The sequence below is a fragment of the Sylvia atricapilla genome, chromosome 3 (genome assembly GCF_009819655.1).
Source record: "Sylvia atricapilla isolate bSylAtr1 chromosome 3, bSylAtr1.pri, whole genome shotgun sequence".
NCBI lineage: Eukaryota > Metazoa > Chordata > Aves > Passeriformes > Sylviidae > Sylvia > Sylvia atricapilla.
The window spans coordinates 99,104,478-99,176,566 of record NC_089142.1 but is presented as its reverse complement, the minus strand read 5'-3'; the positions used below and the strand labels follow the sequence as shown (position 1 = coordinate 99,176,566).

Below are 72,089 nucleotides of genomic sequence, written 5' to 3'. Positions count from 1 at the left end.
TTTAGAGGTGACTCAACTCAGCTTGGGTGTAGTAGATGTGCTTTAAAATGTTGCATCCTTTCTCCAGCACTCTGTTTCCCAGGAAAATTATCTTTCTGGTTTTTTATCTTATTTGCCTAATAGATTTAAAAAGGGAAAGAGCCTTTTCTCTGCAGGCATCGAGAGGCAAATATTTACCCTTTGTCACAAACGCCCTCTTTGAAATGTCCTCTCCTTCAGAAGCAAGACAGTGTTTTGCAGTAGATATGTTGTCACCCTGGGAGTGTCTCTGCTGGCAAGCAGGGGGCTGGGAAGTGCTGGAAAACAGCCTCTCAGTCCAAAGCAAAGAAAACCTCACATTCCCACACCCCCTGTGTACTGCTATCTTTAAAGCCTTTTGTAATACTCTTAGCTTGGCGAGTTGTACAGTGTTATCCTTATTCTCACTGATATAATCGTACTCTCACGTTTAATGAAAACATGAGGGGACGTGATGTTTGCTGTTTAACCAGAAGATCCTATCCTGAAAAGACTCGACTCGTAGAAAGCCACGACAATAAATATTGCTTATGTTCAAAACCAGCAACATTTCTTTATCTACTGCCTCTAAACTGGCATCAATCACACAAAACATTTTCAATAGAGCTCAAATTTATGATGTTTTTATTCAAAGATAGGCACACCTGAACTTAAATTTATCCATGTAATTCCAGTCCTTGATGTGTGTGGCATAGTCTTTAAGCACCCAGTTACACGTTCTATTTTCTAGTGGATTTAAACTCCTTGGAGGTCTTCCACAGAGCTTCCCTGTTTCATGTTAGGCCTTGATCTGCAAGGGGACATAGACTCATAGGGCACAAAACCAGGACATCTTCAAAATCCCCCCACTGGTTCCACCTTGCCTAGGAGATGTCCCAGGTTCCCAGACCTTAATTATTTCATATCCATCAGTAAATATCCTTAAGGCCTCAAGGCATCCTCTGAGGGATGTATGTCCTGATAACTTTGAGAATCTTTGCATCTCCATTTCAAACGCCACTAGAATCCCACTGAGATCTGGGAGCAAACTCATCATTCCCCTGGCTGCTTTCCCTTAAGACAGCTAAAGCACTTTTTTGGGGTCAATCTCCTCACAAAAGAGAAGCAGAAGAGAAGAGCATTTCCCCATTTCCGCAAGAGCTCGGGACTCAGAAGTCTCACACAAGGTACACGAGATCCACATTCAGCTCTTCTCTACCCAAAAACATTTGGTCTTCTCTCTCCCCTCACACCAATGCTCAAAGCAGATAACAGACCTGCTCCTGCTGTGCTTGCCTGGTTCCTTTCACTGAAGCAATTTCACTGTAGTGGAGAGTAATTCGTCACATATCAAGGCAGAAATTCAGCAACACCAAGTTTCAGCCTGTCTTGCTGTGACATCCCCAACAGGAGTGTCAGTGCCAGGCATGGAAACCTGCAAGCCCTTCCCTGGATCTAGAGCTGACACCTCCCCAGCTGAATTTTCTCACGGATTGAATAGAGTGAAAGAACATTATTTCACTTGGCAAATATGGGCAGAGAGTAATGAAAATGAAGTATCCAAAGTATCAATCAAATTCAGGTTTTCCTTCAGGAAAAGAAGGAAACACTTCTAAAGGTGATTTCCCCCATGTACCCTGGATGCACTCTGCCTGCTCCACACACACAGCACACCAGAACAGACTTTCAGATATTGCTGGCAGTGAATTTGCACAGAAGTAAAAACATGATCTTTGCCTTTTGTTCACCTGACACTTTGTACAATGTTGGTTTAAAGGCCTCCTTAGTTCTGCCCCACAGATCAAGATACTTTGTGAGGTCAGGAGGGAAGCTGATGACTACAGTGCTGGAGAAATGGTTTCTGCAGTATTCTGCTCTCACAGCATCACATTTAAAGCTGGGTGAACACAAACTGATTTTCATTTTAATGTCTGTTCCTGAAGGAAACATACTTATGTACTCAGTCAAATGAAACTTCTCATTGTGATTTTAAGCTAGCATAAACACTTTAACACAAAATTAAATGATTTTTTTTCTCAACAGATAGCTATTTTATGTAGGGAAATGGATACAGTTGCACTGTTTTCTCAGGCTGCTTTAAAAAATGCACAAAAGGTAAACTAATTTCTCAAAAAAATTTAAAAAATCCATATAAAAATATCTTGAACCATGCTGCTAATTGTGGTGATCTTTCAGATAGGTTTATGGTGCCTGTCACCCTCAGGTTTGAGAGTCATGGTATCAGAAACCTTTGTGTGTTCACTTCCTCCTCTGTGCTGTCTGTGTGCTTTAGACTTCCTGACAAAACTACTGAGAGAAAACTGATCGCAAAAACCTCAGCAGCCATTTCTGAGTCCAGTGCTGGACCAGGCTGATAATATTGTCCTGAGATGTATGAAGCTATGGATATTGAGGAAACACCTCCAGGGATGAATGCAAAACAACAGGATATTGGCTAATTCTGTGTAAGACTGTTCTTCATTTTTCTCAAAAAATATCAACTCAGTTACGATCAGGAATCAAAAAGGCAGTAATATTTGGAAAAGAAATGAGAGGAGCAAAATCACAGCATTTTTCCAAACCATATTCCTTCATCCCAGGTCATATCTTGGATATCATGCAGTCCTGCTACCCTTTTTTCTCCCCAAAAGAGGAAGCACTGGCAACATCAAAGCTCATGGCTGTGCTCAAGTAGGGAATGTCCCCTGCAAAGGAGCTGTGAAACAGGTCAGACTTCTGCCTGGATAATGGATGGCAGAGGGGGCATGTGGGGTAGGCTAAGCTTGGCAATCATGTTCAACCACACTAAAGCCAATCTGGAAAGATTAATTACTGCTCATAACCCAGGAACTAGAGAGCACCTAATAGAATTATCAGGCAGAGGGTTTAAAACCTTTATCGTCTTCACACAATATAGAACTAAAACACAGACCTTGTCACCACAGGATGTTGAAAGAGCTGAAGGTGTAAATATCCATGGTAGAAAGTTTATCTGAGAGTGTTAAACTGGAGTATTGAGAGGCATATGTCTGCCTTGCTGATGGCTGAAATCTGGGTAGGGAATTGATTTATGTATTTCTTAAGCATCTGCTGCAGTGACTGGTAGAGGAAGGGCACTGGGCCAAACCAGTCAGGATATGTCCTGAAGGGCAGATGTGGAGAGAGCAGGCGATGGAGCCAGCGCACACCCAGCACAGCAAGGGCCCTGTTAGTGGAGGTGATACTTCTCACCTAATGCCAAGAGCATTCCAGAGCAGTGCTGAGCTGTGGTTAAAGATGGATGAGAGCCCTTTGGTCCATGAGAAGGCAGCCTGCTTTCACACACTCACATCCCCCAGCCCCCTGCACATATATCCAGAGCCAGTCCTTCCAAACTCAGGGAGCTTTTGTTCCGACACTGAAGCTCATTCTCATTTCCTTTGTCTCAACAAAGGCAGACGGCTCAATTTGCATCCAGGTGTAATAACCAATCTGCCTTTCGGGAGAGCCAGAAAAGGAAGCACCTTAATTCTTCCCGCTGAGGGCTGAAAACCCTGGCACCAAAGATGAACGCCACAGGAACCAAAAAGCGCTTTCAGAATTTCATCCGATTAAACAGAGACATCCATGTGCGTTTCTCTCCATAACAAGCAGCAAAAAAAAATGATTAGCCTGCCAGTTAATGGGAGTGCTCATGGCTCACTCCTCTGGCTCAGCCACAAACAAGACGACAGCGACTGCTGCGTTTGAGTCGTACAGTCACAGCTGGGCAATCGGACTCCTGCCTTCCTTGGATGGCTACGTTGGGAAACCGGGAAAGGAGGCAAAAGGAGCATTTGAGGGAAGGAGATCATTGACTTCAGTGCGTTTGGGTCAAGCCAGTGTTTTTAAATTGCATTATTGTTTTTAAATTGCATCATGCAACATTGCTAAATGAAATGCTATTTTTCTAACAAATTTTTGTAGATAAATGCCCCCCACGCTACTCCTTTGCCCAGCCCTTTTCTCAAATAAACCACACACACTCATAAATAGTTTCAGTCATCCTAAAACTGTGGATTTTGATGAGTAAATTAATTTTCCAAATGCCTTCATTGGAATTTTCCCTAAACTTCCCCACTCTATTTCAGCAGACCTGGGTTAGAAATAGCATGTCAATGCTCTCATTGTTTGGATTTAAAAAAAAAAAAAAAAAAAAGGATTTTCTTTTTAACCTATTGAAAAATTCTGTCTTTGCACAGGGGCTTTGATCCAAAGCTGTGTGAAACAACAGGAATCTTTCCCTTGACTTCAATGGTTTGGGGACTTGGCCCTCATGCTTTCGCTGAGGAATAAGCAAAAGCTATTACTTTGGCAGAGTGAGATAATTGTGTTCTTCGTCTGTTGCGGTGCCCCAGCACACCGAGCCAACAAAGCCCAGCTCACATCTCGCTCAGCACAGCCTGAGATGCATTTCAGAAAGGCTTTTGCCAGAGCTTTATCCAATCAAAGCGACAAATATGAGACAAATGTCACTGCTATATTCAGCAGCACCAAACTCTGCTTTATTAATACATATTCGTGGCTTGGCAAAAAAAAATCCATGGGCTTGCAAGTCAGTGCTGGTTTGAATACACAAGGCAGTGTACAAATCCTGGAGCTGCTGTCAGCCATACAATAGAAGCAGAGCTGGGTTTTGGAGCTGCTGGGAGTGAGCTCTGCAGAGGAGCACGGGAGGCTCATCAGGGCTCAGGACTGGGAGGATGATTCCACAGAAGCCAAGCGCTTGCAATGTGTGGGAAATGCAATAAAAACCTGCATTGGAGTAGACAGCAGGTGCTGATATGGCAACTGGCACTCACCAGCCAGACATGGACACCATTTTATGATTTCAATTTGTTTTACATACTCATGTAGCTCATGGTTTTAAAGCGCCTATCTGAGCAAGGCAGGGCGACTGAGGTGCGTATTTGTAGCAAAGCATTCCCATAGCAAGGGTGAAGGAAATAAAAACAGCTGCTTCTCAAGGGAAAAAAAAAAAAAAAAAACCAAAAAAAAAACACAGTAATTGAATCTTCATCTTAGAAAGAGTAAAAACCACAAAAAATATTTTCTGCAAAAAAACCCTCATTATGAATATGAAGGTTTTTGTGTGAGGCAGCGTACTGCTGTGTGATTGTGTGTTTCTGCTGCTGGCTGCTCACATTGGGGTCTGGAGAGGTTTGGTCTCTGCTGTTGGAAAATGCTGGCTGTAGGTACCACACAGAAACCAGAGAGTGTAAACCTGGAGTAGAATGTCAGTCATACCCCTCCTTAAATCTCCCACTAGACTGGAGCATGGTATGAATGCTCAGCAGATATCGAAATCTCTAATGTTATCTTTAGGGAAATGAATTGAAAGGAAACTTGGAAATATGTTGATAAAGAGCTATGAAAGGTCTGATCTGGCTCCAGTGATGATTTTACTTCTCCCCAGGAAAATAACCAGAATTTTTACTGCACTTCAGGGGAAAGGTAGGGAAGCTGGGCATCCAGGATATGGTTTTTAATAAAGGAATCAAACAGAAATGAAACCATGTTTAGGCTTTTCAGTTGAGCTTTTTATGAGTTCTTTGACTCAGAAATCCCCCACAGACAGGTTTCTCAGTGTTGCCCATAGCACAGCAGGTTAGCTGAGAAACTTGGAACAAAGCAGCTCTCTAAGAAATGGGTGTTTTGGTACATTAGAGGCACTTGCACATAATTTCTTTTACAAAAGAATAGATAAAAACCTCATGTATGAGCACAAGAAGTATATATAAGCACATTTTCCTCAATAAAAACATTTCCATGTGCTTAATATAAAAATTCAACCATTCCAATATTTTCCACCAGACATCGTGATCTAGAGGATTTGTCGAGATCGCAAGCACCGCTTTTCCAGATTTTCCCATCTCTTGGGATCAAGCTTCATTGGGATATTTTGCAGTTTCAGAATGTCCTGTCCCCCTTTCCACTTCCTCCTTCAAACAGAGCCTGCCTTGAGGTAAAATAAGTGCAACATCTTGGGTTCATGTACCAGGAAGATGTTGTTAGCATGCAGAATTTATGCACACAAGACAGGGTTTGTGCATCACCTTCTGAAACATCAGTGACCAATCAGCATCTGAAATGCTATTTTGGAGAACAACCCAGTGATTACCTCATCATCAAACTGCATTACTACCAATTCTCAAGCTCCCATGGGAAGTATTTGAAGGGACAGAGTTGATACTGTCTACCTTCCTAAAGACTTTTGACAAAGTCCCACTCCACAGGCTTTTATGGAAACTAAATTGTTAGATGCATAAGAGCAACTCCCCCTGTTTTAATTATTACTTGATTAAGGGAGAGGAAACACAGGCAGCAGTAAAAGATCAGCTCACACATGGGGGAGAAGTCACTAGGAGAGTTCTCCAGGGAGGCTGTGCTGGGTCTGTGCTGTCCAACACATTTATAGGTGCTCTGGGAAACGGTAGAAGGAAGGAGAAATGGGGTGGAGGTAGAGGGCAAAGGAAACCAATGGATTGACAAAGTTTTCTGATGAAACTCAGTGATAAGTTATGAAAGAAAAGTATTCAGTGTAGAAAGGGCGAATTGTCTATGAAGAGCATCGCCTGAAGACTTTGCCAGATTGAGTGACCAAGCAGCAACAGGTGAAATGCAGTGCAGATACATGCAGAACAAAATATATGGTTGAAAGAACTCCAGAATCCTAACCTCACTTATAAAAAGATGGCTTCTGAGCTGAGCTTACCCTTCTCTACCATGCGGAGTAAAATCTTGGGTTCATGGTAGATCATAGAATGGTTTGGGTTGGAAGGGACCTTTGAAGTCCAACTCCCTGCAGTGAGCAGAGACATCTTTATCTAGGCCAGGTTGCTCAGACCCTGGTCCCTCAGACCCTGAGTGTTCCCAGGTATGGGGCATCTGCCACCCCTGATCCAGTGGTTCAGCAACTTCATCATCAAAACTCTCTTCCTTGAATCTAGTCTGAATATACTCTTTTAGTTCAAAACCATCTCCTTCAGCAGGCCCTACTAAAATGTTTGCCCCCATCTTCCATATAAAGAAGGATTTAAGTACTTACATCTAAAGTGCCTTTTAAGTACTAACAAGCTGCAGTAAGATCTCCCTGGAGCCTTCTCTCCTCCAGGCTAAACAATCCCAATTCTCTCAGCCTTTCCTTACACAAGTGGTGCTCCATCCGTCTGCTCCTCTTCATGACCCTCCCCTGGATTCACCCTGACAGGTCCATGTTGTGGAGACCCCAGAGCTGGATGCAGCACTGCAGGTGAGGTCTCACCAGGATGCAGCAGAGGAGTCAGATCACCTCCCTCACCCCGCTGCTCCAGGGCCATGCTGCTCTGGATGCAGCCCAGGATGCTCTGGTTTTCCTGGGGTGTGAGCACTGCACATGTGACCAGCTCATGTCCAGCTTTTCATCCACCAGTATCCCCCAGTCCTTCCTGGCAGGGCTGCTCTCAATCCACCCATCCCCCAGCGTGTGCTGGTACCAGGGCTTGCCCTGACCCCGGTGTAGCACCTTGCATTTGGCCTTGTTGAACATCATGAGATTCCCACTAACCCACTTTTCAAACTTATCCAGGTCCCCCTGGAGAGCATCCTGTCCTTCACACGTGTCAACCACACCACTCATCTAGGTGCCATCAGCAAATTCCTGAGAGTGCACTCACAGATGACTGATACTAGTACAGTTCAATGTTCGTTAGAAGTAGATAGATAATTCAGAACATATAAATCATAAGGGAAGTATACAATCAAAACCAATGTGCTCCCGCTATATCTTGAACACTCCTAACATTTCTAGGCCATCTGGTAGGAAAACTCTGTAGCCAGAGGGAAGAAGGACAGAAAAAAGGAAGACTTCTGGTGAGTCTGTTGAAAAGTGGATATCATGTTAACACCAAGATATATTCCATCCACATCTAAATCTGCTCAGCCCAAGGTACCTTTGTGACAGGTTTTGTAGTCACCACTTTACAGAAGAAAAAACCGATACACAGAGATTTAGTAATTGCCCAAGGTTACACAGGAAGTCTGAGGCAGAAACAGGTCTGCACTCAGATCTTCAACTTCTGTCTAAAAACCCAACGTGAAGCATTGAGACAAGGGAAATGTTCCCAGAATGGTACAAATTAGGGCATGGCACATACAGTGTGCCTCGTTGTAAGCCTGTAAATGAATGTTAAACATGGATTTTGAATGCAATTATTCTGCCCTAGTCACAGGATATATTTTAAGAGGCTAACTGGCCCCTGTCAGCTTTCATCACTGAGGACTTCTGTAACCAGGTCACAAATCCAGGGCTACGGGAGGAAGGGAGGAAGGAGCAAACTTAAAAATTTTAGTCTAGGTCTTTCATAGAGCTAACCTCTAAACAAAGCCCTTTCTCAATGTAAGAAATGTGAGACAGAAAGAATAACCAGAAGAAGATTGGAGGACAAATCCTGCACTGTCACATGCAAGAGGAACTCCATTGAAATTGATGAGACTGTACTGATGAAGCCACAGGGAAAAAAACCAACCTGACATCTGTTAAAAATATTATTTTTGTTGCAAAATCTGGAGATATCTACGTAGCTTAAGGATGAGGAATAAACACACAAACAAAATAATACAGCTTTTTACTTTTAAACCACAAACATTTTATCTGTCTACCCCTGGTATTCAACCGTCTTCTTGTGAAGCAATTTCAAAGTCGGAAGTGGGTACTCAAGTTGAAAAAAAAGTGGCTATCATCACTGTTCATTTCAATTAGGCTGAAAGATCAGCTGTAATGTCTGCAAAAAGGCTGCTGTGGAATATCCTGATCCTTACTCCACCCAGCAAATGCCCTGCAGAGATTGGTCTGAAGTGCTTCCTGTGGAGATGGTGAGGTTTTGCAGAGGATAAACACAGTTTGGCAAATAGATTTGAAATGACTGATTTACTCAGATCTCCATGTTTACTGGTTTGCCACTGCTATAATTTGTACTTGTTGTCATATCTCATCTGGCCACATTCTGCACATTTTGTCAGTGTGTCTGTGAGGATTCTTCTTTTGTAACTTTAGCACCACCCCATGGTTTGCAGTGTTCAAAACCCCTGTTAAGAAATTGTGATTTTTTTTCCTTTCCTATCTTTTTTTCTGTTTGTTTTTTTGGTTTTTTGAGTTTCTTTTCTTTTGGTAGGGGGAGGATTTTTCACAGACATGAAATAAATATTTGAAACCCTTTCCTTCATGGAGCATGTGCAAGATGAAATACCTCATTTCTGAGCAATCAAAATCTGAATTGTCTCTTAGGGTTATATGGTTTCCATTATTTCCTTCAAAGCTCCTCAAACAAATGCCATTCTGTGCCTAAGTGGACTGGCCAAATACATTTGTAATCCAACATCAAGAACACTCAGTTCCCTTCTACTTTGCAGATTTCTCACAGTGCATTATTCCAAAAAATTGACAAATATTGCAGTAAATAACATACCTTGTCTTACAAATAAAAGGAGAAAGAAGGTCCCCAATGCTGATGGCAGCAGTGGATGCCAAAGGGAAGAGATACAGAGATCATGTCTCTAAACACACTCTAAAAATTACCTTCCCTCTCATCCCCCTTTCCAGGTATGTGTGTGCAGGCTGACACTGAGCACTCACTTCTTCCCAGCATGAATAAATATAATGGTGTTTTTTCAATGTTCATGTCAATGAGGCTGTTTCACTGCTACATTGTTTTTCTAGTTATGTGCCTGTAGCACTGGAAAGTGTTTATGTTCCTCTCCTTGTTCACTGCATGAGTAGACCTGATCAACTTGCTCTGAGTTAGCTGATAAAAAACCTCAATGTAGCTGAATTCTGTTGCACCTCGAACATCTAACAAAAAAATTCAAAGGAAAGGAAAAGAATTGAGGTGAAAGTCAGAGGAGCTGTAACAGGGAAATATTGGTATAGTGGTCACAGGAAAATTTACAGAGTGGGTTTGCGTTAGGGGAAGGAACAAAGATAGATGTGACTAACATTCTGCCTCTTTTGAATAATTAAAAGTCATCTCGAGCTGCACAGTAAATGCAAATGGCAAAGTCAATGTACCATTTATCTCCAAAGTTTGCTGCTCACCGGAGTTCTCTCTCTCAAGGACTTTCTATAAGTCTTAGAAGGCAAAATGTGTGATTGTGCTACAGAACCAACTCTCCATTGCACAGGGTATTTCCAGGTGCAAAGGGCCATGGGACACACTATGTCTGGCCAAGCTGCCATCCTCTACCGACACAAAATGAGATGCCCTCGTGGGTCAAGTGGAGTTATATCCTCAAAAGAAGAGGTGCTGACTGGAGTCTCCAATCTGAAATTACCTGTGAAGTTTAATTTACCATCCTGTTGTATTTATCTCTGTTACATGATCCAAAAATAAAATGCCAGTGCCTGCAATCACCTGAGAAAGACCAGAAAGACTGGGACCAAGGACTACACAAAGGAGTGGACTATGGGGAGAAAAACCCAAAACAAAGAAGCCATATCATTTGAGGTTAAGAGTTTCAGGGGTTTTAATCAAAATGTATGAAAAGCTACTATAACAATGTGTAGTAGGAATCTAAACCCCTGGCTAGACTAGTGTGTCCAGGACCACAAAGGACTATTGAAATCAAAGGGGTCCAGGCTGACAGAAAGATCTGCCCAGGAGGATTCAAATTAAAGATTAAGACCTTATATTTTACACTCACATCTCTCAGGAGAAAACTCCTTTTACTAAGGACCATAATGACTAAAGGCCATGTTTAGAATATGCCTTTGCATAGGAGGTCATATTCACTGTTTCACCTGTACTTGTTTTACTGGAGTATTTTTCTCTCAGCTCCTGGTAGAGCAAAGATGAGAGGCAACTTACATTTTATTCTCCACTGTAATATTACAAGACTTAGCAAAATCCTCTTGTCTTTACTCTTTCTGCCAGCACAATTTGGACAACTATGACATCTTTGACTGACCCCTTACTACATATTCCTTCCCTACACAGCCCCCTACACAACATTTCTTAAGGTTTCATGTTCCTTCTTTCTCCTCCACATTTAATTTAGCACAGTTGCCTCTGGCTCTGCTGAGGCAGCCAGGGAGAGGCACTGTGGTCCAGCAGATGCAGGACCAGCTCCCACAAGAAGCTGTGTCCCTGGTTGAGACAGGGGTCTGCAAAAAAGCCAGTGCCCCCAAGACAACAAACTACTGGTTGCTTGGAGTCTATTTTTATTCTTTCTGATTTCAGATTCTTTGAAACACTATAGGCCTCCAGCTCTCTTACCTAAGGTAAGCTTCTTTTGTGTTTCTACATCCAGTTCTCAACAGGATGCTACATTGATTTATGAAAAGACAGTAACAAAGATATCATCTCAAGCATTTAGTGTGCTGGAGCATGGAACATACCCATTACCTGCCCTCCAGCTCACACTGAATCAGTGCCATGCTGGAGAAAACACCTTTACATCTCATTTTTTGACTTGGGGAAAAAAAAAAGCCTGTATTAAATGTGTTGGGTTTTTCTGCTAAAAGCAGAAATTAGAGCATCTGGACAACTACATCCAGTATTTATTCCAAAGATTTTAGCAACATCTAATGAAGAGTGCTGGACTGAGTGGATGTTTCAAAGAGGAAAGTGTTATATCAGGATTATGCACTTGTCTACAAGTCCAGCATTTTTTTGGCTCAGATGTTCAGAAGCAGCCAAGGATCTTTGACGTTTGATTCCTGGAATGCTCAGCTGGAAACAGGTTAAAGGGCTTTGCTCCTTAGAGATTGGGTGATAAAATACATGTTGAAAATACAGCTCCTCTAACACTTCATCTGCACTGCATAAAGCAGCTCCTGCACTTCCAAAAGCTTGGCCCTTGTGTCTCGTACAACAACCAGAAATTCCCAGTCACACCACAACTATGCCATACCTGCCTACAGAACTAAACCATGGGGTTGATATTTATGCCTACAGACAATGCTGGGCACCTTGGTGCTCTGCAGAAGGGAGCCCTGCCCTCCCAGCACACACACAGCAGACCTGCCCGTCCCAGCTGCACCTGCCTAATCTCTCTGGAGGCCAAAAAAGCCGGTTAGAACTTTCCTACAATTTTCCACAAAGCCTCCCAGAAGCTGTAATTCACCCTATAAACCCAGTATAATAGAGGAGATCTCTAGCTGTAGGCAGCAGGTTGAGGCACATAAATCCTGCCCCTGCAACACACACAGTAAATGAATCCATCAGGAAGCAGGCTGTGGAAAGTCAGGGGATATCACCCATAAAAAATCTGAGACAGCAGCAGAAAACCGATGGACCAATTACAAAAAGTGAAGAAAGAATAACTTCACGGCACTTCAAAGTGTGCTTCAGTTCATTTCAAGGAGAGAAATCTGAAAAAACAGAAGGGAAGAAAAAAAACACCCCCAAAAAAGCCTAAATGATTCACCCCTCTCCACTAAATAGTATAGTGATTTAAATAAAGCTCTATAACCCATTACTGAAACTATTATTTCCCTGCAAAGTTGCATCATGAGAGAGGGCCTAAAAGCCATCTGCTTGATTTTCGCTTCAGATCATTTATCAAAAGACATTTTTAATGTTTTAGCCTAACTAGTAAAGACTTTTGAGTTTCAGCCAATCGGCGAACCCAGCTGAGTAATAAGGTGTCAGCACTGTGCATAATCCTTCTTTGTGCAAAAAAAAATGCTTTTAAAGTTAATAGCAGCTGAAAATAGAGGAAGGAAATGAAAGACTGGGAATTAAACCCTCGGGGCATCCCTACCTCTCTACCTACAGAGGAGGCATGGGCTGGATAATGATCATCTTATTGCCGTCAACATATGCACACTGAGGTCCATCCCCGACAGGCTGTGCAAATCAGGCAAAACACATTCCTCCTGTTTAAGCCTTCCACAAGAAGTACACAGGCACGCTTTATACACCTTCTGTTCGTGAATCAGAGAAGACATAATTAAATTCAAGTAGCACGCAGAATATCTGGAAAATATTTCCTTGCTATCCACTGCTCTGGAAAAGCAGATGGAGGGAAAAAGCTTTGGGTAACTGCAATGTTGTATTTTGCAGCCCACAGAGGCCCAGGTTGCTGGCCATTACACTTGGGTGCTGTTTAGTCATCTAACAAGCACCAGCTCAATTCAGTGAGCCCCCAAATGATTAAACTCAGCACACCAGGGCACAATAATGTGAATCAATGCAAGGATTAACATCTAGCAATTTTGCATTGCTTCCCATACGAGTCTCTGAAAGCACATACATAAACATTTAATTAAGCCTTGCAGTGCCCACACGAAGTAAATAGGTATAACTAAACCAGCGTAAGGCTTCATTACTGAACTCAGATGCAAAGGGCACAGAAAAATATTTTCTTCTGCAGATTGAATGGAGCACACTGAAGATATTGTCACTCTTCCACTGATGAGCATCCTTCCCCAGCCAAAACATCAAACTGGTGTTGTGAGTGAGAGGAATGAGACCTCTCACCACTCATGCTGTCCAAAGACCAGGCCTCTCCACATCCTTGCTCAGCACAAAAGAGCAACCACATGGTCAGTAGCCAGCAGAAAGAGTGAGTAATTTCATATCAGCATCAAAAGTCAACTGCTGCTTCCCTAGGATCACAAGTGAAATGCCTGTGACCAGGCTAACACTGCACATTCATCAAGTAAATTGAAAGAAAGGTGTATCAGCCAGATAAAAAGTCACTTCACTGTAGCTAATCACATTTTACGCTCAAATGGGGCCTTAAATCCCAAGCAGTTCTGAAGCATTCAGCAAAACTCACAAATCACGCAGTGAGCCAAAGTGACAGCATCTGTAACTTGGCAAAGCAAAAGTGACCCCAGGAGACCCAGAACAGTTTGTGCCAAGTTTGTGTACATTAATACAGATACAGGTGCATGCACAGACATGGACAGATGTGGTTTAGCAAGACACTGCAAGACACAACCACAATTTAAGACAAAAAGAGTAGAACAAACCCACAGAAAACCTCCACCACCACCAGGCCACTTAGGGACACCATAAGAAGGAATCTGGTGACCATGCCTGGCGCTCTGCTGCTCCTCAGAGCAGACTCAAAATCTCAGCTTCTTCTCTCACCAATGAATGTTTTTGAAGACCCAGTTTCATCAGTTCCCACCTAGGAAAAAGATTCTTAGTTGGAATATTTTTTTCCTAAAAAACACATTTTCTTCAGTGCCTGGCAAAGACTGGAAAAAACTTCCCTGTGATATTCTTTTTTAGCTTGTGATTACTAGACTTCTCACTGGGTAGAGACTCACTAAGGTCTCGAACCTCTGAGACAGTTCACTCATCCAAGGACTCTGGCACCATGACTTTTTTCATCTGGCTGATTACCACTTAACATCAGTGCTGGAGACTGTGGAGATTGGGGAGGCTGTGTCATGTTTAGTTAAAGAAAAAAGATTAATCGTTGTTTGAAGCTGTAATTTCAGCCTTTAAGGATGCCCTTCGGCACCCTTGCAGCATTGCAGGGATCCTAGTATTCAAGGAAGATATTCCACTCCCTCTGACCCGGCAGTTAATTAATCTTCGAAGAAATCTAACCCCTCAAACACTGAGAAAGAGCCAAGAGTTGATGAGGACAAAGCTTTGAAACCAGGGTCCTCCTGCTGGGTGAAGAAATGCAAATTATTCCCAGGTGATGGGTATAGGAATGAGGCACAGGTTTTATATGATGCCTGAGTCAAGGTAATACTTTTTTATTATTGGACAAAATATAAAACATTTATTTCATTCATCACTCACATTTAGAGAGGGGGAGATTTGTGCCTATTCAATTAAAAAGAAACAAAAGAACATAGTTTTATAAGACTATGTGCAGCCCCACCACAGCAAGTCTTGCAGTCATTTTTGTACGTTGAATAAAATATTGGCCTTTTATTAAGTCTATTACATTTCTTAATTTGTTTTAGACTGCGTTCACTTCCTTGTTATTGTTTTAAATTCACAAGGGATAATTTTAAACTAATCTTCTCATCTTTTGCAGAAAACCCTCATCAATAAGCACTGAAAGGATGATTAAAATATCACTCCATGTAGAACAAACTAAGTCAAAATTACTGTGGGGAGTAAATTACCCTAACAGAGATGTAATGTCAATGCCTTAATTTTATGAAAGATTTATTATTGGAAAGGAAAAAGAAAATGTACCCTTAGCACTGTAAGCAGGTCTTTGTCAAAACAGCTTTTTTAAACAGATAAATAGCATGGTTTTGTTTAATATTTCTTCATCCACAGTGAAAGAAAACCTCAATAGAGAAAAATGATAACAGTCTTATCAGTGTCGCATGGATGTAATGTCCAAGTGACCATAGCACCTGAATTTGTCATTCCAGGCTGCAGGGCTGTGGTTGTACCAGCTCACTTCATACTTTTCCCTCACACCGAGCTCTTTGTCATCCCTGGAGCTGATGTCTCTATCCAGGAGTGTCCCCACCCCTGCAATCAGCCCGGCTTCTCTCAGAGTTGCAATCTCACCCTGTCCAGCAGGAGTGCAGCATCCTGGGCTCCTTACACTCACCCCGTGTTACTTCCCCAGCATGAGCCAGAACGGTCCCTGCTCAGCCACAGTCAGACAGGATTGGCTTGTACAGAAAGCTTCTCACATTATTTTAACACTGGTTAAAAAGGGAGGGTAATGTGGTCTTAAAATATTCTGGTAACAAGGCTCCAAAGCTGAACGGTTCCTGGGCTCATCTTCCATTATCGTCCTTGCCCTGTGTTTTAACTCTAGCTACAAGCAACTGCCTGTAAAGCTTGGATTTTTCATTTTTTTGTTGTTGTTGTTTTTCTTTTTATGTATCTTTTCATTCCCTCCCAACAAATGTTCATTTATTCTCTGGAAACCTTTCCAGGATTGCCTGCCTAATTATTTACCTTTGATCTATACGGAATCAGAGATACTCAGTTAGTATGCTTGTCAAACTAATTTTTGGAACTTGCTATATTAACCTATAACCCTTAAGGATATTTTTATTTCTTTAATCTAGATATGAATATTTGAATTCCGCAACTATATCATTTTGTTCTCAGGTAAATTCCTTAAAGATACCTCCTCATGTTTTCACATTTCTTCCTGGTTCTAACTAGGTGCAAAAATAATGACCACACTGAGCAACCCTTTACTGATATAAAACAGCACACCTTGAAGTTTAGGTCTGCAGACTCCCCAGCTTGAATTTTTATACCCATTCAGATCTGATGCATTCTTCTTTATTCTCCTGCACTTAAAATATATTTATGACAAGAGAAAGTCAAATGACCAATATATTTCAAAATCCTGCCAGCTGCTGTGTTTGTAAACTGACCAAGTTCTAATTCAGCCATCAAAGCAATTTTCAGTAGACTTTTCTTTTGCTGTTGTACACTCAAACATTTCTCTGAAGGACAGCTGATCTAGAGCTGGACTGACTCAAACAACTGTCAAATATCTATCATGGCAAATCTTTCTATAAGATAAAAGCAAAATGTAGGGCTGCCAAAAATTAAATTATTTTCTTTTGTCTAAATTTTCACTTTAAACTGAGTAAGTTATTCAGTTATTCTAGTGCAGCTTCTTGTGGTCAGCAGTGACTAGTGCTGCAGAAGCAGAACAGGTACTCAGACAGATCCTGCCTCCAACCAAAACACTGGACAAAAAGAGCAGCACCTTGGATGAAGCACAGAGAGATAAGCAGAACAATTATGCACCACAGAGGAAATTCCCAGGAGAATCATTAAGGGAGTTATGGTGTCCAACACTTGTCTCTGGTGGGCTTCCTCCTGTTCTTCACCTCTTGTTCCACATGGATATCCCTTGCCTTAGGACCTTCCTGCTTTTGGTACATTGCATTTTCCCATTCTCCTCTGTGAAAGGAGACATATAATTCATTTATTTATTCAACAGCGTCTGCTGCTTCTGCTGCAAAATTACCCTTTCCATTTTGCAGAATCCCTGTTGCCTCATTCACTTCTTATTCTTGATCCACTTGAAATCCCTCTTATTTATTTTTACTTCTTGTCCAATTTTCATTTTGCCTTCTATCTTCCTACTCTTACAGCTCCTTTAACGTTTTCCAGTTTATCCTGTAATTTTTTCAGATCACCTCTAAGTTCAATCTTTCATAATTCATGTGCCCTTTGCTGCCCCTCTTCCCACTTGAAAGTCACAGTTATCTGCATTATTTTACTTTCACAGCTCTCATCACAGTACAATGGCAAAACTCCTATTGATTTCAGTGGAAATGGGGCTCTTGGAGTATTTATGGCTTTGCACAACACACACAAGCCCTGGGCAGGGGGAGACAATGTAATTAAGCAATCTGGGATGACAGCCTGCGCTACGCTGCCGATTAATGGGTGTGCAGCATGTGTAATAAACGTGAGCCTCTGGCACACCTGAGGTGAGCATTAATCAGCCCTGTGGTACAACCTGAAAACTCTGATCATTATGAAATGGGTAGTTAAAACATTCAAATGCCCTTTTTTAAGTGATAGAAAACATTAATCAAAGCAGAGATCTACTCCTGTGTCCATGACTCCATCATGCTGCAGTGACTTTCCATCACTGTTCCTCTTTATGCTGCAGAAAGGTGGGACACAAGAAAAAAAGCCTAACTACAAGCAGCTTGCCCACCTCACCTGAGAAGGGGTCTGTCTGAACCTGTGGAAGGCTCACTTGTCCCATTGCCATCCCCCTGAGGCCTACAGGAGCTCCTGTCTCATACCACCATTCAAAGAAAACATGGCCATGTCACAGCCACGAGGTGCTCATGTCACACTGTGTCACTCAGAGAGGTGTACTGATTGTGATCCCATTACAGCTCAGGCACTGCCTGCACTGTCATTTGTACAGGAGAGAACTGATAGCTACTTTCAGAGTCAATCACCATGGCTCTTAAATTCATCAAGCTGGGAATCACAGCCCTGCTGAAGCAGCACTGAGCCTGTTTTGCACTAAGGATTATGTGAGGCTCCTCATTCCACCTGGAAAACCCAGCGCTGCATGCCTCTGCTGACATCCCACTCACTCTTCCTCCACATAGCTCAGGGCTCACCTGTAGCCTCTGGTGCTTTTCTGACCAGACACCTTCAGATTCACAATCTAATATCATTTTCCTGTAGCCTTAGCCTCCCAGATGCCTTCTGATGGGCAGACCTCCCACTGCCTGCAAGCTCTGCTGTGGCCATCTGCAGAGGTGGTGAGGAGGAGGAACTCCAAGGGGTGATGGTGAGCCTGCAGGTGTAGCAGCTGCCATAACATCCTCTGCTCCATGCTGCACTCTCAAACATTTTAGGACAAACCTTTTCCACTTTCCTTCCATCTCCTACCAGAAAAGCTGCACTCAGATGGTAAGAAAGGCTGAAAAACCCACACCCCTATACTGGGGGCTGAACTGTTCTCACTGGTGTCCCAGACAATCCTGCTTTAAGTTATCAGACCTCCTCCTGTGAATCAGCTTTTGAGTAGCGAACAAGATAAAAAAGAAGCAAGAACAGTAACATCAGAAACCAGTCGAGAAGCAGATCTCATTCAACAAAGACTGAAGTTTTCTGTTGTCCTGTGCTTTTCCCCAGCACAGAGAGCAATGCAAAAGACCCAGTCCCCCAAAATCCACACTTCACTAAATAGCTTCTTTCTCTCCATTTGCATTGGGAAGGGTAGCTCAATGCTATGTTTGTTTTCCAATTTAAGGCCCACGCCAACACATTCCAAAAGTGTTGGCATTTTCATTTTGTTCAACTTAATGGAGGGTGACTCAAACCTTAAGCTGTTTGATTTTGGAAAGCAAATCAAATATACAGCGCAACAGAGGGTGAGGAATGCTACAGCTCTGTACCAGAGACATATTTAAAAGCAAATTTCTGTTTCCCTTCCAGAACAACTGAAATCCGTGTTCAGTTCTGTTGTATTCATACATTTCCTTTATGAAGAGGCCTACCACAGACATCCAATAGCTTCACATGCCTGTCACTTCTTTCTTTTTTCCCCTTTTTTTACTTCTGTGAATCACTGACACTTCCTTCCAACTCCCTCAAAGCCAAACTAGCATGAGTCTCTCTATCCTTTCTACGTGTAAGCACAGCCAGAATGGCCACAGAGCACAGCAAGAGGTCTAAGCTCTCGTATATATGGAGGTGTTCCTCCTCAGCGCTACAAAGAGCACGAAATGTCTCTTGGCCCCTGAGGTATTTTGTACATATAGCAGGTTTTCTATAAGTTGGACAGTGTTATATCCCACTCCATCAGTCCCCTTGCTGCCATGTTATATCATGCAGGTGAACAGGTGATGCAGACAGTGATGGTTTTTCTTTTTGGTAGCAATTGGCTTTGCAGATCTGTAGCACAATTGATCAGGCTGGATCCCAGCAGAGATTTTGGGGTATATAATTTCTTCTCCCATCTGCAAACTGCAATGTTCTAGGGAAGCTGTGGAACATCAGAGACAGGCAACAGACATTTTGTAAGCAGACCAAAGCTCTCTGCTTTCATCAGGAGGACAAATATTCTAGAAGAGGAGTATGTGCCACGATTCTTTACTGTGAGGGTGGTGAGGCATTGGAACAGGTTGCCCAGAGAAGTTGTGGATGTCCCTGGGGGTATTTAAAACCAGCCTGGATGAGGCTTTGAGCACTAGACCACCTGGTTCAGTGGAAGGTTTCTCTGCCCATGCAAAAGGGTTGGAACTAGATGATATTTAAGGTCCTTTCCAACACAAACCATTCTATAATTCTATGAATCTAAGCATTTGCTTCTCAGAGCTGAATTCAGCATGATAGAAGAGAATAAATACTGTGTTTCATACAAAATAAAGCCAAAAACATCAGGTTTTGAGGGCTCAGAAGAACTTTTGAATTTCTAAATCACATAACCAGCTGGCAGCCCTGTAGCTGTGCATGAGGGGCAAAACTTGCCACAGTACTCACGGGCAGTGCAATACTAAAACCTTGTCTGGAGACTCTGCTCTGGGCACGAACGGAACTGCACACCCAGGCACACCAGGGCTGCTGGTGCAAATCAGAGTTAACACCAAAGAAGCCACAGAATGAATGCAAATCACCACAGGCCTGTCTTTTAAATGGCAACAAGACAGCAAATAAAGGCTGAGGCAAGTGACTAGCTAGAATTAGATCTGGGAGGATTACAGGAGAAGCCCTACTGAAGAAGACAATTTCTAAGTGTCTCTTTGTTCAGCCTTTACCCATCTAATCTGAAATACTCAAGCCCATTTCAAAGTATTCAATTTTGGGTTTATTAAAAAAAAAAAAAATTAAGCACTCTCAGCTGTGACAGCTCTCCAGCTAGTAAAAATTTCAGAAGTTTTTGTAGTAAATAGCTTCCAGTGGAGAATTATTAGCATGAAGATTGATTGTGTTATTTGCTGTAGTATATAGTAAATGTTTTCTGCAACTAAATAAGAAGAGAGCATGATCCTAGTCTGTGGGAGGGCTGCCTTTAACTGCTCAGAACATCCCAGGGAAAAATAGGTGCTCTTAAAGACCTATAAAAGAAGTACTAAATAGTGTTTTCTCTTTCCACCGCGGGAGGTCAGGATGACCTAGCGCTGTTGCAGTAACATTTTTAACTTAGAGGATGATAATTACAGGTACATTTCCACCTCCAGTGCTGAGAGAAAACACCACACTTGGCATTAACCACACCTTCAGTACCAATGTGTGTGGTCTCCGGTGTCTTTCACTGGGACCAGCAGAGCTGCGGCAGTGGTGAAGGCAGCAGCTCTTACCTGAGCTCTAAGCCTCGTCCAGCTGGGTTGTGCTTCCACATTCACCAGAGCTACAAGAGGGCTGTATTATTAAAAAACCCAGATATCCTCAAATGCACAATGAGTTCTTAACAATGCCCCAGATCCTATTCATCATTTCTTTTCACCAAAGTGATAAAAAGCCTGCCTTCTGCCTACCAAATACACAACTAGACACCCCCATCATGTGTCTGCTCAGCCTGGTTTCTTTAATGAAAATATATTCCAGAGAAAAGGCTCCCACACTGTCACTCAGAACAAATATGCAAAATTAATAGCATATTTCAAGATCTTTGCAGCCACAATCCCATTTTCTGTGATGGAAAGAGCCTATTTTGGAGGAAAGCAAGCGGTACACTTGCCTGCAGCCCCAGGAAAATGCGCAAACAGTCCAGAGTATCCTTGAGAGAAGAAAAGGACCAATCTGTCTCAGGTCTCCATTTCTAACAGCACACAAATAACACTTCTAGCAGCAGTTTTGAATCATCTGAGCTGCTTTACTGCATGACTCGCTGCAGCACTGCTGAGGAGAGAAGTGGGGCAAGGCAGGATCTCCATAACTAAGCACCTTTTGAACAGGGGAAAAAAGTTTTGACAAAAGAGTCCTTTAATTTCTCCTCCATCTCTCTCACATTCAAAAGAGATAGGAAGATGGGTGCTCAGACTTGGGAAAGGAAAGGAGATGGGTAGACGCTGGAATTTAAGACAGTTTTTGGCAGCAGGTAGCTTTTTGTAAAATGGCTCAGTCTCATCTGAGGCTTTACAAGCAGAGACTCAGGAACACTTCAGTCATTACTTTGGATTCCCAGATTTTCAGACAGATGCACATGCTCAAAAATCCAACAAAAAATACTATAATCAGTGCTGCAGAGACCCTGTGGGAGATACTAAGGGTAATTCCCCTGTCTGGTTTTTCATTTCACTTACCCTTCTATAGCTGGTAGTATCTATACACTAACATTATTCTCCTTTCTGCTTTAATTTGGGCTTAAAGCTGCCTTAAACTGATTTTATGCTTACTTAAGAAGCTGTGTTACACTGCCAGCAAGAGATGGCTTTTACTGAGAGCATTTCCCCCAATGACTTTTTAATCTTCCTACCCTTGACCTTTCAGTTCAAAATATTAAACAAATCACAAGCTATTACTTGTATTTATTAGGCCATTAAAAGCCAAACCCACCTTTTCCCAAAAGCTATGTAGCAAAAGGGGAGCCCAAAGCAAGAAGGTCTAGATAATTATAGTACTAAAGACCAAACACGTGTGAATTATTCTCATGACATTTTCCATTCTTGTTGCCATCTTCCTAATGAAAATGAGGTGCCAGAAGCTTCATCCTCCATACCCAAACTTTATGTGATTTCAGTTATGTGCTGCATTACTTTGAGGTTTTTCAATATTTGGAAGCTGGGCCAGCTAGCCATTCTCCTAAATTTCTGACTACAGACTTAACAACCCGTGGAGAGGAATACATTTTAAGACCCAAGTTTTCAGCCTATATAAACGCACAGATATGGAAAACCTTATGCCAAAGCTCTTCCACACACTGTGCTCACTAAAAGGCAACACAGAGAAATGCAAAGATCTAGAAAGGACTCTTAGTGAAACTGAAATTTTCAGAAAAAGAGCAAACAAACAAAAGCCACCAAAAAACCTACACAAACTTCAAGGAGCAAGAGGTTTAAGAACATCTGCAAGATTTGGCAGTGTTGATGGCATTTTAGATAAAGTAGATATTGCAGAATAGGACAGTTTACAGCAACAGATATCACACTGGTTTCCTTCTCTTCCTTCCAGTGACTACATCTCAGACAAGATTCCATTAACTTACTTTGCCATCATATTTTTTTAAGTTCAAGTGGTCTGCAGAGAACGTGAAAGGGCATTGTATATCGGTGTATTATGACAAATACTTCCATGTCCAACACTGCCAAATAGCAGCATTTATTCACCTGCTTTTGCTCAACCCAACTCTTATATGTGGAGCTGCAGCACATTACCTTGAAATGCTGAATTTCGAGCTGCTGTCCAAAAGGGCAAAAAGCTTATATCTGTGAGAATGTAGGAGATGTTCAAGTGCAAGCCAATACATATTAAAGAGCATGACTTCCAAATGCAGCATCAAAGAAGGTGAGGATAAAAACTATATTTGAGGGAGGTCTTTACTAGTATTTTAATTTGCAATGGAGGCACCACAGACTTTCTCAGAGCTACTGCAACAATTCACTGCGACAAAGAGCAGGTGCCTGGGTGTTTCACTCTTCCCTGGCAGAGGAAGGTCAGTTTGTGTCCTGCTAAGGCTTATATTACAGCAAGGCAGTGGAAGGCATGGTTCTCAGCCCAGAGAAAGATTTATGAGGTTTGGTGTTATTGGTTGTGTTATTACTGCCTGTGCCTTCACAAAGGCATTAACAGACAAGGAAAGGGGTGGAATGCTCAGAGGCAGGGAGCTTCCAAGTGGCACTTTCACCCAACCCTTGAGTGCCTGCAACCCGTCCTTCTCAGCAGACCTCTTCACACTTAGAGGTTACCAAGTTTTACAGCCAGCCCCTGTAACAAGATGAGGGTGATGAACATTTTGCTTCTAAAGCAGCAAACTCGATGTGGTACTTTCACACCACTCAGCTGAGCACACATTACAGTGCTGTCTTGGTCTCTGTTAACAATCATAAAGAGATATCAGACATTTCCTAAGAATCAGGTTACAAAAATGTAGCTGAGAGACATGCAAGGACATAAAAATTCCAATGAGATAAAAGCATCCCTGTTTACATAGCAATTCTGGTTCATTAGACTCAATGTTGCTTCATTATATTCAATGCCATTCAGTTTTGATTTCAAGGCTGCTTGTTTATACTGAGGCAGAGAGGGGGAAACACGCTAAAAACTCCAGGCTGAATGCAATGTTGAAATGGATTTTAATATGCCATAAAATGTATATATCATGTTCTAGTTAAGATAGCATCACTATTTGCTTACATATTTTACTGTACAAACAATATCCTAAAAATTAAATTTGCCTTCACTAAGTCCCATAAGCAGAGCAACTCTTGATTGAAGTAACTCAAAAACTATTCAGAGCAGAGATATCTTTTTCACCTGTTTGTGCATACTTTCTGCTAGATGACATCCACTCCTATTCAGAGCTTCAAAGAAACTTTTTTCTCAGGGATGAATTTCACTTATTAGTATTGATGTCCATCTGGAGTCTCTTGGCAATAGCAAAAATCCAAGGGACATGGGCTGGCACCTTTGAGGCAGTACAGACTACTTGCCACAGTGTAAAATTGCCTACTTTCTTAAAATGCTTTTTATCAAATTTCTTATATGCAGCAGCTCAAACCCACTAAGGGCTTAATTTTTCATTTTATTGTATGCTATTTTGCACATCTTGCTATAGGGTTTCCCTGAAAGTGCATAAACTCATTTTAATTGTTCCCAGTGCTGACTCCCATTTAATTAAATGGTAGTACTCCAGCAAGATTTATTATACAGAAACTGAGACTTTTTAAAAGGCTGCAACAGAACATATAATAGATGTGTCACATTTTAAAAGCCTAATTAAATCCATTGTTTCTCTATGTCCTCAGCATGTCTCTCTCAAGTGTAAGATATAATTTTAAATGGCTGAGATGTTTATTTCTGTGATCATATGAGCCAGATCCCCATTTTGGGTAGTTGGTCCTGGCAAAGTGAATGGAGCAGCCAGTAAGAGTGTGTGGTGTGGGGCAATGAATATAGTTCAGATAAGTGAAGAGTCTAAGAATTAGAGGACATGTTTTGCCCTTTGTGGGTTTTATCTGATGTCCCTGGATGGGAAATAGTGCTGAGTCAGGCTTGGGGAGGCAGGTGGAAACCCAGTCCCATTCCCTCCCAATGTGCACAGCCTTCTACACCCCCAAACTGAGCCTGAGCCCTACAGAGATGAACAGGGGAGAGCTGGACCACCAGGGAGCCTTCTCACCTCACCAAAGAGCCTTTGTAGGGCAAACCAACCCATCACTAGTGTGGTGCAGGGGCTGGGCTTTACCTGCCTGCAGCAGGGAGCAGAGGTGGCTCTTAAATCAGCAAGGAGGAAAGAGAAGGGTGCAAAGCAGCCAGAGCCAGCACGGGAGCAGAGCAGGCACAGAACACTTCCCTTCAGGGGTGCCTCCCAGGACACGCTGTTCTGGGCTGCCCCTTCCTCAGGGATGTGCCTCATAAATAAGAGTTATTGGTCTGGAGCTGGCTGGGATGGCAGCTTTGCATGAGCTTCCACCTCCTAGCTTGGGGGTTGTGGAATTTGGATTCTTTAACCACCTCACGTGCCAGCGCTCAGCTGCTAAAAGGAAAAAAAATTACAGTGATTATTAGGACAGAGGCAGGCAGGATTTTTTTCCACAGCCCCCAGCATTAAGCAGACTCTGGTCCCAAAATGGAAGCTCTCAGCACTCGCAGGGGTAATTAGGCTACAGCCAGTCTTTCTAAGAGAAATTCCCCCTTATCTGTAATCTCAGAACAGAAGGGATGTGCAGCATTTCAGAGACAAGCTGTGCTCCAGCCGAGGGAGGGTTTGAGCCTGTAAGGCCAAACTCAGCTGCCCCAGCAGTGTTTGAGCAGCAGAGCAGAACCCAGAGCTCAGCTCAGAGCTGCTCCTGCTGTGGTCAGAACCACTGCACCCCATCCCTTCTGCACAGTTAATACAATCTCAGCTCGTTTTAAAGGCAATCAAATACAGCCGATCCCTAAAAATGAGACTAATAACAGGCACCAAGGCAGGCAAATTCCCTTAAAGATCATTGGAGATTATCTTAAGAGAAGAAAATTCAGTACAAGCTCAACCTAAGATGTAATAACTCCTGAGAAACACCCTTTTATGGAGAATCAGAAGCACAGTGGTTATTTAGACCTTGGCATCTATAACCTCTTATAGTGAAGAATACATTGTAATTATTTAGTCTTAAATAAGTAATCACTTTTTTCCTGCTTTAATATTCTGAAAATAATTATATTACTTGAGGTTCATTAACTGTTTCCAGCAGAATAACCAGCTTTATTTAATTAGCTGGATAAAGCTTTTTAGTTACTTATTTTCTTTCCATCACTGATTAAACATTAGTTTCAGAAGATTAGCAGCCATTTTCTTCCAGTCAGTATGCTCTCTAGTTTATAATCTTTCCATGGGAAAAAAAAATGCAGTAAATCAAACTGAAATGCTGTGCTTACTTAGAAAAGACATCAGCGAGAAATAAGGTTTGCTGAACTCTTTCATCTGCTTTCTCATCCCTAGCAGTGGAAATGGTAAAATGTTCAAAAGCAAAATGAATACCACTTGTAAGGAACCATGCTACACTTTTATTACTGAGCAAGAACTGTGCTCTGGTTATCCTTAAAGGAACACTGATGCAATATAAGCATAAACCTGATTTAATACATGAACCTTGAATTCCACTCACCTAGATTTGATACCAAAGCACATCACTTCACAGATTGAAATACAAATTGTTGCTCTCCCAATCCAATTCCAGCACATTATGGGCATCAAACACTCAGGATTTATTCTTTTCCTTAAATCTGACTTTAGGCAATTCCTACAGCAGTCAGTTCCACATGTTTTCTGTAGAAGTGGTGCGTCAAACTTGCTCCTGCACACTTCAGCTGACCAAAAAGGGCACAATAAGTGTAAGTAAGTGTGCGCATAGGAGATCCTTTTGGCAAAGTACAACTTCCTGTATGCTACCCTGGAAGAAAATGGGGGTGGATGGGAGGGGAATGGTGAAAGTAAGGAAGAAAATGTCTTGGAAATAGACACGATCTTTGTGTCTTTACCAAAAGCACTCCAGGCAGCAAACAGTTCTGCCATCCTGTCAAGTGCAGGGAGAGGATGGTTACAGGCTGTGGTCCTTGGGGAGGGCACTGGGAATCCAGCAAAAGCTCAGCAGGTGAGGAATATTTTTATCAACAATTTACATTCCTATGTAAAGGACCAGTCACTGCAGAAATCATCACCTTCTCTTGCTGAACACCATCTAAACTCCACAGTGACAAAGATCTGGACTACCAAAAACAAATGATCATGGGATGGCAACATAACTTCTACTGCATTAAGAGAATCAACAGCTTTGTAGTAACAAGATCCAACCACATCAGCTGTCTACCACTGTCTTATCTTTTTAAACTTCTAGCGAACAGAACCTCCACATCTACAAAGCCTACAAATAGAAGCATGAAATTTCCTTTCAGTCGGGAAATAAATATTGTCTCAGCTTGTTTAGCCAGTTAATTTTCGTGCCCTGCACAAAATGTGTTAGCCTGCAGCAGCAAAGCCAGAGCTTTCCCACTGTCCCTGCAGCACGTTCCCTTGGAGGTAAGCACGGCCAAGCAAATGCTTGACTGCAGACTTCGAAAAGATGCAGTGCTTTGATGTGCCATGGGTTTCAGTTAGTGGGTGTTAGCACGGGGGCCTGGATTGGAGTATGGATCTTTAGTGAGGGCATAAATCTATTTCGTCCTTGATAACAGACATTTGAAATGAAAATGCAATTTGAAAAATTACAGTGTTCTATAGATTGTCATTTTTAAATATTAGTCACTGTTACCTTTCCCACGCTCAAGGCCTTTTTTTTTTGCCTGTACCATACAAACACAGACCTAAACTCTCAGATCTCTTTACAGAGTTCAAAGGTCTCTTTACATTTGCCATCCTTAAACAACTTTACTGCAAACTGCACCTTCAGGAGGAATTCTGTCTAAATATTCCTGCATGGCACGTGCAAAGGATGTCCATGTAAGGACCCCTGAAGCAGAGGCAATGGTGCACTCTAAATGACTGACAGGAGGATTTTGGGAAGAGCCTCCTGTTTGTTTGCATTGAGTCAATACCCAGCCAGCCAACACTAGAATTCAGACACCATTTAACACCTATGACCTCTTTGAGCATTATATACATTTTCACAGTGGGTGAAACCTGCCCAGAACTCAACAAAACATGTCCATCTATTGTCTGGGTCTTAGAGAAGATGAAAGCGACATAGGGAAACGGTTTGCTTTCTTATCAGGCAAGTGATGGGGTCATGAAGCAAAAAGATACATTTCAGCCTCGCGTTTTCTTCCTGCATAAGAAATTACCGACTTCTAGAAAGTCTCTTTACGAAAGAAGGACTTGATATGTGCTTGTAGAAATGATGAGGGAAAACTGATAATCAGTGGCACTTTGGTTCCCACATCCCCAGAGCAAGATCAGTGTTGGAGGATCACAAATTCAGCAAAGCCAAGTTTCTCCTTTAAACATAGTAAAACTTTGCAGGCTACTAAAATTTCCTGCAAGAGGAATGGTATGAGGGTAATTTAATTCTTTATTAGTAAAATTCTTCAGTGTAAAATAGTAAAACCAGAAATTCTTCAGGATTAAAGGACAAAAATATTTTCCTTTTTTTCTTAGCCTTATTATGTGAAGTATGTTATTCCATTTCAAAATTTGGCTTGCAAGAAAATTGGAAGACGAAGCCAACACTTCTGAATCAGATGCAGCACTGATTTCAGACACCAGAAAGTCACTCTGAGCCACCACAGTAAATGTGCACCAAGAGCAAGTTCTCTGCTGCAGTTTAGCCACCCTGTGAGGAGAGCTCCTTGTTAAGCAAAAGGACTCCTATTTAAAGAGGACAACTAAGATCTTGATCCAGCATTAACTAGAAAATCTTTACTAACTGTAGTTCTATAGACTTCCAAAAATTTCAAACTTGTGGCTTTGACAGCCATTTCACAGATGCTCCTTCCCTCCAGCTCCAAGCCTCTCTGCTGGCTCTGTCCTGCTTTTCTATACTTGGTTGGCACCTCACAGCTCTGAAAACTATCACTTGCTCTAAATTTTCTAGTCCATGCTCAGAGCCAGCAACCATGGTTATTGATGCTCCTTTTCAATTCAGTGTTGTCATTTTGATTGACTAAATGGCAAATCTTTCAATAGCTGATGTGTTTTTCAACTCACTATCGACAAAATGAGCACCTGATGCTCAAGGTGCAAAAAGCAACCCCTAAAAGTCAAACAATAGGAAACAAAGTTAAAAATCTGTACATTTACTCTTTTTTGTGATGGACTGGTTTGCATGAAAGCTACATGGGACTGCTTGGGACTATCAGAACAGATACTTCCCAGTCTGTAGATGAGTGGCAGATTTTGGCAGCACAAAAAGTCATTACAATAAGTTCTCCTTCACTGTACACCCAAACGTAACCCCCACTGGGGACAGGTCATCTGGAAATTTATAAAATAGCTCACCACCAAGACCAGTTTCCATCTTCTCTTTTAAATAATAGGTAAAAATTGTTTTCCAACAATTTGCACCCTGCAAGAGGATTTCATTGCATTTGGTAATTTAGGATTTTCTTTCCCTGCTGTCTGCAGTTAAGGACTTTTTTTTATCTGTTCCATCTGTGAAGTGCAATGAATTTCTGATAGACTTTATAGTGACTGTCCTTACACTTTAAATCTTCCCAGAGAACTTGTTTACCTGTGCTTACTAACCAGGCTGTGGTATACTAAATCATTTAAATGGACTTACAATTTGGTTGTAAAACATCAAGGGATGCTGACCAAGAACACTATTACATTATAAGCAGAAAACTCGTGTTATAAACATTGTTCTCATGCATTATACACAGTGCAAGGTTAGATATTTTATGCAGTAATGGAGGCAGTAGAGACAGTTTTTTCTAATAACATTATCAGTGTACAGAACTGTCCTGAACCTCACAACGGGTCCTATTCTGCCCTGAATTAAGCAGTTTTCGCTAAAATTCCTTTCAAATTTTGCCATACCAAGAAAATCTGAGCACCCCTTGGGTGCTGCATACACATGTGCACACATGGGTTATACTGTAGCAGCATTTGGACAGTATTACAAACTCATTACCTTTCCATGGAACAAGGTTAGCACACATTACCCGGTCCAGGGCTCTCTAGACATAGAGAAGGTGGTGGAACTTGGGAATGATGTATGAAAGCCATATTATTTTATTACAGCAGGACCTAAAACAACATCCAGACAGAGGCCAGGGCATCATCATAGCAGCTACTTTAAACTCACACCATAAAACCCCTGAAGTTGACAGCACAAAGGAAGAGGTATCACCATCATTTGATGGAGAGGAAGAATTCAGCTGACAGACTCAAAGATGATCACAAAGAAGAGCCACACGATGTGCCCACATAATCAGGGTCATCTGCCTTCACACCAGGATGTGTCTCCCTGTCCTGATTCAGCTCTGAGTCACTCTTCACTTATTTAAAATTTCACAGCAAACACAAACATCAGTTCCTGAAGCATCCCATGAATGCACTCACATCCCATGAATGCACTCACATTATCCCAGGAGGATAGGGCTGTCACTTCTAAAGGGTGATTTAGGGAGCAAGAAGTGGATCTGTATGTGAATGGGACCGGATCTCTGCTAAGTTACAGATGACAGAGCCACACAACACTGCTGCTCAGCCTAGGAAACTCATGTTTATGCTGTGTAACTACTGATAGCCCAGGATCCTAGAGAATTTTGTGGAATTAGCAATTATATCCTACAGTGAAGACCCCCTGAGATATCACAGAATGAATGACAGCACACTGTGATACTGTGCAGAAAGGGGTTCTCAGCTTAGTTAAATTTAGCCTTTTTCTTGTGGCTATCAAGACTTAACCAGCCATAACAGAGATAGGATTATGAGCCACAGGCATCGCAAAACTTCATCTTAAGGAGTCAAAGGAGAGAATTAGGTCAAAATGATCTGAACCAAAATCTAGTGGTATGAAGGAAGGAGAGCCAAATAGAAAGAAAAACAAAAAAATCGTCCCACACACATCTTCAGACGTTGGGAAGGAGAGAGTCATGGAGGGATAGGACCCAGGCATTGAAGTGTAAAGGAGACATGATGAGGAGATGCAGTGGGATGTGGAACAGGTAGTTTTGCACTTTTCATCTGTTTTTCTGCTGCAAATAATCACCATGTGTGCATCACCACATGCTTGTTGTTACCCTTCTGCTACAAGGTCCCACAGTACATTCTGGAACAAAAAATGGTCATATGACCATTCGTTTTACTTTGGACATGAAGGTAAAGCTTCTTACTACAGATTTAACTTTCCTCATCCACTTCACTGTGCACATGATCTTTTACACTGACTCCAGCACATCAGTCACGACAGTCAGCTGGCCCAAACTGACATATTTATCAAAGCCAGAAGAGGATATCTGCCACCCCCAAACATTGTCTTTGTTCTTTATAAGCTCTGTGGACACTCCAGCCTGAAAAAGAATATGAGAGAACTGAAATACAACAGCAGCTCTTCTTTTTGATGAGCAAAAGTTGATTTGATTTATACTTCCACCTAATTTATAGACAAAGCATAAGAGTGTGCTAATGTGGGGTCAAAAGATGATTCTCTGGGTCAAATTCTGCTCACAGCTCTATGAAAACAAATTTGTACATCCATTTAATTGGTATTTACATTAGTGTAACCAAGTGAAGAAATTGTCTAGTCGACTCTGATCTGACTCTCACACTACAAAAATTCTAAGCACAGAAAAAACTCCTATTTAAATAGCTAATTTTATGCAACAGGAGTGGCAGCCTCTGCATCCTTATAAGTCAGCAGTACCACCTATTAGCACAACAACCACTTCATTTTTAAGCACGTTTTCATGCTTTGTCCAATAGACACCTTATCTTAAACAGAGATTTTCCTATACATCTCTGAAGGCCTCTATGTTGTCCTCCTTGCAACCCCATCCCAAAACTTCCCTACAAAGCTGGCAGAACTAAGAAAAAAAAAAAAAAAAAAAAAAAAAACCCAGTTGCAATGAGGCTTCTGGCAAACCAAGGTCCTTGCTGTCCATGCACACAAACCATCTCCTCCACCCATTAGCTCCTGCCCACACTTCCCCAGCTCACCGAGATCTGTTTGTACAGCACTTGGGTACGTCAGGTCCATGGCCCATACTGAGTGTTCCCGGGCACAAGTGTAGCACAGACCACAAAGAAATCATTATCAAATCACTGGGAAGCTAAAAAGAAGCAGCTTTTCACCCACTTCCAACAGACAAGGGGAACTCAAGCTTTCTTAATTTCTGCTTTTACAATTAACACTCCTCTCTTTCACTTTATCATCATGGGGCATTTTCCTATTTGAAATTCTTTATTAACCTGAACCAATTTTTTTACTATGTATTTACATTTAATCATCCAGCAAGCCTGATTATCTTGAGTACTAATAATAATCAACACATTACTAACATCACTTTAGTTTTAAGCCTTATGACTAAACATTTCAAATTAATTCCAAGTTAATCAGTTTCATTAGCTATGCAAATATGTCTTCAGCTTAAAGCATTAAATCAGATTTAATTTACTAAGACAATATTCACTGGGAGTTTATGCAATCCATTCTTGCTTTCTGTTAATTAAGGCACATTATACTGTGGAGTCTCTATGCAAAAAAAAATATTCTGAAAAGACAAAACTGTAAAATTTGCCCCTTCATTTGCAACTTTTTGTTTTATGACAAGATCTGAAAACAAACTGAGAAAAATCAAATCAAGGAGACAAAAAAAACCCCACAATTTCCTTGTAGCAGAGAATAGAATTGATTTAGATACATTTAAACTTATATACATCAAATACTTTCTCAAGATCGCTGCATTGGGTTTTTTCTTACCGCAAGAGTAGTAACATGACATCACAGCATATAGAAGTGATCTCACTTGTGCTTTAACTCTGAAGTATTTCAGTGGAAGGCATGAAGAAAACTCACTGAGGATGTTAAGGTACAGAATTAGTCCTTACAGAATATGCAGATGTACAGACACAAGAGAGTTTGTGAGCAACTAGCACTGTAAGCAAATAGAGTAGGTTGATCCTTTGATTTATTTGGGCAGCTTTCCTTTGCATCACTGGAGGTTTCTCCTGTGCAGAAACATAAATACCAATGTCTGAGTGGGGATTTAAGCACCTGGTCTACTGGGCAGGAAATTCTTGGGGATATCTAAACACCAGGTTCTTAATACAAAAAACAATCTGGGAAATTGAGGATGTGATACAATCTGAGGATGTGATAGCCAGATGAATCAATGGCTACTCTGGAGACTTGAATGACTTGCAGCAGATCCAGCTGTAGAAGTGCTCCTTGTTGCATCATATCTGAGCCTGCAGGAGCAGAGCTGAGTACCCAAATTACCTGCTCACACAGAAATCACTGTTGACCCCTGTAAAATAAGTAAGGGCTAGAGATTAAAATATAACTTGAACTCCCCATGTGCCATTGATGAGTAAGTTGGCTTCCACATGCCTCTGCTCTTCACTTTCAGTAGCATTGGCCCATGAAGAGGGAAGCTTGAAGGACTGGAAAGTGCTAAATATAAAAGCATTATGTAAAAGTTTGCTATTGTTTTCCCATCTATTTAGGTATTGGTGATGTTGGATTTATCTCAACCGCATTGTGGATATAGTAGATCCATACTGAGAAGTTCTGTTTTCAAGAGCACCTTGATGGCAGCAGGGTGACAGGGAATGGTGCCAAGTTGTTGGTAGGTATTTGCATTTTACACCACATCTTCACATTTCTGCCCTGTGCATTTCTCACTCTTTGCAATGGTAAACATAGGTAAAGGCTGGCCTCAAGCCACAGAGTATGTACATTTGTGTACAGCTTTAGTGTTAATGAGCAAAGCAGGGGTAATTAAGGATTGAACTTAGAGCTAATTTTCATTTGGATGGACTATAACTGTTATGGGGTCTCAAAAGATTTTTTTCTTTTGCAGATACATCTTGGCCTGATACCCAGTGCTTTTGATTTCAGTGACAATGAGCTGTGCCTCAACACTCATCACTCAGTCAGACCATGATTGGATGCACAAGGAGTTCAACACTCCAATCATCTCACAGAACTGACCATACTCCCCTCTGCAACGAATTGTCATCCCACTAACACTGCTCTTCCATGAAAGGGTCCTTAGGGAAATGGAGCAAGCTGGTTCTGCCTAAATTGAGAGGTAACAGAGGGATCTTCTCTTTGTACTTTTGGTACGTGGAACAAGTGCACATTTGAGCCTCTGTGCTGAGGTGCAGCTCTCCCACGACATCCCAAACTGGGGCAGAGGGGACAGGAGAGCCTCAGACCTGTCTTTGTCTCCCAACCAGCTTGTGCTTTTCTCTGGAACACAATTTCTGAATCAAGACTGAGCCTTTCCAAACCAGTGAAAACTTCCTGCTGTTCTTTTCCATTCTGCAAGCCGTTTCCCACAAGCCATCTGCCCCGGCTTTGGCATGAGGACAATCTGGTTAGATCTGGGCTGGCACTGAGCCAGTTCATTAAACAAGTGCTCTCTCAAAAACATATCAGCCCAAAAATGTGTCTGGCCAGTCCATTTTCCTGGACCATCCATAATTCAGGTTTCTTTTGCACACCTAAATTGCATCAGTTACTATATAGAAGTAAAGTCATATCTAGAGATTGATGTATGACTACACCCTGGGACAAATGCCACCCTGTCAGAACTGAATGAACTTGGAGTAACTGAACGTACACAAATGGACTGGGTTATAAGAGATGGGTTTCACTGCTTCATATGGGAAAATGGAGGAGGGGATGTACACCTGCCTCCCATGGCAGTTTCAGCAAGTATTTACCTCTTTAGCAGACCTTTTCAGGACAAGAGGATCCACAGGTAGCTGTACCTTCAACATTCACGCTCTTAAATTCCGTGGGATTAATGCACACAACTAAGTTCAGTCCTATCAATGTGCTCAACTTGCTTTTAATGAGATTGCTCACACCAATGAGATTTCAATAACTGAAAGGCATCCCAGACATCAGAGACAATTTTTTTAAAAAAGCAAGTAACTTCTTGTTGTTACAAGTACTTCACTCTTCGCATATGCTCACAAATTTAAAAAGTATAGAACTAAAAATCACTCATCTCTTTTAGTTTTCATTTATCACAAATAAAAATGTTTGCTTTTACTTTCATTCTGAACCCCTTATTCCCCTTAGCAGAATACAAATCTGTACAAAGCTTTCATGGACACATAAGGAGCATTGAAGCTCCCTCCATCTTTTGGGATTCAGTAATCAATTAAATATTTATTTAATAATAAAGATCAAAGCAACAAAACTTTTTTTTTTAAAGAGAATATTTGCTTATCATTTTTAAGTTTCTCAGTTGCTCATCTAAACAAGGCACACATCAACAAGTAATGAGGAGAGGTGTGAAAAGGGGCTATCTTGACCTCTACATTTTTCAAAACCAAGAGATGTGCTGAACAAATTTCATCCATGGAGCTGCAGCAATTACATCTGAACTCACAAGAAGTGCACCCGCTCCCATTTATTTGACCCCAAAGCAGCTGAAGTGGAGGCTTAAAGCAACTGACATCCCACACTGACACAACCTGGCCCCATTCTCAGCAGCTGCACCAAGGAGTGCCCTCATGACAGCAAAGAAAGACTAGGAACCTGGCTGGCCTGCCCTTGGGAAAGGCACAGAGCACACTGAGAAAAAAAAGAAAAAGGAAACTAGGGGCAGATCCATGAAACATCTTTCTGATATTTATCCCACCCATATTCTCCTGCTTCATTTTATCTAGAAAACACTCTCCTCTGGCAGCCATGCACACAATCCCACACTTACTCTGCGCCAAAAGGACCGAGCTGGAGACAAGAGAGTTGAGCCAAAGGGTGTTAAAGTGTGATCTGGGCATGCAGCAACTGCTGGCTGCCTAAGCCAGAGCTCTTTTCAGCTCCCCTTCACACACAGGCTTCATCTGTGCTGGGGGTAGCCAGCAAGAGGCACGGCAGGGCAGCACCAACCCTACAGCTGGCAACACCTTCGGCTTCTTGGGCTGGCGTGGGGAAGTAGGAGAGTGCAAACAGAGCAGACTGAAAGGAGTAGGAATGGATGCTGTGTGGGAGCTGGAAAGAGAGGAAAAAATCAAGTGCCCTGCATGTCTCAGGGTAGCAGTGCCTGCTAGCCAGGCAGTGAACATGCAGGGAGAGCTCCACAGGCCCAGGGACCTGCTCCTCTGGGCACCTCAGGCTGGCAGGGCCAGGGAAGAGCAGTGGGACTGGAGAGAGCTGAAGTGTGCCAAGGCTTGCTTTGCTGGCACAAAGGCCTTTGAGGGGAGCAGGAAGCTCTTACAACCCAGAGGAGGCCAAGAGGGATTTGAAGCACATCAGGGAATGCACCACTGAGAGGCTGTACATAGGAGAACACAGCTCAAGAAGGGCAGTGGGACATCCCAAATTAACATATGAAAGTAGACAACTACTCCAAATCCAAACAAGTAAATAATCAGAAGAACTGCACTGAGATGTCATTTGTGGCCCTTCCTCACTTCATTAGGCTTTGGTGATGTGAGCCACCGTCTGAGGACTCGATTTTAGTCTCCCTTGGCTGGTAGTCAAACAAGACTGGCCCTGGTGAGCCTGACAAAACACTTTCTTTCATCCACAGTAGGCTAAGCTCAGTGGGAGAACAAGAATGTGTCCTAATGAGAAAACAAGTCGAGAAGTGTTTCAGAGACAGCTGGTAGAACACATGTCTCAGGACATTAGCAATAATAGCACATAACAGAGAAACACAATAAAGCCATAGCAGCAAAGATCTCTCAGCTAATCTGAATCAGAAATTATAGAGGGGAAAAAAATTATAGCAAACTATAAAAACATAAGAAGAACTAGCTCTTACCTTCCTTTACTCCAGGCAGCAGCTTACAGGTGCTCAAGCCCCAGCCAAGAGCTGCACCACTCATCTGGAAGGTGGGAGGCACAAATCCAAGTCATCCTTGAGCAGGAAATGGACCAAACCCAAACTCCCTTCTCCTTACAGGCAACAGCATTTCAGCCCTTTGTGGAAGCTCTTTAAAAGACAAGAATGAGTTTGCAAGGATTTCCACCTCCCAAATGATAGGTGTGGTGCTTTGCAGCTCTGAATGGATGCAGCTGTTTGCTTCCAGGAACCCAGCCCCAGGGTGAGCTGGGCTTCACATTCATGCCTCTGCCCAGAGCTCCCTGGCTTACCCTGCATGGCTCTTTATACAGTCTGCATGACTTGGGACCACTTTTTCAGAGGGGTCTCATTCCTTCCATGAGAAGACCAAACCTTGAAGATGGGTGCTGCTGCTGCAGTGGTTGGATAGATGACAAGTAGGCAGAGAACTTTAGTATCAGCCCCGGCTCTTTAACCTCAGGTGATAATATTGACTTCTACAAAAACACATCACAGCTAAGCCCAGGTGAGAAATTAAAGAATTGGGATCGGTCATCTCCTGGGGCTTGGAGCTCCCAAGCATTACTCTAACTCCTTATTCACACCAGTGAAACATTACTGAAAAGAAAAAAAAAAAAAAAGAAATAAATGAAAAAAAGAAGCATATGAGGCTAATCACAAGTAAACCAAAAGTGCCTGTCACCTAGATCTTAATTTCAGTCTCACTTGATACTGGTGTAAATCAAAATGTCTTTCATTTTTCTTGAATTTCTGCCAGTAATCATTAAAAGTCTTTACAAAATAGTCTTTCTTTAGGGCTACTGGGCACGGTATATTCAGGGAGATAATCTGGTTGTCAAGATAGTTGAAAGCATTCATTTTTCTGGATTCTGGCCTGAAAATGCAACACTCACACACATCTCCTCCAAAAACATAATATCTGCTATAGCTCATTACCTAAACAGCTGACAGACTCCATTAATTTGACATTGAGATGGGGAAAAAAGAGTTTTATGCTTTGTAAGTTATATAAGGGCAAGCAGAAATCATTCCTACATGCTTTATCATTATTAATGCATTTTCTGACTGATGGAAAATTACACAAGTTCCTGCACCCTAGGAGAGGATCACCCTTGGAAATATTGACCTCAAAATAATGTAACCTTCTTGGATGTCAGTGGAAGAGGTAAGTAAGTGAACAAGCTGAAGATGGATAACACAACTACTTTTTAAAATGAATACCAAGACTTGGAATTATTCTCCCTTGTAAATCTACATATCTTTGTCTAACTCAAGAACTTGGATGTTAATGAACTTCCAACAAAAACAGGAGTATTAATTGTTTTCCTAACCAGTTCACAATATTACCAAAAAATTATTTTTTAATCAATATAGTACAAGAATTTCTGATTCTTTTTATCAACAGTGTGTGAGCCATTGTTTTTATCCAATGAATTTGTAGTGACTATTAAACCAATATTTAATTATTGAAATCACTGCAGTCTTTTTAGACTGTCTCCTACCCATCTCTGCACTGTCAGAATCTCACAAACTGGCCTGCCTTATGTAGCAATTGAAACTCAATGTAATTGCAGCCCTTTTGAACCTGAAAGTCCATTAAATACTTGAACCAAAAATCTCAGGACCTAGGCAGTATGCCATTTTTTTTTTTTTTACTCAGTATCCAAATATCATGGGAATGGCAAAATGTAACTCAGTGGAATTCTACCAATCTGGCCACATCTACTGATAGAACAAAAAATACCCATTCTGAATAGGACCATTAAAAAGAGATCAAATGTGCCACAGGTACTTTTGTCCAAGGTGGCATCCCACAGCATGGAGCTTACATATGTAAGATTAACATGGTTGAGTGCAAAAGTCCTTCTTACCTCGTGAACTTTGGAAGTCACATTTTGGTCTCATTTGAAACAATGTTAATCCAGACCTCAATCAAATTCAAATTTATGCCATTACAAACATGAGCAGAATTTGGCTCTTAAACTACAGCAGCTAAGCGCAACACTTTTTGTTTCCCTTGGAGTGTTTTTAAGCTCCTGATACAGAGACAGCTTTTATGCCTTTAATAATACTTTCTCCCTGAATTCAACAAGGTAAGCATCAAACACATCCCAAAAGAGCAGGGCTCCCTTCATTTCTCACAATGGCTTTAATTTATTTTAAAATAGTCTTTAAATCAGTGCATAATATGTGCTAAAGTGACAGAGGAATCAGGCTCAGACCTCATTGTGAATGGCTCAGACCTCTTTGCAAAAGGCTGTACCACCCTCTTTTGACATTTTGAGATAAGAGACAAAAAATAAATAAAAGGATGAAAGAAAGTCTTAGAAAGAGGGACTGTAAGATTACACTGTACTTAATTATTGGATTTATCATCCAACTGACACATGGATTATTGGATCAAAGACTAGGGGGTATGTCATCTAGTGAATAAAGCTTCATCCTACTTCAAAGCTTACCCAGCCTTTAGGCTTGGCTGTGTAACTGTACCTGTATGAATTCACAGCCTGCCTTTTCTGTTCAGTGCCCCTTCAGGCACTCAGATGCTGGTGCAGACAAGGAGCCCCACTGGCCTCACTTCACACCTGGAATGTAGCTCACACACAGCTACAGATTAGCCAGACTTAACTGATGGGTCAGTCAGAGAACTAATACAAGGGCCCAAGTGGGGAAAATCCCACTCCCCTGACTGTGCTAATTTGCTCTCCGCTGCAGAGCTGGTCCCACTGCTGAGAGCCCAGGGTTAACTCCCCACTGCACTTAGCCTCTACACAAGGATGCAGAATGCCCACAAAATGGTCTGATTCATAAAGACACAAGCACTGATCCTGTCATCATATTCATGAAGAAACAACAGCTCTGGCATTACATTGAAAGCACACACAGTGAAGTCCTGAGGCACAGTAGCAATTGTACCAGTTTCAGATCATTTTCCAACTGCTTACAGATGAGCCACAGGTTTCTTTCACTCTCAGCATCCTTCCTCCAGCCTTTACTGGAGATAAATCACTGATTTATATACCCTGGCCCTTCCCAAAATTTCAGTGGTGTTTTGGTCAGGAATTGCCACAAATCACAGCTCAATGCTGCCAGACAAACTGGGAAGAAAGAGTGGATCATTAAGTAATTGGCTAAATAACAGAGACCCAGTTTCTGTAAACAAACTCTCCTATTAATCAGTACTCAGGAGGATGGATGTGGGCCCAAGTTACTTACTACTTGCTCCTTTGTGACTGTAGTGACATATTTTTAACAGCATCTTTACAAATGCATTTCTTTTTGTAGTTCTGGGCCTGGTCAAAGCAAACGGCAGTGAAATGTTAAAAAATGTGATAAAAAATTCAAGTAACAGAAAGGAGCTGAAGGTCTGTGTTAAATGGGAAGAAGTACTTGACTAAGCTGACTCAATCATTGTCAGTTCTAATTCACCTGTAATTAACACAGCTCAGCACATTGAGTGGTATATTAGCAGGGATATATCAACTATTCTGGCCAAGTTAATCTATAGGATAGAAAATAATGAGCCACTTTAGGTTTAATTCACTAAACAGCACACAGAAATGCACTTCATCTTTCCAGTACCACAGTAAAAAAAAAAAAAAAAAGAAACAACCCTCACACAGAAAGCAGTGAGCACAAACTCCTGTGATGTTGCATGCTGCCTGTTACCTCTGTGCTGCTCTTGGTGTGATACCTGTCCTTAGGATGAAGTGTGCACTCAGGAACGATCTGGGATCTGAATCACCATTGCATCTTTATAAGTCTGTCTGCATGTAGGAGACTAAAGCCAAACAAAAAACATAATTCCTCCTGACAGACATACGCAGCATCAGACGTCTCTAACAGAGTCTGGGTTGAAGAAATACTGGAGCATCTGCAGGCTGCTCTGCTTTTCAGGCAGAAAGCTCAGTCCACGGCAGCCTACATGCTCACTGTTATCTTCTGGAAACTAGAAAAGCATATGTTACAGCAGCTGCTGCACTATGATTTCCCCCCTTGGACTCTGTTAAGGGCATTCAGCTAATTGTAGCACTGTAATTAGCTGTGTTCTGTATCTCAGAAGCAATTTTTTCTACACAGCAGTATTCCACTGGCACCACTTCTCTGAGGAACTGTAAAAAGGCATGTTAAGGTTAATAAATGGAGAAAGAGAAGGAAAGATAGTAAATTAGAATAACTGGCCTAAACTGGGTCTATGATGACTGCAAGTTCTGGGTCGCTCCTGAACAAAGTGGGCTGACAGATTGCAGCCCTGAGTGAGAAACCTTGTACCAGCTCATCCAAGCCAGATCTGCCAGTCCTTACTCCATCAGCCCCACATTTCAGGTCAATGGCAGATCCAAAGGAGTGAGGACTGGGGGGGGTTTTCCAGTTTGCATTTTTGGCCTGTGCAGAACAAACCTACAACCTACAGCTGCAGCTCTGGCAGCTGTTATCACTCCTGCAGTTCCTCTGTGCAGAAGGGCTCACGTACAATTCTGCACAGCGGCCTTGAGGCAAGGATTCAGGAGAGCACTCCAACATGTGTAAAGCAATCCCTGCCAGCACTTGAGCAGAAGAATAACATCAGGCATATCTTTAATTCCCTGTAACTTCAGTGAATCTTCAACCCATCGAACTCGAGCTCCCACTTAAGTACTGCCAGAATAAAGATGGTTCCTTGAACTGCAAAATACATGTGTTGCCATTCATTTTGGTTACATAGCCATGGAGGAATGTGGGTGTGAAACTCTTTGTTGTAGTTTGGTAGTAGTTACAGAGCTGTAGAAGGCTTCTCCATTTACAAACTGCTGTTACTCCTGAATCTGTCCGTTTAGGTTAAACACCTAAACACCTATACAAGAATATATGCCTATACCACAGATAATTACTGCTTCACCTTGAATAGATATTAACTCAGGAACAGATGTGCAAACAGCATGATTAATGATTGTATCTTTCCATCAGAAATAGTTTTTTGCTTACAAGTCTAATGTCAAAAAAATTTGGCATCGAAACATTTTGATGGGTGTGGGTAACATTTCTCAGTTTCAGGGGCCATGGTGTTCAGGGATAGGTGCACTTTCAGGAGGGTAAAAGTGGGCTGAATGCAAATCAGTGGGCTGAATGCAATTAAGTATGTTTCTTACAGATTATTAAATGGCTTTTGCATTTTATCACAAGATATATACTCTTACACACATAAGCATAACAATACATATATTATAAATACAAGATTTATAATTATGCAGCTAATTGTAATGTTCTGCCAAACTTGCTGAATGGGCAGGAGGAGGCTCAGAGATCTAGTATGTCTTGATATCAGCACAAACCCAGCCCTCAGTAACCCTTAAGCTAGGACTTTGAGGTCAAAATGCTGAAGGAAAAAAGAGAAGAAAGTAAGGACAGAGAAATCCCCCAGCAGCCTGTGCCATGTTGGCATTGCTGCCAAAGATGAGAATGCAGCTCGTACCCAAACCAGCTTGAGCTAACCAGCTCTCATATGGCTGCAGCACACAAAACCACCTTTGCCCAAAATGGTTGCATCTCAGCGAGGCCAGTCTGTCCCTACAATTCACACCACAATCCCACAGCAAGCCCTGAGGGTCACAGAGGCCACTCACAGTGTCTTGTCTCCCAGGTGTGACACAGGCAGAGCAGGGCCACCTCTCCTGGCAGGGACTCTGCTGAGGAAAGTAGTCACATCCTCAAACACCACACACTGTTCTAACACCCTCGATAAAAATATCCTCAGAGGCATCTGAGCATCAGTGAAATCCTGCAAATCAGCAAATGTTGTGGATAATGGGGCAACCCATGACACCTGCCAGGCAGAGAGTGACAGCAGGTGTCACTCAGCCAGGCTGCTGCCCCCTGTTCTTCCAGGATGGATTGTCAAACAAATTTTCTTTTCAATTTTGTTGGGGTTTGAGCATTTTTTTTATGATGATGCACTACTTTGCCTGACTTCAAGAGTATAGGCAGTATTGTGGACAGGCAAACTGTCCAGCAGAAGGGAGTTTGCTTCTTCCCATCAAGTGTACATGCAGCCAATCAGTAACCAAGCTCCTCCTTGGACCCAGTGACTTGGCAGAAGTTTGGAGACGGTATGTTCTTGCTTGCCCTCCAACCATCTCCTCCCCAAATTAATGTGTGTGGGCACATGCAAATAATGCAAGAGTATAACCAGATTTTTCCTCGCTGATTCTTCCTCCTGTAGCAAACCAAGCTGCAGGAACCCAGAAACCTGCTACTGTTCCACACTGCCAGCTGAGTGTCAGGAAAGGGTCAGCAGTGCCACACAGACAAATCTCCAGGAAATTGCAGGTCCTCACCAGGGCACAATGTTACCCTACATTTGCCAGCTGGTAGTTCAGTTGATCCCTTGATTTCACAACCCCATCACTTTCTTCGATTTCAAAGATGATGGGGAGGTGGCATGAGGAGGAGGAGAGATCAATACAAAGGCACATGCTGGCTGGAATTAGGTAGCCCATCTGTCAGAATAACCCTGCTGTAGTGTTGGTTACCAGGGTGTGCTGAGCACAGCGGAATAAAGTGATGGGGCGGAATAAAGTGACAGAGCACACCTCAGGACTACTGCAAGGTCAGGATAAAAGCTAACATCACTATCAGCTAAAGTGGAGCAGGTGACACTGAAGGAAGAAGGTTGAGTGGATGGTAGGGCTCTTGGAAAGGACAGCAAAGTGGGGCTTTGCCACCCTACCCTCCTGTGCAAGATTTGGTTCCAGTTCCTGGTCCAGGCGGACACAGGTCATGCTGTTGAGGCCAGTCCAGGGGAGTTCTTAGCAGTTGTTAATGATTCCCCACGACTCAGTCCCTGCTGAGAACACAGGGATGCCCTGAACCACACATGTCTCATGCATCCTTCCTCTCTCACATTTTATTCCAGAAGTGTATAAGGCCTTATGATTTGATTCCATGATTTTAAAGTAAGAAGAATTGTTGTCAGGCAAATCTCATGTGGTGCTAGGTCACCTCCTTGACTCTGATTTTCCTGGACACACCTGAAGAGAGGGATAGGTTGACGTACCCATACCCTTATACTTATTTTACAAAGCCTGCTCTGGTGAACAATTATCTTTTTGGTGGCTTGCTCCATCCCTCTCCATAAATAAGGTCCTGATTTCTAACTAGCTTCTAACTAGCTTCTTTCTAGATTCACAAAGCTACAGTTGTAGCAATAAACAATAATAACAACAGATATAATGATAGTTACATGGAAAACAGTCTTTTACAAAATGGATGGCCCCTTGTGAAGAGAAGTAGTGCTGAGAACATGATTGCTGCTTCCACACAAAGGGTATAATTGATCATAAACTTACAAGTCACGTACTCAGAAATGCCTCTCCCATCACCCAGCAGGCAAATTATAATTCTTCATCAGTGATCCAGCGACCGTGCGTGGAGCTGTAAGAGAGCATTTGACACAGACATTCGTATCGCAACCATTTCCATCTTCTGACGAGGCTGCTGTATCTGCACAATAAGCATTTACCCTGCTACGGGAAAAGCAGCATTATTTTCCCCGAGGCACGACCTCTCAAAGACATTCACAGCCGGATAAATGGGTGCTTGCAAGGCCCACTTCTGTTCAAGGCCCCCAATTCTGTGAGGACACTTCTGTGAGGACACTTCTGTGAGGACAGCTTTCCCATTAGGAAGGGGGGGCACTGGTCCACACTGTGGACCCTTTCCACTAGGAACGGGCAGCATCGCTTGTGGGCCCTCATGGGCAGGGCCGCGAGGACCAGAACTTCTGAACCTCCATACAAGCCTTCTCCCAGCCACCTGTAGGCTTCTTTTGCGGCCAACTTTCCCCGCTCGAGCAGCCGGGGAAGGGCATCCCTCGGGAAGGAGCGCGGCACTCCGCGGCGGCGGGCGGCGATCCCGCCCCGGGGCGGAGCGGGCGGGGCGCGGGGCCGCGGGCTGCGGGCGGGCAGAGGCGAGCGAGAGGCGGCGGGAGGCGAGCGGGGCCGGCCATGGTGCCCTCGCTGCTGCCGCTGCTGCTGCTGCTGCCGCCGCTGCCGGGCTCGGGGGCCGCGGGCGGGCGCTGCCCGCTGCGCTGCGCCTGCACACACGGAGCGCTGCGCTGCCCGCCGCCGCCCCACGGCGCGCTGCCCGCGCCCGCCCGCGCGTAAGTACCGCGGGCTGCTCGGACAGGGAGCGGGGCGGGGGGAGAACGGAGCCTTTCCAGCCGCCGGGCGGGCTCGGAGCATCCCTGGCCGCGCCGAGCTGCGGAGAGTGCGGCTGAAGTTTTCAAACTTTCAAAGTTCGCACAAACCAGGACGCGGAGTTTTCCCCTTGGGAAGGAGACGCGCATCCTTTCAGGACTTTTTTCTCCAGGGGCAAACTGTCTCGCTCTCCAGTAGCCTCAGTGGCAGAGGAACGGGGTGGAGGTGTCAGGGCTTTCTGTGCTTTCTCGCTGTAGCAGGAGGCATAAACTGCCTTTCGTGTTCCAAAACCAACGTCTTGTAGTGGTATGGTTAGATTTAAAGAAGCCTGAATAAAATATTGAGAAGTCACCTTAAGCCTTCTGTCAGTTCTAGGGTTTGGTTTTTTCTTTGCAACTCCGTTGGACTTCTTGTAACCTTTTCTCCCAAAGTTTGTGCGATTAATTTTCCCTCTATCCTGAAGCATCAAAATACTCTTCACTGTGCTCATTGCATCTTCTCGAGGTTCAGCTCATTGACAAGTTATTGACTAATTTCTTTTCCTCCTCTCTTTGTAAAAAAGCTGCTCTGAGTTTTGACAGCTGTTTAGATCTCTGCAGGGTGGTCCATCATAACTTTCTTAATGTTTAATGCTTTGCTGGGAATTAGGAATAAATTAAAATAATAAGGCATCGTGTGCATTCCCTTTCCCCACTCACACACCATAATCCAAGCTCATGATCTAGGAGACCAGACCAAATAATTGATATATGTAGGTATTCAAGTGTTGTGTTGTTTATGGGCTCAGTTACAACCCTGATCTAAACAATCATGGCGTCAAAATATGGGATTAGAGGAGCAGCAGATAGGATGGTTGCCATTTCCAGGATCTCTTGGTTATCTCTTCATGAATTGAGCTGGGGGTTTCATATTATGACCCTTTTGGTAACAAAGCCTGTGTTTTCCATTTTCTTCTGACTTGTTTGTAAATTTAACTTGGTCTTGAAATTCTTTAGGGATGATACTAACCCTGATCTCCCCTTCCCTTTCTCCCTAGCTCAAGAATGAATAGGAGTAAGAAAACCTAATTTATAATAATTTAGAGCCATGTGAACCATTTCTCCAAAGTCAGAGATTCTAGAAAAAAATCTATGTCCTGGATTTGTTCCCTCCCTATTTCCCTGTGTTACCTTAGTGTCAGAGAAAGCAGAGAAAGCCCATGGGAACAGGAGATTCTCCCATCACGTTTCTTCCCCAGTATTCACAGGCATATGCAGAGTAGGCAGTGGACTAAGCATATGCATTAGGAGGTTGCACTTCATAGCCCAAAGAGGTTATCAAGAGCCCTAAACATTCATGATTTTATTCTTTTTCTGTTTTGGTTTCATCTTTTATTCCTCCTTTTTCCATCTGTCACCCAAAGAAGAAACCACATCTCAACCTCAGTGAGCACGTTAGGACAGATAATGGGTTTATGGCTGCTGCCAGTTCTGCCTCACCGAGAACAACAGGGCTAGGTAATGGACAAAAAGAAGAGACAAAAATTTCCTTTCTACCTTCAATAGAACATTTAATCCTGATGATTGTACACAAAGTCCCGCTATTAGGCTGCCTGTAGAAACCAACTTTATAGACAGAAAAGAGTTGAACTAAGATTTAGCTTGATATGCTTCCAGAAAAAATATTAACACTTTAAGGGGAAAAAAAATCCCTGTCTTTCACAGACATGTCCAGCTCCTTCTGCTTCCAACCTGATTTATATGGAACCTGAACCTATACTATTAAAATTTCCACTTCTTTGTATTTTTTAACAATAATCTTGCATTCATCATAGAATTACAAAGCTGTACATATGGATGTAGTCACTAACCCTACAGGTGTACATGTATTCTCACTCTTTTGTTTAGTTGTTATTCAACCTCTTCTACTTTTCTTTCACCTCTTCCTTTGGTTTTCATACCAGTTTCTTCTTGTCCATTTAGCTGTTGTCTTCCCCTCTGTCTTACTCTTTCCCTTCTCTCTTTTTCATACAGTTTTTGGAGCTTTGTTAGAGTTGACTGCTTCTCTTTCCATACTCTCCTAGTCCTCCTAGCTCCTTTCTTCCCCTGCTCAGGTCTGTGTATGAAAGAGAAAACAAGAACATGTTAATTTTGTCCCCTCATAGCCAGGGGAACCGTATGCACCAGTGGAATTGCAGCATGATGTTGCAAATGCATTAACAATTTGGGGGGGAAACGCTGGTTTAGGTCGTTCCAGCACAGTTCTTGGGATGCCCACATCCTTCCATCAGAGCCATTGTAACACAGAAACCAGACCTCAGAAAAGTCCTTATTAATTGTATGGTCAGTTAAGGAAATCAGCTGTAATATTTAACTCCAGCTATATCTGAGTAAAATCTGATGCTGTAATGATCTGTGCTTCCAAATATGTTTTGGATACTTTGTTACATCTGTAGTATATATCTCCCATAGGGAAATTTCAGACATTTTGCTTGGCACAAGATATCCTTGCCACGTCACATAATTGCTTAAAACTTTTTTCAAAGTTTTTACGCTTCTGACAGGTTGCAGAATTATGGGGTTTATACAGTCCTGAATTGACCATATTTTTCTCAAGTTCCTGTTTTTTGTTTGGACATTGCACAAACGCTACAGAACCTCCATTATTCTGACACCTTTGAATGCCCTTTGGCTACAGCAGCTATATGTCCTCTTAGTCTCAGCAGAAAAATAATCTTTAATATGCCATTCTGATTTGAAACAAAACATGATTTTTCTTCTTTTGAAATCTTATGTGTACTTCTGGGGTTTTAAGCAAAGTCTAGTTTGCACCCATCTCCAGCTATCCAGCAATGGGCATTGGATAATTTAAGACATTTTTGCCCCTTCAAAAACTTCATATCATGGTGAGGTTCACTTTGCTGTACCTGTGTGTGTGCCGCTGTGTGCAGAACTACTGCAGTGGGGTGAGTGACATGTGGTTAGGCACCAAATTACAAAATATCAAATACAAAACTTTGTGGCAAAAGCCTGAAGAAATAGACAATTTTACCATGTTTTCATATTTGGCTCTTTGGGATTGTCAAAACAATTCAGTTTCAGAGACAAAGTGTCTTCCACAGGAGATTATATCACACATCATCACCTTGTGAGAAATTCAGTTTGGGTGCTTCTGTCAGATTTCACAGTTCACATTTCAGGTATGTAATGCTCAACATGCAGGGCTTCAAAAATCAATGCTGACCCTTTACACTGCTCCCCAGAAGCTGATGAAAATCCTAGGAAAATAGTGGGGTTTCAGCTGTAGTTTCAATCAATATTCCCAATCCTCACAAGTTTAGGGATGCTACAGATTAAAATATTGACAACAAGAGTCTACCTTATGCATTCACCTTTTGGGCATTAAAAATACAAGTAATCCTATAAAATAGACATATTAAAATATAACAACCAATCCAGCTACCATAACTCATTCATACCTATTGCTATTGGGCCTGTGCTTTTTTATGTTATTATTATTATTATTTATGACTTCAACTAAACACTTTTCATAAAAGGTCAGTTCTGTAATACAGCGATTTCCTCCAGTGGTGTCAGTGGGCTTGGGCTTTGACTCTTCCTCAGCAGGACTGCAAGTGGTCCTGAGCTCCTGGGGCATCCAGATCTCTCAAAAGCTTTTCTTGGAGCTTGAGTCTATGTGGTGGCAGTTCCTGTCTTTCCCAGTGCTCCTGAATAGCCTTAAATACATTTAGCTTGCCCATTTCAGACCTTACTGCCTAGAATTATGTACCTTGAAAAGCTATCTTGATATCATGGAAACACCAAGGGCTACTGAATGCCAGGAAGTGTGGCTGACTCTCTGCTTCTTTCTGTCTTTTTCTGCAATTCTGTGGACCTGCAGCATTGTCAGCACTGCATGATAGCAACGAGTACAAGCATACAAGTTATGATGCATTAGATATGAAAGAAACTTCACAGGTTTTCTTAAAAGTGCAAACATATATCCTTTAACAATAGTCTTCAAAACAGTGCAGGCAACTTGTATTAAAGATGGGTGTATCCCTCCTTTCATGAGCTACAGAAGTCAGGCCAGCAGTGTGGGCAAGTTAGATGTACGAAAGCTTTGTAGCTTTGTAAAAGCATTTTTTGTCAAAAGCTTCCTCAGCTGAATGGCCATATCTGAGTTTCACAATCTGAGTGAAAAGAAAGAAAAGAAAGAAATCTGAACAGGCCACCCCACCAGGAAGACTGAGCAGATGAGACATCTACAGACAGAGGAAGAGCCTCATGTTCACAATTCCTGATCCTCAGGGGGGACTTCAAGAGCAGCAGGACATAAGCAATCCAAGAGTTTCCTGGAATCCTTTGATGATAACTTCTGTCTCCAAGTGATAGAGGAGCCAAGGAGGAGAGGTGCAGTGTGGGCCTTGTTTTCACCAACAAGGAGGGGCTGGTGGGGAATGTGAAGCCCAAGGGCAGCCTAAATAAATCATAAATGATGGAGTTTGAGGACCTCAGGACAGTGAGGAAGGTGCACAGCAAGCTCATTACCCCTGACTTCAGCAGCCTTTGGTCTTTTCAGGCACCTGCTTGTCAGAGTCCCAGGGGATAAAGCCCTGGAGGGAAAAGGGCCCCAAGAAAGCTGGCTGATATTCAGAGATCAGCTCCAGGCTCAGGAATGATACATCCCAACAAAGAGGAAGTCAGGCAAATCACCCAGAATCCTGCATGGATGAGCAATGAAATTCCTAGACAAACTCAAACACAAAAAGAAGGACCAGAAGGTGGAAGCAGGTACAGGTAGCCTGGGAGAAGCACAGAAAAATTAAGCAGACAGGATCAGGTTGGGAAAGCTAATGCCCTGATGAGATTAAGGAAAGTGGAAACATAACCCCTATTTTTACAAAGGGAAATAAGGAATACCCAAAGGAATATATGCCATTCAGTCTCAGCTTCATGCCTGGCAAGATCCTGGAGCAGATCCTCCTGGAAAACATGCAAAGGCACATGAAAACTAAGGAGGTGATTTGTGACAGCCAGTGTGGCTTCATTAAGGGCAAATCTTATGCCTGACAAATTGGGTGGCCTTCTAGGACAGGGTTACAGCAGTGATGGATGATAAAAATGCACTGACATCATCTACCTGGACTTGTGCAAAGCATTTGACACTGGCCTGCGTGACATCTTGTATTAAAATTGGAAAGAGATGGGTTTGATGGGTGTGCCACTTGGTGGATAAGGAGTTGGCTGGGTGGTTGCACTCCGAGTTAGTCAATGGCTCCATGTCTGAGTGGAGAGCAGTGACTAGTGACATTGCTCAGGGGTCATGCTGGGAGCAGCTCTTATTTACATCTTTGTCAACAGCATGGTTGCTGGGACAGAGCTCATTGTCTGCAGGTTTGGGGATGGCATGGAGCTGTGTGGTGGGATTGGCACGCTGGAGGGGAGAGACCTTGAGAGGTGGGAGAGGCTCGAGGCCTTGAGACTGTGCAAACCTCGTGGAGTTCAGCAAGGCCAAGGTCCTGTATGTGGGCCAGGACAATCCCAAGCACAGATATAGGCTAGGCAGAGAATGGATTGAGCGCAGCCCTGAGAGGGACTTGGGGGAGCTGGTGAATGAGAGCTTGGACATGAGCCATCAGTGTGTGCTGGCAGCCCAGAAAGCCAGTGGTATTCTGGGCTGCATCCAAAGCATGGGCATGGGCAGCAGGGTGAGGGAGGGGATTCTCCACTCCTACTCCACTCTTGTGAGAACCCACCTGGAGAGCTGCATCCAGCTCAAGGGCTTCCAGCATAAGGATGTGGACCCACTGGAGCGAGTCCAGACGAGGCCACAAAAATGCTCAAGGGGAGGGAGCACCTCTTGTAAAGAAACAGGCTGAGAGAGCTGGAGTTGCTCAATGAATATTCGTAGAATCATAGAATGGTTTGGGTTGAAAAGAACCTCGAAGATTGTCACCTGTCACTCCAAGCCATCACCATTACAACCAGCACACTCCTCACCCACCTGCTTGGTGGTAGCCTCACGGCCTGAATGTAATTGAAAGCCAAGATTTGGTTTTATGTTTTGCACCTTCTGTCACATTTCTATTTCCATTGTTTTTGCAGGCAGTTTCACAAAAGATATGCTTTGTTTTCAGAGCAGCCTGAGCTGATGGTGCAGTTACAGGGTTATAGAGCAGGAATTTCTCAGCTTCTACTTTTTGCTTCCTGGTAAAGTTCTTTTCCTTTTGGCTCAGAGTGATAAAACCTACAGCAGACTACTTCTACCTGTCTCCACCCTTCAGGGAAAAAATACATTCTTCAAGCTGCATGACTAAGTTTCATTTCTGATTTAGCCAAACCTCACACAGAACAAAACACACCAGCATCAATCTAGAGACAGGTGTGACCCAATCACAATGGCATGACAAACATATATATCCTTATATCACCCTTGTTAGATAGGGAAGCACTGATATTCCCAGTTTACTGACAGGGACACAAGGTCCAAGGGAACTAAATGATTTGCCCCAAATCATACAAACTTCTCGGAACATAGCTATGAAGTGACTTCCAGGCTCCTTGGTACATCCAGATTTGTAACCTCTAGACACAGTATGCATGATGGCCTGCCTATATAATGTATAGGTATGACCAATTTTTAAATATATAAATACATACATATATATATTAAAAACTTGATGAAGATTTAACCTAAATATTGGCAATAATAAACATATTTCTTCATAGAAAGGATTATGATAACAATGAAAACAAAGCAGGTTATATGAATTGCAAGGGAACGTTTCAGTCAAAAAAGCCTTGAGGGGGTGAGTTTAAGGATGAGAAACAAATGTCTCTGACTAGATATTTGTTATTCTAAAGCAAAATGGAGCAATCATCTGTTTTCACAGAGATAACATTTTAAAATATGTTAAATATTTTCCTATGGCCGCTATCAGGGACAGTGTGGTCATGGATAGATAATTTGGCTGGTAAAAGTACTGTGGCTCAGATGTGGAGAATGGTAAAATGTATCTCTGTCTCCCACATCGTTGTTAATTTCTCAATCAGAGAAACTGAAAAATTAAAAGTTAAAATCCACACTTGCTTTGAATCAACTAACTATACTGATGCAATTTATCTATAAAAAAAAGAATTCCATTATACCAGCCTGATTTGAAGTACTTTTACCCATTGTGTACAGCCACATTCATGATGCCACACTGCACCATTACAGGGATATTGCTGGGAGGAGAATATGGTGCAGCTAACACAACGATACTGTTTTAATAGAGAAAGCTTTACGTGAAAGCCACTTCTGAGAATCTAACTTTAAATAGCCTGTAGCTTCCTTAATTGTGAATGTAGCAGCCTACTTTCATCAGGCTATAAATTTACTTAATAGGTTATGATTACTATTGATTTGATGGTGATTATTCTCAAATTTATGCTGTTGAGAAACTGACCCAGTATCTTTTGAGTTCCATTTAACTAAGATCAATGACAAATTGATCAGGCCCCAGAGGTACAGAGAACTGCAGGAAAAAATAAGGTGGCATTATGCTTTATTTGTTTTCTCCCTACCATGATGGTACAATTATAAACAAGGAAACCCCATGCCTGAAAATTGTTTCCTCCCTCTCTTCTTTTTTTTCAGATCATTTACTCATCTCCCTGTAAAAGTAATCCCATCACATGCATTTGAAGGACTTCAAGATGCCTTCATCATGTAAGTTGTCAATATTTTCCACAGGCTTTTCCTTAATTTCTTACAAAAAGCATCCTTTTATAATAATGTAAAAATGTATGCCTAATACACTCTATTGATGAAAAAAAATACAGAGGGGAAGGATAAACATAGCATTTCTTTAATGCAAACAGTATACAAAAGACCCTTTGAAAATGTGTGATTTTTAACAGCCATTTAAAGATCAAATAATGAAATATTAATCATGTCAGAGACAACTGGATACAGCTTAGTAACTGATGAGAGGAGCATTTGATTAGCAGAGGAGATAGATTTCTATCATCAAACATTATCTCTGCAATGACAGCCATGGTACTCTGTGGTTATACATTTATAGAAGATCCAAATAAGACATTTCTTTAGCATTTTGCAGTGAGCAATAAGCTTGGCAGGGCTTCAGTAGGACTGAGCCCTTTCTTTGATCTTTCAGTTTGCAAGTGCTCTAATTTTGCACACCAGGTCTGTGCCACTTCTTGACCCTCAGCATTGTACCTATTTTCCATCAAGGATTCAGACAGTAAGGCTCTTCTCATCCCTCTTGCCCTCATTTCTGCTGTTATTCCAGCTGAAATGGCATGCTTGAGTCTCCTTTATTTATTATTTTTTATTTTGTCTGCATTGAGTGGCCTCTAAAAGACAAAGCTGATGACACAGCAGTGCAGTGAAGAGCAGGGGAATGACCTCCCCCAGAACCTAAGCAGCAGCACAGAAGATGCTGCCTTCTTTTCAAGGTGCACTCTTTTGTACTTCTCTGCTGCACATACCCAACTGCAATACAGTATTAAAGCAGAAATCAGTGGTGCTGTATTCTTGCATTCACTTTCATCTCAATGTTTAATCATTTTCACACTAGAGACCAACTTAAATCTACAAAATTTCTCCTGCCTGTATGACTTGAGGCTACTCTCAAACTGTACACGTAATATTCTCCATAAAGAATGGTTTGTTCTTGGACATTTTCCCTTCCATAACAAGTATTTAATTGATCATTTTATGTGCTTTTAATAAGTCTCTCCAAATTAACGGTGTGTAAATCAATGTATTTTTTCTGAAGTTAGTTTGTAGAACACTTCATAAATTTATTGAGATTTAGTGCTACTTTGAAAAAATGCATATTTTATAATTATAAATCTCTAGGTCAGCTATTTGGCAACACATCACTCTCTGAAAGATGATAAATTATTCTCATGCCATAAGTCATTCTAACATATGTAAATGGAAAAACTGTGGCTGACAGGGAGGATCTCATGGAAGAACCATGTTTCAGACCACAAAAAAATTCTGTGAGCATGCACTGATCCCTCCCAGCCTGTGGATCTCTGAGAATCAGGTGTCCAGCAGGCCACTTATTCTACATCCACCTTTCATTTATAAATAACCAGTGTAATATCAAAAATAACATTCTCACTGAATTATGATGATGAAAAAAAAATCCTTGCTAATTCTTTAAGACACACATACACATGAACTGTGTGATTTCTAGTGTGCATCCCCCTTTGCCACTACAAATGAAATGCAGAATTCATTCTGGTCTTAAGGGACTTTGTATCAACAATAGACTTGTTTTCTCATAATTGTAATTGAATTAAGCTAACACTCAGGACTGTGACAATACTGACTCTGACAGTGTAAACACATTCCAGTTGTTCAGAAAATTTTTTTTCTTGAGAGTGTATAATCTTAGGTTCACTTTGTGTTCCCTTCTAGTCAATTCTGTGGAGAAATTTTGAAGACCTTTCCCTTAATATATGCATGGATATATATTATTTACTTTCAGGACTCAGTTTTGCATAGCCTCTTAGATCTTAATCTAACAAGCATTTAAAAAGCATCTAATAAGTGGATTTTGTTTTTCTGTGTCAGTATTGATTAACCTTGAGTACATATGTAGAATAGGAGCATCTGTACATCACAATCAACAATTTGGTGGAGAGTGCCACCAAATACAGTCATGTTGGTCTGTGTCATGATGAAAAGAGCCACTTCCTTTCAGTTTGCATACATGTAATGAAAATGGCATTTAAATCCAAAAATTGTTCATAAAGTGTACTGAACCCATATCTGTGTATTTCTTCCTCTGTGGATTAGATGACCATAGTTCTGACTTGATAATATCTTATGGAACACGGAGAACATCATCCATGTCCTCATCCCAAGCAGAACCAGCGATGGGAGGGAGGAAAAGGCTCACGAGGCTTGGCCTCACTCTCTTTACATTAGTTCTGGCCCTCAGTCTCTAGCTCACCTGCAATTTACTGAGGAAATGGAGATTGGCTGTTACAGCCGTACTCATTTCTAAGTGTTGGCTTCCCTTTTGCCAAACCAGAAAAGGCTGTCTCAAACCCCACTGGCACGTCCTGCCAGGATGTCTGAGGTGAGGCATGGACAACACTCATAGGAGGGGTTGAACAAGTGGCATAAAAGGAGGAAATAAAGTGGAAAGCCGATTCCTGGGGCCTCTTCTGGTAATGTGTTGCTTTGTGTCTGCTGTTTTCATTTTAGTGAAATTTCTCAGAGCGACTCCCTGGAGAGAATAGAAGCGAGTGCCTTTGACAGCCTTCCCACCTTGTCTGAAATGTGAGCACCAGTTAAAAAAAGGCATCCATGTTGTGGTTTCAGATCATCAAGGAATAAACAGTCTGCAGAGAAGTATCCCTGGACCAAATCTGTCTCTGTTACTTTGATTGGCTTTGACTGAGATCTATGATGAGAAACATTTCCCTCCAAAGTACTGTATGAAATAGTGAGCACTCTGTAAGGCCTGGTCTCGGAGATCTAGCTCATGCAGAGACATCCCTGCACAGAGTCCCACTGCTTTCAGTGAGCTCAGTGGCAGGAGTGGAGCTCTGGCACTGTCAGGTTTTCTAAGCAGGGAAATAATTTGTGATGACAACAGATGAGAAAAATCTTTCTTTTTGAAGATGCCGTTTTCAAAGCCCTACATTATTTAAATACAGCTGCTTAGTATGCATAGCTCTTCTGTGGAGCACTAAAATATTACTCAAACAGAACATGCACTGATTTTAAACTTGACCTGCATAGCACAGGCATCTGAGAGAGAGAGTTAAAAGCAATGACTAGGAGAATGTTCTGAAATATTTAGTGAATCTAGAAACTCTAAATATGATTCAGTATCTCATTACAGCCATTTTCGCACAGCACGATCAGTGAGTGGCTGAAAATTGTGCAACTGAGTGAGGACAAATTCATCTCTCTTTTTTTTTTTTTTTTTTTTTTTTTTTTTTTTTTTTTTTAATATGTGAACATCACTGAACCCAATTACTCACATAAGGAAGGGATACAGATACCTCTGAGTCCACGTTCCACTAGAATCAGTGGGTGTGTTTAGGGGAGGAATTAAATATTTGACCCCATGCATTCACCTACAGTTTATGAATAGCTTGTCCTATGCCTGTTTTCCAAAACCCAAAAGCTAAGCAAGACCATTGAAGAGCTACAGGAAGCTGGCAAGAAAACCTCCTTGAATCAGGACTCACATTGCAAGGGCTTGATATCCCAAGCTGAGCTCAAGTCCACATTCAATGGATGATGAGGGTAGGGAGTTCAGTGGCATCAACTTTCCTTGCCACTTCACATGCTAAAACCTTTGTATTTCCTAAGTTATGCACTGGGAGGCAGCTGGGCTACACTATTGGCCTTTAGGGCAAACAGAGCTTTACCAGATAGTTCACCTGCAGAAAGTGCTCCTTGATTTTGAGATCTGCCTGGTTTTTGAGTGACCACTAGCAAACAGGACTTCTCACATCCTTCTCTCCCAGCTTCTGCTGATCCACTTCTGCCAACCACTGCTCTAAGGAAGTCCATGGGGGTCCTAAGAGCTTAATGTGAGGAACTGCCTTTCCTGGCTAGGAAGAGCATCAGTAATGTAATGGAAACAAGGGGTGATTTGACAGGATCCAATTGTGGAGCAAGGACCAGGCACACACATGCTCTCAGGTCCAAGCCCAAAATCTAACTCCCACCAGTCACCAGGATAGCCAAAGCAAGCCAGCTCAGAGAACCATGAGAATTCAGGCAGTGTTATCTTTTGTTGGCTGCCTAAAACTTGCAGGCCATTTTTATTACCCACAGTGCCTCAAAATGCATCCAGCAGCATATTTGCAGGCTGATTTCTGAGAAAGTAAATCACAAGCAAAACTCAGGGCCCTCCCAAACCTATATTGATTTTAATACTGAAGTATTTTCCCCTCATTTCAGATTAATCCTGAACACGAAAAATCTGTTGCACATTGAGGATGGAGCGTTCAGAAATCTTCCAAGGCTAAAATACTTGTAAGAAAGAGTTCTATTCCTTTTCGGTTTACTTTATTTATTTTTTTTTCTCCAAAGGAGTACACAGATCAAATTAAGGAGTGTAAGGAAAAAGGTTTTTCATGCATTACAGTATCCTAGAAGTACATACATTGTTTACAACAGCTTTAACCTGGAGTTAGCCAATTGTGAGGTCTTTCATTGTACAAGGCCAGGGCAGTGTTGGACAAAACAGAAGTCTGCAAAGTAGTTCTGGTAAGTGCTTATTTCTAGAATAAAGCTTTCAGACTAACAGAGTACTAAACAAAAGATGTAACTAAAATCTTTCCCTCATGCTTAATGTAGTGAGAACATATGCTGCTCCTCTAAGACACCGCTTGAGAGTTCTAAAAACTTGATTTTTACAGGTCTTACAAATACCTTTGGAGCACCTACTTAAAAAATTAGACTTGTCACTTTTTAAAGCAACTGTTAGACCTAGAGCTACCAAGTCAGCCTCTTGTTGCACCCACCCTGGTAATATTTCCTTCTATAGCTAGGAATTATGCTTTTCTCTAGGAGCATTTGTAACACTGGAATAAGACAATTTCCAGACCTGACACAGATTTTCTCACTGGAAGCTCATTTTATTTTGTAAGTAAAGACCCATCCTAACCCAGCTGTGAGTGTTTTCCATCTTGTTCCTGAGTCACTGACAAAAATACCTTCTTTCTTTCCTTCCAAAGGGAGCTCTGTGATAACTTGCGTATGACAATTATACCACAAAATGCTTTCCAAGGGATGAACAATGAATCACTGACACTGTAAGTAAAATAATCCTAGCTCCAGTTCCTTCTGCCAGCATAACACTTCTGCTTGAGGGAAGTGGGTTGACTTCATGAAAATCTTGACATTAAGCCCCATAAAATATACATATGTATTGTGTGTTGAATTTTAAATGCCTAAGAAACATAGGGATGTTCTTCAAGATGAAGAGCAGAGTTTTATCCAAGAGATAATTTCAGTTAAGAAAGAAAATAGGACCAGGGATCTAAATCTTCATCTTCCACGCAAGGTTGTTTTTAAAAATACCATCAAGATATAAACTACAAAAACTGCACTGGAGGCCAAAGTCTCTGTTCTTACCTCAGGGATGTGGTTTTTTGAAATAGTGCTTTCAGGCACCCAGCAGTCTGAGGGAGCTGAGCTTCATCTGCACAGGGTCCTTCTGAAGAGGAGGGATGGAGACACAGAATAAATGGTACAAACTACGGATGCTGCTTCTTATCCTGATTTCTTTTGCCTCAGCTTAGGTTCTTTTAAGTCTCCACACCTAAGACTTTCCTTTTAGCCAACAGTGGGTTCATTGCTTCAGCCCCCTGTCAGGTGGGCGGGTTTGATGCTGTGAGATGCCCCACCTGAGGACTGCAGAAAGCAGCAGAAAGCCAAGGTGAGATGTCCTCTGCCAGCACAGCAAGAACTCTGTATAGACTTCTCAGCTCACTTGTCTTCAGAAAAAAACTTCCACAAAGTAGTGCTGGAAGAGGAGAATTCACAAGCTGAGCCTCTTGGCAGGATGTGGCCAAAATTTGGGTTTCCCAAGGAAGGACCCTGTGAGCCATAGAGAGCAGCAGCAGGCACCCACTTGGTGTGGTAGCCACAAGCCCCGGGGCAGCCCAGTGAAGCCAACCTTTGGGGGCCAGGCTCCAGTGTACATCCAGCAGGAGCCCTGCCCAAAACTCCATGGGTACTTGCACCTACAAAGGAGCTGTGCACATGAGCAACAACTGCAGCATCTGATGGACTCTTCATCAGGCTGATATGCCAGCATGACAGTAATTTTAACCTAGATTTTATGTATTGACCAATACCTTCTGGAAATGAAAGAGGAACTGGGCATAAATGTGACTGAATGCTACTCCTACACAACGCTAAAGAGGAGCAATTGCTTGGATTAGTGCATCATTTCATCTTATGAGCCTCTTTCCTCCCAAAAAGTTCTCAAAATAACTTCAGCAAAATTATGATTCTGCTACTGGTGCAAGAAAATGAACATAAAAGGGATGGAGAAAGGTACTTAAAGTCTTTACTGTAACCTTAAAGTGTATTAAATGGGAGGGAGTCTAAGTCAGGAAACAGCCAACAGTCATTTTTCTCCCATCCTTTTGTGATTGGGAGCTCACCACAAGAAGAGAAGAACTATCAGCAGCTTCCTAATTGTGGAGCTGTGTGTTAACTCCACCCCATGTGGTTAGCTGTAATTAGGTGGAGTAATTCCTCTCACTACAGTATGGTCTGGTGAAACACAAGTAATCTGTGGAGATATAAAGTCACCCTGCAGTCACACTTTGCACTGCACACAGCTAATTTAGCCTTTCCAGCAGCTAACGTTTCTTGTGGATTGGGAAATTGATCCCATGTATTGTCATGGTCTTTAAGGCTATGGCTAACTTCAGCATTGTGCTGAGGGAGGTACCACTATCAAATGGAGTCAGGTGCTCCCCGCACTTGAGCACTTGGGAGCGGGTTTCATAGGGCCATTTTGTGCTATCCCAAAAGTGGAAAAGCAACAGAAATGTTGTTTAATTCTTAAACAGTTCCAGGTTTTATAATAGGGCTTAATATCAAAGAAAGAATATATATACACAAGTGACTATATTGAATTTCTATTGGATACAGGAACTTAATATCACAAATGGATATCATCAGTCCAATTACAAGGTTACATCTCCTAATGAAGGAAAAGAGCTGGACTTGAGGTGTAGCAGAGGCCAGGTTTTAGGTGTCTGGCCCCAGGGTGGGGAATCAGGAAGCAGGGTGGCACCAGTGTCCCTGTGCAGTGCAGGGCACAGCAAGGCTTCCACAGCACAAATCAAGCCTGGCAGCAGCACTTTGGAGAAGCTGATAACTCACTGAGTGCAGGATGATGCACAGCTCACCCCTGCCTCTCTGCAAAGCTGTCTCTTGGAAGATTTGTTCGTCCATAGAGGACCTGCAATCCAGCAGCTCCCTTCAAGCTTTACAGCTGCTCTCCACCTGACACATCTCTAGGCCTTGCATTCTTCCATCTGCAGCCCCTGACATCACAAAATCCAGGTCTTCTGCTTCCAGGTTGTTGTCTATGTGCCAAGAGCTTACCTGAACTAATGTCTTGTTCCTGGATCTCAGTTCCAGGTAGGCACAGGCAAGCCCCTCAGCAGGGGGAGGATCTGTACCTCAGCAGAAGTTCTCTTCAGCAGCTAAACAGGAAGCAGCTTAGAGGATTCAAACTGCATCTTTCTTCATTTAAGAGCTATAGTTACCTTCATTCTTTATAAGCAGAGCCTCTAATCATTAAAATGAATGTAGCACCGAGGTTTGAAACTTGTAGTACATAACGTAAGCTCACCTTTCCCAAATCTTTTTCCCTTATGTTTATTTAATCTCCAGCAAGTTGTATAAAAATGGATTTGAAGATATCCACAGCCATGCCTTCAACGGAACAAAGCTGAATCAATTGTGAGTATGCTATCCCTCCTCAGTAATTTAAACAGTAAATAACAATTTAAATACAGTCCAAGGCTCTTCCTTCAGTTTAAATGGCTGTGTCTTCTGTTTCCCAATACCCATGAGAAAACTGCATCTTTCAGTGTCATTGTGACTCAGTCGTTAATCCTGCAGTTCTCACTGCTTTTCCTGAAACAACACCCCTTAAAATAGCACAGCTTTTGTGAGAAAAGCTCATAATTCTTAAGAAAATTTCATGAAGTAGTGTAAAAACTTGACCAGTAGCCCTCACTAAGGAATCTACAGTTTATGTCTGGAAACATCAATAGTTTTTAATCCCTCTCACACACTGGGGGACTAGTCTCTTGGTTTGGGAAAAATGTATCTTTGCTATGGTATTGAAAGAACCAGGCTTGTTGTTCCTGGTTTAACTCAGAAGAATTTGGAATTTATCAGATTTAAGTGTAAATGATCATGATCTGATGGCAGCAGAGGAAGTAAAGGTCAAATGGGAAATACAAGCACTTCCCAGCCAGGCAGTGCAACAACCACTACTGTGGTGGGAGAAAGAAGCTGTGAAGAAGAAACCAAAAAAGTGATTTTAAAGATACACATGTAAAGAGAGTTCATTTTTGGTTCCACAGAATCCTGAAGGACAACAAGAACCTCAGGCGGATACACAATGATGCCCTGAGAGGGGCCACGGGGCCAGATGTCCTGTAAGTATCCACAACTCCATGAGTGTCCTGTGGGAACTGCTCTGTGCCACCAGAGCTGTGTCACCACAGAAAACACAGGCCTCGAGCCTGGAAGGAGATTTGATCTCTCACCCTCTGTGTACAAAGTGGAAACATGTCAAAAAGATGCTGTGAAATGACAGAGTGAAAGGAGTTTACATTCTGGCAAACATTTATCACTTCTATTGTTGGCACTGATCTACGCCTCTTAGACGTTTTGGGTTTTTGCTTAATTTGTGTCAGATCCTCCTGATCCTCTTCCTGTGTCTTATACTCTGACATTGTCAACTAACTTGTCCTTTGGTAGGATGGATATGTTTTAGCAATATAAATTGGTTTAGAATTTGTAAAAGTGAACCAGTTGATTCCACGCTGTAAGCTCATGCTGAATAAAACTTGCTATTATCATCCTCATGATTTATTAATCAAGGACTTACTGGAAGGCTGCCCTGGCTCTAACTCCATGCAATAAAACACAGTGTGGTTCTGTAACTAGCACTCTGTGCTGCACATGCCTTTTTTGTGCCTTTTATTGATGCTTTATGGAATATGGTACTACTGATATCAGTTTCAGAATTGCGGGCCTTCTTTTTTTCCTTTGTTTTATGTCCTGACTCTGAAAATCCTTAGTCACTGATGGACTTTCTTCACACAAAAAATCCCTCTGCAGTTACTGTAAGCCAAACTGCTTAAGTTTGGCAAGAATGGCAGATTCTTTTGGGGTTTTAACTAATAGCCATTTAATTAAAGCACCTAGAACAGCCCTTCAGAGCCAAGCAGAGAGCAAGGAGGGTGTTCTACTGTGATAGCTGCCTGGAGAGTCACTATTGCCCATCTTCTTCTCTCCCTGTCTCTGGCTCTGAGACATCCCTCACTCCATGCATGGATTTCAAATGGGAAGGTCAGGACACAGCCTCTGGAGTGGTGGGTTTCAGTTTCCCCAGGACCAAGGGAGCTCCTTGCCTGGCTGGAATTTCTGAGGCACAGGGATGCTCTTACCCTGCTGCTCTGTAGCTTCACTGACCAAGTCTCTGAGCTGGGCATCAGGTGCTGAAGCGGCTTTGTAGGTCTGAACCTTTGTGAACAAACCAGTTTCTGTTACCTACCATCCTGCTTTGGTGGTGTTTGTATAGGGATGAAAAGAAAAGAGAATTCTCTCTTTGTTTCACAGGGATATTTCTTCAACAGCACTGGAGTCCCTGCCTAGTTATGGGCTTGAGGCCATTCAGGTCTTAAATGCAACGTCATCTTACTCATTAAAGAGACTGCCACCACTGGATAAATTCAGCAGTCTTCTGGAAGCTGTCCTAACATATCCCAGCCACTGCTGTGCTTTTCGAAATCTAAGGACAGAAAAGTAAGTCCAAATAGCACATTATTTTACTGTGGTGCTTCAGAAGCTCCAAAATGGCAATTCTGCTTTATTCTGCTTTGCTCCAGTTACAGGGAAGCTGTGGTCCATTGCAAGGCCTTGCAGGAAACAGTAAATCTCTGCAAAGGCCAGGAAAATTATGTCCATTTATTTTAGAGCAGAAATGGATCCCATCCTGTGCCCTGGATCTGCCAGCAGAAACATTATTCTATGTTTGCTTAAAGCTTATATTTTTCTTGGTATCTCAATTAAAAGCCTACTGGCACACAGAAGACAGACCTTTATCAATAGCACGTTTCCTAATTAAAAAAAATAAACCCCTGTAGCCTTTAGCTTAATTAATACAGGTGATATGATGACACAGTAGAAAGGGCAAGCTTTCAATTATCGACCAAAATTAGGGCCTGCCACAAGCCTACTGAGAGAGGTTACATGGTTTAGCTCCAACCATTTCAAGTAATAGACAGTATTGTTCTCCCCACAACTGGAAACCGTGGCACAGGGGGAGCTTTACATCCACAAACTTGGGGCAGTTAACCCAAGACAATTGAAGCTCATTTTTCAGCATTTATGCTTCAAAGAAACCAACTCCCAGTTGGCTTTAGGCAGCCAAAGCAACCCCAGATGAGTTTAGTTTGAGCCATGAAGGTGCCTTGTTTCTTGCCCATCTCAAATGAAGGCCACAGCAATGACATGCTGAGCAGACAGTTGTGAGAGGCCAGAGAGGTGTCACTCCCATGCCTTTGCTGCAGGGATGTCCTGGAAAGGCAGGCATAGATTCCAATTTTTAGGGTAAAATTAGGGATTAATCTATGCTTTCTCTGCCTACCTCATTTTACTAAGGAGTAAAGTAAAGGAGTTTTACTAAGGAGTTCTTCATTCTGCAAGAACAGAACAATGATTCTACTGTCAAAGCATTTCCATTGCTAATGAACTGATTCTGTCACAGATCACATCTCTGAGTGTATTAAAAGCAGGAGCAACTCTGTCAGAGAAAAAAACAGTATTTATTCCGGTAAAGATAACAATATTTCTGATACTGTATTATTTTTTGGGTGCTTGACTTTGCAGCATGAGCATGGTCCATAAAAACATGAGTGCCTTAGTAAGTCACTATATTAAGTGACTGTTTTCTGAGTGAATTGCTGGGGAGAAAATCCCATGCAAATCAGGAAATGACTGCTCCCCTATCAGGGGTATCAGCAATGAGGTAGAAAACCATTTCCATTCATACTAGTAGAGTACCTGGCTGCTACTTTCAAAGCCTCAAAACCAGAGATTTTGCCAAATGTATCATCTTTCAACTTATACTCTTCAAATTGCTCTACTTCAAGCATGCAAAGTCTACCTCCGGATCCCAGCCAGTTTTAAAACAGGGTCACCTGGGGAAGATTCACCCCATGCAGCAGTATGGCCTTGGGGCTGAGCTGCTGGAAAACAGCTCTGCAGAGGACATGGGAATGTGTCCCTGAGCCAGCATGTGTCCTTGTGATCAAGAAGGCCAGTGGTGTCCTGGGATGCATTAGGAACTGCATTACCAGCAGGTCAAGGGAGGGGATCCTGCCCCTCTGCTCAGCCCTGGTGAGGCACATCTGGAGTGCTGTGTCCAGTTCTGGGCTCTTCAGGACAAGAGAGACATGGAGCTGCTGGAGCAGGTCCAGTAGAGGGCTACAAAGATGAGCAAGATGATTGGAGCATCTCTCTTATGAGGAAAGGCTGAGGGCTGTTCAGCCCTGAAGAGAGATGACTGAGAGGGAACCTCATCCATGTCTGTCAGTATGTGAAGGGATGGTGTCAGAGGTTGGAGCAGGCTCTGCTTAGTGATGCTGGGCAATAGCACAAGACGCAATGGGCAGGAACTGATGCACAGGAAGTTCCACCTGAATATGAGGAAGAAGTTCCTTCTGTGCAGGTAACTAAGCAATGGAACAGGTTGCACAGAGAGGGCATGGAGTCTGCCTCACCGGGGGTATTCCAGAACTGTCTGGAATGTGCTCTAGGATGACACAGGGAGGTTGGCCAGATGCCCCACCATGGTCCCTTCCAACCTGACTCATTCTGTGGTCCTGTATCAGGCCCGTTTCCCAGCAGCTGTTAACAGGCTCCTCTCCAAAAGCCAGCCTAACTGCTTCCATTCATCCTGGTGGAGAATCTGACCCACTTCAATATGATATTTCAAAGCACACTGCTTAATTAAATTTCAAGTTATTTCACTATAAAATACATCCTACACAATAACCAAGCTGAAAGACCATCCTTACATACCTTACACACCCTTACGCTGCCTATTTTCACAGTATTTGAAAACTTCTTCTTCCCACTTCAGATGTCTGCAGGAACCTTTGTGCTGCCTTGAAGCCATCACTGGCTTACCTTACATGTCTCTGAAGAACACTTGCAGAGAAGACAAAGCTTTGGCCAAAATCCAGCCTGAAACTTAACTTTCTTCTCATCCCTCTTGCAGACAGAATTTGTTGCTTTCCATTTTTGACAACTTCTCCAAGGAGTGTGAAAGCACCATGAGAAAACCGACTAATGAAATGCTGTAAGTACGTCTCTGCATAGAGATGATGGAAGTAGCAAATACAGACCTCTTCCCCTTTCTGCTGTTCACATGCTTTTTCACTAAACAGGTCTTCACCTGCCAATTCAGTTGCACAGTGGTAATTAATTTTACTATCATTAAACCAATATTTGGATGTTCAAATGGAAAAGGGAACAAAAAAACCCTCATGATTTCACAAGCTTAGTTTTCCACTTTGTTTTCTGTATTCTGAAAGGACTTCAAAACAATTATTAAATATTTACAGAAGTTAGTGGCCTACATGGAGACTTTACAGTCCCTGAAATAAATGCAGTTCTTGGTATGACTCAAAGAAGAGCTGCTAGTGGTAACTTTTTTTTTTTTTTTTTTTTTTTTTTTCCCATATAGAAAGAATAATTAGAACTCTCCATATCAACAGTTTTCCATGGTAGAATAGAGTCCCTGAGCTAGAAGTGGGATGACTCTGTGCCAGTGGTTTACTCTGTCTAAACATGTCTTTTCATATCATCACAGTTTTGCTTGACAGTGTTCAGTGTGACAATGAGAAAGACTAATACCAAAACTGTTGTGTTGGCTGTGCTGGATGACAGGCTCTAACCCAGCTTTTAAGGGAGAAGTTTAAAGATTTGCTATTCTTCATCCCTCTGCAGCTAAATGGGAGACCTTGGGAGTTCTTAGCAGCCCAGACGTGGCGTCAAAGCATTTTAAAGTCTAGAAAAAACAAGGTTATGGTAAAAAAATTCCAATGGTTAAATACAGCTGAAATGTGATTGATTCATTGGGATAATTACTTCTTGGACATTATCTTGTTTGCTGGTTGGTGAGGCCTCCTACGCTTGCCATTTGGTTTTATCTGTCTGCTTGTTTTTGATTAGCATCTGTTACACTCCTGCTGTGCATTAAATAGTCTGCCCAGCCTATTGGCTCCTGAAGTTTTTTGCTTTGGCAAATCCCAATCCCAGCAATTCTCTGAGCAGGCATAAGCAAGTGAAAGTAGGGTTATGGGCTTAATGGCTGCAGAACCACAGCAGAAATAATCTGAAAGTCCTGAGCTCTTATTAGTAAAAAAAATGTAAACAAAAATAATAAAAAAAGAAAAAAGAAAATCCAGCTTGCACATAGCAGCACATTCACATGGCCTCTCAGAAAATCACAATCATTTTTATAAGTAAATAGAGTCAAAAGTATTCCCTGCTCTTCCAGTTTGAGCCAGGCAAGTAAACACAAGACACTGGGCAGTTTTCCATATAGAGAGAGAGGAGTTAGGATAACAAGTTTGGGATGTTATTTGCCCCACAGGAATAGCTGAAAAGCAGCTCAGTTTCATTTGCCAGTTAAGACCCTGCTCCAGAAATATCATTTAATGGACATGCTTCAGTAGATGTGGAAGCTTAAGCATGTACTTAAATTATCCTAAAGCTACTAGTTTTCTCAAGGGTTGTCCTCAATAGAGATATTTTCCAGGTCTCATACTGCAGACTGTTTGCCCACCAAACAATCACAGTCAGGATGATTGGGAAGTTGGGAAATAGGCACCTGTTATGGCAGGGAAGTGCCAGAAAAGACAGTGTTTGCTTTCAAAATGTTTCTTCTTTGGTAGGCTTATCAACACACTCTTGATGACCTAAAGATTTTAGAAGTCTATGTTAGAAACCTACAACATCATTTATTAGGCATTGGTTGCAGCCTAAATTAAATAAATTCCTAGTTATCAGTGTGATTTAGTTAACCATGCACTCCTTGCCCTACAATACTGCAAACAGCAAGTTCCTCAGCACCTCCCAAGCCACACATAGTCTCAGGAATTAATTTGCTAAGTGCCTTTCCTAAGAGGAGCAAAGGTGCACAGTTAAAATCCATAGGTTATTTTGGTATGGCTTCTAAAACTGCCTGTGAAACCTCTGTGCACCAAAGCTGTAATCCATCAGCCCAAGTGTTACTGTAGCATGGACTGCAGCCAACCAGCAGCATGAGAACGATGGCTCCTTCACAAAGCAGTAAAAGTGAAGTACTTACAAATAAGCAAGCTGTATAAGAGAGCATTTCTGTGGATGGGACCGCTGCTCTCCAAGGCTGCTTCCCAAACACAAAGCATCTTACAAGGCTTCGTTATTTGTAAACACCCTGTAAAAACACATGGAGGAAGTCATTGTTTTAAAACAACTGTTATCTGTTGTCTTTTGCAAAAGAATGCGAGTAGCATGTAACAAATAATTCACTTCTGTTTTTGGGGGGTGGTTTCTTCATGGTTACAGAGATGACTCCAACAATACATTGCTGTGGTCAGCAGAGAGGAACACATACTCCTTTGCAACAGATGATGAAAGTTCTCCCTACAGCTACTCAACCATTTTCGATGACAGCGAAATGGCCGGCTTTGACTTTGAGTATGACTTTTGTCAGCCTAAAGTCCTCACGTGCACTCCGGAACCAGACGCCTTTAATCCCTGTGAAGACATCCTGGGATACAGCTTCCTGAGAGTGCTGATCTGGTTCATAAACATCCTCGCCATCGCCGGCAATTTCACCGTGCTTCTCGTTCTCCTGACCAGCCACTACAAGCTCACTGTCCCTCGCTTCCTCATGTGCAACCTCTCCTTCGCCGACTTCTGCATGGGGCTGTACCTCCTGCTCATCGCCTCTGTGGACGCCCAGACCAGCGGCCAGTACTACAACCATGCCATCGACTGGCAGACGGGCAGCGGCTGCAGCACCGCCGGCTTCTTCACGGTGTTTGCCAGCGAGCTGTCGGTGTACACGCTGACGGTGATCACCCTGGAGCGCTGGCACACCATCACCTACGCCATGCAGCTGGACCGCAAGCTGCGGCTGCGGCATGCCGTGCCCATCATGCTCGGGGGCTGGCTCTTCTCCATCGGCATCGCTGTGCTGCCTCTCTTCGGCGTCAGCAGCTACATGAAGGTCAGCATCTGTTTGCCCATGGATATCGAAACGGGCCTGTCCCAAGCCTACATCCTGCTGATCTTGGTGCTCAATGTTGTCGCCTTCATTGTCATTTGCGCTTGCTACATCAAGATTTACATTGCTGTGCAGAACCCGGAGCTGGTAGCTGCCAATAAGGACACCAAGGTCGCCAAGAGAATGGCCATACTGATCTTCACGGATTTCACCTGCATGGCTCCCATCTCCTTTTTTGCCATATCCGCTGCCTTCAAAGTTCCTCTCATCACAGTGACCAACTCCAAGATCCTGCTGGTTTTATTTTACCCCGTCAACTCCTGTGCAAACCCCTTTCTCTATGCCATTTTCACCAAAGCATTTCGGAGGGATTTCTTTCTGCTGATGAGCAAGCTCGGTTGCTGCAAGAGCCGAGCAGAGCTCTACAGGATGAACTATTTCTCTGCTTATAACTCCAACTGCAAGAACGTCGGCATAGCCACAGCCCCCAGCAAAGCCTCCCAAGCATTCTTGCTCTTGTCAGCCTTAGAGAAGCCCTACCCTGCACCACGGGACAAGACATCCCACAAGGAAAATTAACCCAGAATGCCAAAAGCTGCAGCACTTTGCAAGGCCAGTTGTGATTATCTTAGTGACTAGAGATTGTTTTACAATATCTTGAACATTTCATAACAAATAAACATGCCAGTCAGTAATTCTTACGCAACATAACTGTTCTGATGTTCAAAGTGGTGTTTTCCCTTCTCTTCCTTTGTGATGATAGGTGTGGAAGGTGGCTATTAGGCAAAATTCTTCTGCATGGGGAGCCAGAAGAGTCCAGGTGTAGTCAAGTTGCTCTTGAAGCTAACAGATACTGCAGTGATTGTAGCCTAGCTTCTTTTTCTCCATATCTGCTGCCCTGGGGTATTTAAAGCCTGTTTGCTATCTTTCATTGCTTCTTTTTTCATTCCTATCTGTTGTGCTGGCATTATTGGTTTAAAGAAAGAGGCACTAAACTAGATGCCTCCATTTCATCGACAGAAACTTCCAATTACACAGCCACCTACACACAGTTAAAGAAGAGCGTTCAAGCAATAAGCTGTAAAGATGTCACCAAGGAGGAAAGTTGATTATTGAACCTTTGTCACTGACAATTTTGCAGTTTACATTAAATCTCAGTCTGAGCTGGTGGGTAGCTTACTCAAATTATTAATCCATACACAGCCATGTAGGACCTGGAAATCACAAGATGCAAAAACTCCCCTGCTGCACAGAGAACGCTATTTAGGGTATCACATGTGCACACACAAATCAGGTGAGCTGTAAAGACTCCCTCTCAGCAGCAGGAATGCTGCTTCCTGCACAGGCAAGGAAGTGCTGCCTGGTTTTCCCTCCTGGGGCAGGAGGGAAATCAGGAATGATTTCCACCTGTCCACTCTCTGGCACCACCAGTGCCAGTGGCATTCAGGAATGCACCAGGGCCTCTTCAGCACACACAGTACAAGTCTGTTCCCAGGTGATGAAGCAGAGTAGCAGAGTAGTTACCTTCTCATGACTATGTTTCCCCATAAAAATCTCTCTTTTCTTTCACTATGCATTGCCTGATGCTAAATGATCATACTCAATCCAGACCTGTGACTGCACTGCTAATTTAAGTAAATGCAGAGTCTGATACATAAGAGAACGGTATATTGTAATCACTTTAAACCTTTTACATTCTCCTTTTCAGCTGAGTCCTTTGCTTTCATGTCTATCACAGCAACTGAGTTCCAATGCACTCCTCTTGTTGCCAAAACACTGCACCACAAGCTAAATTTGCTTCACATAAATGAAGGCAGTTCTTTTTTTACTAGTGACTGGTCTATCATTAGTTCATAATTGTGATAATTAGAAATAACATCTCTGACCCACTCTTACCTTCAGCACCATGCCATGATTTCAATCAGTACAAAAGCTCTGGATGTAAGCACAGCTGTGCTCAGGAGCAGTTCCCACAGGTGGGGAATGAAGCAGGATTGAGAACAGAGGAGGATCTTAAAACTCTGTGGTTTAGTAATCAATACAAATTCCATATGATGCACCTGAGCTTAGCCAATGATCAAGTGGGATTATGATAGGATATTTAACTATAATACAAACCAAAGGTACCAGTCTAAAAAAATAGCTACTGGGCCTAAAACTTCTCTATCACCTAGATTTAAAACTGATTTTTGAGACTCATTTCTTCTGGCATCACATGAAGGAGTCCTGCACATGATTTAGGACATGACAGCACAATATCTTAAGTGGGCAACAACTGATTTACTTGCATTATGTCTCAACAGGACAAGAGCTTGCCAGCACACCCTCCCCACCACATAACACGGTCAGGAAACTACAGGCAAGGGAGATGAGTTAGAATTAACAACAACTGATAGCAGCTGCTCTACAGAACTTCAGAGGTAACAGCCAAGCAGAAAGAGAGACTCTGTGAGCAGTTTTATTTCTGTACCTGTTGTAAGTAGAGTGAAATCCACCATTTAAAAAATTGCTGTTAAAAAAAAAAAAAAGGAAACACTGACAAAACATCAAATGTAATCTATACTTAAAATTTGTCTACACACAAGAGTAAGCAAATAAATAAAACTTTAGTAAGAGATTTAGATTCATGCCAGAGCTTATCATACAAGTTACACTTGTTATTCTATCTCATTCTTTTATCTTCTTTTTGGTGTAAAGCTTCAGGCAGCCATTTACTGCAGTATCTTTGAAGGCCTTAACTGGTATCATACACCTCATCCTGTCACGTCTGCAGCAATATGTTTGTTAAACTGTAAGCAGCAGCAATCAAAATCATTAATTCATAAACTATTCAGATCAAAAGCACTGACTACTGCTCAAGTCACAGGCTAGAGCTTACATTTTAATCACAAACATTTTTTTAGTATAAAAATTCCTGACTTCAGGTGTATTTAGTTGTAAACATCTTGTTCAAAGCTGTAATTCTTTACTTATATTATCTTAAAAATTGGCTAAAAACTAAGTGCTCTTTAGCCACTTTATTTAATAGTGACCAGGAAAAACAGGTCAAATTCAGAAGCACCATTCAGCCTTTGTGGTGCTTAGTGAATGGCGCACATCCAGTCCTGTCGCGTGCATTCCTGTGCCACACTACCTTTGCTTCCAGTGAGTTCTGACACTGGACAGTTTATAAAGTGCACATTTACAGAACATGAGCACCTCAGAGCCTGTGAGAGAGGGCTGAAACCTAAAAGCATCTATCATATGGTAAAAGCTGCATTTCTTGTGCATTTATAGGTCTGAAGTGTAGCATCAGTGCAGCAACAAGTCATCTAAATGGGGGAAAAGAAATCATACACTGGAATATTTTAATGGTCTCCAAATACACAATTCTTCACATTCCAGCAGCAGCATCTATAAAAGACAAAAGAAACATCACACTTGGTTCAAGTTCCCTAGTTCAGTGTCGTGTTTTTGATACTGGAGAGTAGTAGATGCATCAAAAAAAGCATGCAATAAACTCAATAATTGTTAAAAAACTACTTCCTGCCTTAAGGCACTAGCACAAGGGGTTTTCCCTTCATTTCTTCCATACATTAATTCTCTCCCACTTTCATATTTCTTTTCTTTCCCTTCTCCCAGCCACTGCATCCTCTCAGGGATTAGAGATAACCAAAATGCCTCACAATGTCTCATTCCAGCAGACACTGGAGGCATACCTTAGTGTAGCACTGCCCTTCCAGCAGGATGATCCTGTTCTGAGGCAGCCTGGCTGCAGCTTTACCATGGAGTGGTACATCTTGCCCTACAAGGAACAGGAGCCAGCCAGGGAAAAGCTGCGGCTCTGAAAGACAAGGGCCCAAAGCTTCTTTTAGACCTTGATTTCTAGAAGAACTAACAAAAACATTGATGTTGAGGGCTGGGAGGAATGCAGTTCTCATGTTAGGGTGAGCTACTGCCACATGCATGGCTTGTACCCTTTTTCTAAGCAGAGTTCATATTGAGGGAACACAAAAACAACTCTGTGCTAGAAATGTATACAAGATGACACTTTTATTATTATGCACAATTTGTATCATTCACAGTTTACTGGTCTGTAGTCCTAGAACGAAGTGGAAATGTTCAGTAGCAAACTTAAATGACTTTGCATTGACAGTGAAAATAAATCACATTTTAATGTTACATCACACTACTCATTGCATCTCAGTAGACATAGCTAGTATAAAATAAACAATAATAATTCTCATATATTGAGAGCTCCAGGATCTTTCCCAGACATTTCCCTTATTGCATCTAGAGTGCATGTCTTTAAACTGAAGCCAAAAAAACACAAAGCAACTAAAAAAAAAAAAAATCAAGAGAAGGGTACAGATGAAACAGCCACAGGTTTCAGACTTGCACAGATAT

At 42.3% G+C, this 72,089-nt stretch overlaps 1 protein-coding gene and 1 long non-coding RNA gene across 3 annotated transcripts; one reads left to right on the top strand and one right to left on the bottom strand.

Moving 5' to 3' along the window:
• Positions 1-23,498: 23,498 nt before the first annotated feature.
• LOC136358494 (uncharacterized) lies at positions 23,499-36,633 on the bottom strand. The gene is made up of 3 exons (XR_010743123.1): positions 36,458-36,633; positions 31,678-31,725; positions 23,499-25,074 (listed from the first exon to the last, which is right to left on the bottom strand). It is a non-coding gene; the product is annotated as an uncharacterized lncRNA (long non-coding RNA).
• A 7,858-nt stretch (positions 36,634-44,491) lies between these two features.
• Positions 44,492-68,407, top strand: LHCGR (luteinizing hormone/choriogonadotropin receptor). 2 transcript variants are annotated; one of them, XM_066314383.1, is made up of 11 exons: positions 44,492-44,646; positions 52,304-52,375; positions 54,896-54,970; positions 56,612-56,686; positions 57,224-57,298; positions 57,391-57,468; positions 60,074-60,142; positions 60,775-60,849; positions 62,039-62,224; positions 64,704-64,784; positions 67,124-68,407. In XM_066314383.1, exons 1-11 carry the CDS (start codon positions 44,492-44,494, stop codon positions 68,280-68,282), a joined length of 2,100 nt encoding a protein of 699 aa, XP_066170480.1. In that variant the 3' UTR covers positions 68,283-68,407. The 2 variants fall into 2 exon arrangements, with proteins under 2 accessions (XP_066170480.1, XP_066170479.1); XM_066314382.1 differs by having other exon boundaries at positions 67,034-68,407.
• Positions 68,408-72,089: the final 3,682 nt, after the last annotated feature.

What these genes read in the sequence shown, in the direction of transcription:
- LHCGR (XM_066314382.1), top strand. Translation starts at nt 44,492, where the DNA reads ATGGTGCCCTCGCTGCTGCCGCTGCTGCTGCTGCTGCCGCCGCTGCCG. An exon ending in GGAACAAAGCTGAATCAATT is followed by an intron (nt 60,143 to 60,774) that starts GTGAGTATGCTA and finishes TTGGTTCCACAG; the next exon opens with AATCCTGAAGGACAACAAGA. An exon ending in CGAAATCTAAGGACAGAAAA is followed by an intron (nt 62,225 to 64,703) that starts GTAAGTCCAAAT and finishes TCCCTCTTGCAG; the next exon opens with ACAGAATTTGTTGCTTTCCA.